The sequence below is a fragment of the Cynocephalus volans genome, chromosome X (genome assembly GCF_027409185.1).
Source record: "Cynocephalus volans isolate mCynVol1 chromosome X, mCynVol1.pri, whole genome shotgun sequence".
Classification (NCBI taxonomy): Eukaryota; Metazoa; Chordata; class Mammalia; order Dermoptera; family Cynocephalidae; genus Cynocephalus; species Cynocephalus volans.
The window spans coordinates 63830016-63890963 of record NC_084478.1 but is presented as its reverse complement, the minus strand read 5'-3'; the positions used below and the strand labels follow the sequence as shown (position 1 = coordinate 63890963).

Below are 60948 nucleotides of genomic sequence, written 5' to 3'. Positions count from 1 at the left end.
ATGTACAAATATTAACGGATGGAGATACATACACTTCTATATATCTCTAGACGTAATAGACACAGTGTTTTAAGGAGTGTGCCTGGAGATGGAGTAAAAGTACAAATGTAAAGGGAAATAAATACACAGAAAAAAGTAAAATTGAAAAAGCAAGAAGAAAAGGTATGTTTATTATCATTACAGTTCTCAAAAGAATGATTTTTTTTTAATGTTTGTATTATAGAAACTCAAACACATGGACAAAAGGTAATAAAAAATATAACAAGCCAGCATATAACCATCACAAATTTCAGCAATTTCCATGAAAACTATTTTAAAATCCTACACACATCACATATATATAATCTTTTCTCTCTCTGTAATCAACTTCCTGTGCTTCTAGGGTTTTAGATCTGCATATTCAACTACGTGAACAGGAAGGAAGAGGTCTCCGCGCACTACACTGTGAGACGCCTTCCCAGCACCCCCACCTCCACGATTCCACTGGCTCCGCCCACCAGGAGGCGGCACCGTGGTCGCTGCTGTGGGCTCCCGACTGCCTCCAGCACTCAAAGGAGCAGAAGCCTGCGGCCACAAACGCCACGTTAGCTGTACACAAACTGAGACTTCACAGCTGCTGTGGAGGATGCGCATGGGTGACAGCTAGGTGAGGAGTGAGAGAAGGGGGCAGATGAAAAGCAGGAGGGATCTTGGTTACAGCAATTCACCTAGACACTGGCTTGTAGCGTGAATGGCGACTTTGGTCAGTGATGCAGGGCAAAGGGGCAGTAAACCAAGTTATGGCCATCGATGGGGTCAGTAATGGTGAACCTGTGGGGTGCGGGATCAGGAGGTCTGTGGGGTCTGTCAGGTCACTCTTTGATATAGTTTTATTATTTTCTGGCTTCTTTTGCCATATTATAATACAAAGTACTCCCTGCTGAGATATCACTGTCTTTTCCTTTATAGAAAATAGTGTGGCCAGGTCCCTGTCCCCAAGTTTATAGAAATATCATTCTGAATTTCTTCTTCTTTCTTTTTTTTTTTTTTTTGGTGGCTGGCCAGTACAAAGATCGAACCCTGGACCTTGGTGTTCTCAACACTATGCTCTAAACCGGCCCACCCATGTCTCTAATTTTTTAACTAGCATTGACTAGTTCCTCTAGGACATGTCAGGTTCTGACAGGGACCAATCTCATCTTTTTCTTCACTTTAGTAGATCAGTCTCTGTGGGCCTGTCACCTCTCCCCCAGGGTGACAGAGATGCAAAAAGGATTACTCAAAGCCCATTTCTTCTGAGCAGTGAGAAGCCCCAAAGGGGTTAATTTCCAGGAACCCTCAAGAGAGAGGCTTTCCTCCTCAGAAAATTAACACTGAACTGGGGTCTTCTCTCAGTATTTATTCTCCAGGCCAGAAAGTTACAGAAAAGGAACATAGGTGGTTACAAAAAGAACAGTAAGATAATCGTCATGGCAGCAGTCATTAGGTTTAGTTGCACCAAGGACATCTGTCCTTGAGCCAGCAATTTTGCTGTGGTACAATTCTTTATCTACAACAGAGACTTTTTAGCCTGGGGAAAGTTTCCTGTCTTTTGCAAGCTTAACATTTCTATGTGTAATTTTTAAAAGTTAGGCTATACCTGAAACTACAGGGTTTTGGAAGCTAGGCCCTGTGAAATACATTTGCTTTATTAATGTTAGTACACTCCACATGGGCCCACCATTAATATGATGCTGGCAATTGGTTTGAGATAAACATACTTTATTGCATTAAAAAAATATACAACTATTCCTAGTGGATTAAAAGTTTTTATTCTGAATGATCATTTATTTTTATCACATATGTTTTTGACATCTGGGGAGGTGATCTGATTTTTCTCCTAACATCGATTAATATAATGAATTATAGCAATAGATTTCTTTCCGTCTGACTCTCCTGGCATTCCCAGAAAGAAAAAAAAAAGAAAACCAAAATCTTGTTTATGCTGTATTCTTTTGTTACGTTGTGTGTTTCCTGTATGATTTGTGTATTGATATACATAAATGATATTTGTCTGTAGTTACCCTCCCACTTTTTTTTCCCTACTTGTGATAAATTTGGTATGTGTTATAAATTCAAAAAGAATTGAAAAAATTCCTTATTTCCCCTAAGTTTTGGAATAGTTGAAGGGGCACTGGTAGAATTCCTCTGTGATTCCCTTTGGGCCTGTGGCACTTTTGGAGGGTAATTTTGAATTTTTATTGTATTTATAATAAACGGTGTATTTGATTTTCTCTGTATCCCAGAGTAGATTTTGCTACTTTTTGCTATTTTATCCCAGAGTAGTTGATTGTTTAATATCCTTCGTAATTCTATTTACTTCTCTTATACTTTGTTTTCCCCTGGTGGCTGGCAGGTACGGTAATCTGAACCCGTGACCTCGGTGTTATCGCACCACACTCTAACCAACTGAGCCAACCGGCCAGCCCTCTTGTATTTCTCACTCTGTATTTGATAAAATCAGTTCACTAATGGCTTATCTCTATTATCCACAGAAAATTATTAGGAATTATATATTTGGTCTATAACTTTCATCTCTGCTTTTACCTATTTATTTCTTCTGCTTTCTTTTTTTCTCTTTACCTTCTTGAATTGGATAGTCAATTCGTTTATTGTCATTTTTTTCTTGTTAAGGTGTGTTTTTAAGGCAATGATTTTTTCTCTCCACGTGGATCTGGCTGTTATCTTACAGATTCTGCTAGGTAGCTTATTTTTTTAATTTAAAAAAATGCCTTAAGATAACCTTGCTTGATGTTTTAGAAATATTTTCTTTTGAAACAAACTTACAGAAAAGTTACAAGTACAGTATACAGAACTTTTCTGTCTGAACCATTTAAATTTAAGTTGCTAACCTAATACTTGATCACCCCTTGATGCTTTAATGTGCTTTTCCTGCAAATGAGTACATTCTCCTATATAACCAAAACACAGCCATCATAATCAAGAAATGACTTAAGATGTCGCTGCTTCAGCCCCCATTCAAATTTTACCACTTGAAATAATGTCCTTTCTAGCAAAAGGACCCAGTTCAGAATCACATGTTGCATTTAGTTGTACTGTCTGTTTAGTCTCCTTTAGTCTGAAATAATTTCCACAGCCTTTCCTTGACTTTTATGACCTGATGGTTTAGAAGACTACAGGCCAGTAATTTTGTAGAATGTCCCTCAATTTGGGTTTGTCAGATGTTTCCTCATGGTTAGGTTCAGGTTCTGCATTTGGGGTAGGAAGACCACAGAGACGATGCTGTGTTCTCATTTCAGCCTATCAGATGGCATATGATTTTAATACTGATCGTCTCACTTTGATCCCTTCATTAAGATAGTGTCTGCCAGGTTTCTCTACTTTAAAGTTATTATTTTTCCCTTTGTAACTAATGAGTATATAATGGGGAGGTACTCTGATACTATGTAAATATCACATTCCTCAGCAAACTTTCAGTTTATGTATTCATTCATTCATATCAGTATGGACTCATGGTTTCTTATTTTATTCGATAGGTTATAATCCATTACTTTAATTATTATTTTTAATTTTTTTAACTTTTTGTTTTAAAATAATTAAAGATTCATATGCAGTGGCAGCAAAAATTGTATGGGGAGGTCCTATGTACTCTTCACTAGATTCCCTAATACACTTCACTAGATTTACCTCATTACAGATGTTATTTGTAATATCTGGCATAACTGTAGTAAAATATCAAAACCAGGAAATTGACATTGATGCAATCCACAGTTTATGCAGATTTCACAAGTTTTACATGAACCCATTTGTGTGCATTTAGTTCCATTCAATTATATCACATGGAACTACCATCACATTCAAGATACAGAACAGTTCCATCCTCACAAAGCTCCTTTGTGCTGCCCTTTTATAGTCAGAACAGACACTTACCTTCCTCACCACCCTAAACCCTGGCAACATCTAAACTCTATTTTATTTCAACATTATTGTATAAATGGTAAGATGGGCTTTTTTCTTCCAGAATAATTCCATTGAAATCTATCCAAATTATTGCATGAATCAGTAGTTTGTTCCTTTTTGTTACTAAGCAGTATTCCATAGTACAGATGGACCACCGCTTGTTTAAGCATTCATTCCTAAGGTTGAAAAACATTTGGGTTGTTACCAGTTTGGGGCTGTTACGAATCAAGCTGCTATGAACATTTATGTATACGTTTTTGTGTGAACATAGATTTTCATTTCTCTGGGATAAATATCCAAGAATGCAATTCCTGCATTCTATGTTTAGTTTTATAAGAAACTGCCAAACTCGTTTCCAGAAGGGCTGTACCATTTTACATTCCCCTCAGCAGCATATTCTGTGCAGAATACCAGCATTTGGTGTTATCACTATTTTTTTATTTTAGCTTCCTCATAGATTTGTATTGGTATCTCATTATGATTTCAATTTGCATTTCCCTAATGACTAATGATGTAGAACATCTTTTCATGTGGATGTTTTTCATCTGTATATCCTCTTCAGTGAAATGTCTGTTCATCTCTTGTGCAGATTTTCTAATTGGATTGTTTATATACAGTTGAGTTTTGAGAGTTATTTATATATTCTAAATACAATTCATTTGTTAAATACATAGTTTGCAGATGTTTTTCATCCTCTTAATGGGGTCCTTAGCAGAGCAAAAGTTTTTAATTTTGATGAGGGACAATTAATCATTTTTTTTCTTTTATGTATCATGCTTTTGGTGTCAAGTCTATGAACTCTGCCTAGCCTTTGATCTCAAATGTTTTCTCCTACATTTTTTTCTAAAAGTTTATAGACTGACGTTTTGCCTTTAAGTGTGTGATTCACTTTGAGTGAGTTTTTGTATAAAAGTGTGAGATTTACAGCAAGGGTTTTTTTTGGTTTTTGTTTGGAGATTGATTTCTTCTTTTCCCCATGAATGTATAATTGCTCCACGCCACTTGTCGAATCACGATCTTTCTGCCACTGAATTGCTTTTACACCTTTGTCCAAATCGGTTGGGCATATTTGTGTGAATCTATTCCTGGGTTCTCTACTCTGTTCCGTTGATCTGTATGTTTATCTCTCTACCAATACCACTCCATCCTAATTACTGTAGCTGTATAGTAAGCCTTAAAATCAAGTAGAGCGAGTCATCTCCCTTTATTCTTCTTTTCCAATTATTTTAGTCATTCTAGTTCCTTTGCCTTTTCATATTAATTTTCGAATAAGCTTGCCTGTGCCTACAAAAAACCTTGCTGGGATTTTGATAGGAATTGCATTAAACCTAAAGATCAGTTTGGGAGGATTGACGTCTTTTCTGTATTGAGTCTCCTAAGCCATGGACACGGTATATGTCTCCATTTATTTAGATCTTCTTTTATTTCTTTTATCAGCATTTTGTAATTTTCATCATAAAGATCCTGTACATATTTTGTTAGGTGTATACCTAAATACTTTATTTTCTTTTAAATGATTGAAAATGGCGATGAAGACACATCAACCCTCAGGAATTAGCACATCAGAGAACCCCCCTTGCTGGATTTGACAGGAATTGGTATCAGAAACCAGCAGCATGGAGTGAACCCATGTGGAACAGACCATGGTGCCACAGAAAAGGCACTTTTCTTAAAATGTACTTTAAAGAATATATTTAAATTAGTGTAATTTAATTGATGTTAAATATGGATCTTAATACTCGTTTTTTTTGGTGGCTGGCCAGTACGGGGATATGATAAGGCTGTGGTCTAACCAACTGAGCTAATTAGCCAGCTCCCCTTAATACCTTTTTAAAATGTGCAATTGGAACTGTGCCTTGAAATGTGAAACTAAACATTCTGAAGGCAAGCTTTGCTTTAGCAGAGGCTGGAGGACGGCCCCAGAGTATGGACTCTGGCCCCACACCCAGGGGTGACCTTGGGCGGCAGGCAGCTTTCAAGCCCCAGTTTCCTTGCTTATAAATGATTGCAAATGGTATTATGTTTTAATTTCAGTTTCCACATGCTCATTTTCGGTATCTAGAAATGTAATTCATGTTTGTGTGTTGACATGTATACTGAGAACTCGATGGACTCAGTTATGAGTTTTAGGTTTTTTTGCTTTTTTGTAGATTCCTTGCGATATTCTTTTTTGCTTTTTTTTTTTTTCCTGAAAACAGATGACCTCAGGTTTTCTACATAGACAATTATTTCATCTGCAGATAGGGAGGACAGTTTCATTTTTTCTTTCGAATCTGTATGCCTTGTATTTCTTTTCTTGCATGATTGTGCTGGCTAGAACGTCTAACAATGTGATGGATTAGAATTATGAAAGCAGACATCTTTGCCTTGTTCCCAATTTTAGGAGGAAATCATTCAGTCTTTCGCCAGTAAATATGATGTCAACTGTAGGTTTTTTATCTTTTTCAATATGTGGAAGTTCCCCATTGTTCTTCGTTTGCTGAGAGCTTTTATCATGAATGGTTGCTGGGTTTTGTCAAATGGATTTTCTGCATTAAGTGATATTTTTCTTCTTTAGCCTTTTTATATGGTGGATTATAATGAGAGATATTTGAATATTGAATCACCTTTGTATATTTGGAATAAATCCCACTGAGTCATGGCACATAATTCCTTTTGTACATTGCATGATTCAATTAACTAATATTCTGTTGAGGATTTTTGGTGTCTTAGTTCATGAGAGATACTGATCTTTGGTTTTCTTTTATTATAATGTTTGTCTTGCTTTGCTGTCAAGGTACTACTGGCCTCATAAAATGAGTTGGGAAATGTTCCCTCTTCTATTTTCTGGAAAAGATTGTGCAAAATTGATGTTAATTCTTCTTTAAATGGTTAGTAAAATTCCCCAGTGAAACCATCTGGGCGTAGGTTTTTCTTTTTAAAGTGGCTTTTAAATTATTAAGTCAGTTTAATTTCTTTAACAATTATAGGACTATTCAGGTTATCTATTTCATCTTAGTTGAGTTTTTGTAGTTTGTAATTATTTAGTAATTGGTCAATTTCTTCTAAGTTGTCAAATTTATGAATGTAGGGGCTGGCTGGTTAGCTCAGTTGGTTAGTGCACAGCCTTGTAACACCAAGATCATGGATCCTTGTACCGGCCAGCTGCCAAAAAAAAAAAAACCTAATTTATGAATGTAAGGTTTATAGTATTTTTAGTATAAAGTTCCTATTATTCCCTTATCTTTTTTTTTTTCTTTTTTTTTTTTGTGGCTGGCTGGTTACCTTATCACTTTATAATGGCCATAGGACCTATCTGTTTCATTCCTGACATTGGTGATTTGTGTCTTCCCTCTTTTTATGTTTGTCAGTCTTGCCAGAGGTTTATCATTTTAATTGATTTTTTTGGATGACACAAGCTTTTTGTTTTATTTATTTTCTCTATTGCTTTTTTTTTTTTTTTTTTTTTGTCTTTTTGTGACCGGTAAGGGGATCGCAACCCTTGGCATGGTGTCGCCCGCACCGCGCTCAGCCAGTGGGCACACCGGCCATTCCTATATAGGATCCGAACCTGCGACGGGAACACCGTTGCGCTCCCAAGCGCTGCACTCTCCCGAGTGCACCACGGGGCCGGCCCTATTTTTATGTTTTCAATTTTATTGATTTCTGCTCTTTATTATTTCCTTCCTTCTGCTTGCTTTGGGTTTATTTTGCTCTTTTATTTCTAGTTTCTTTAGCTAGGAATTTAGATTATTGATTTGAGACCCCTCCTGTTTTCTAACATAAGCATGTAGTGCTAAAAATTTCCCCTCAGTTTTGCTTTAGTATCAGCACACACACTTTAATTTTTTTTTTTTTTTTTTCGTTTTTTTTTTTTTTCGTGACCAGCACTCAGCCAGTGAGTGCACTGGTCATCCTTATATAGGATCCGAACCCGCGGCGGGAGCGTCGCCGCGCTCCCAGCGCAGCACCCTACCTAGTGCGCCACGGGCTCGGCCCAGCACACACACTTTAATATGTGGTGTTTTCATTTGTTCAGTTTTGTGTATTTTAAAATTTCCCTTGATATGTGCTCTTTGACCCATGGATTATTTGTTTATTTATTTATTTATTCTTTTTTTTTTTTTTTTTTTCTTTTTTTGTGACCTGTAAGGAGACCACAATGCGCTCAGCCAGTGAGCGCACCGGCCATTCCTATATAGGATCCAAACCCGTGGTGGGAGCGCTACTGCGCTCCCAAGCACCGCACTCTCCCGAGTGCGCCACGGGGCCGGCCCCCATGGATTATTTAAAAGAGTGTTGTTTAATTTCCAAGTGTCTGGTGATTTTCCTGTTGCCATTCTGTTATTGATTTCCAGTTTGATTTCATTATGGTCAGAGAACATACTCTGTATAATTTTAAGTCTTTTCAGTTTGTTGAGATTCGTTTTATGATCCTGAATGTGGTCTGTCTTGGTGAATGTCCCATGGGTGCTTGAATGGAATCTAATTTCTGATGTTATTGGATGGAACGTCTATAAATGTCAATAAAATCTTTGTAGGGCTGGCCGGTTAGCTCAGTTAAAGTGCAGCCTTAGAACACTGAAGTCACAGGTTCCAATCCTGTACTAGCCAGCCAGTCCTTGTCCCCCCCCCCAAAAAGGATCTTTTCATGTAGTGGTATTTTTCACTTGTTCTTGGTGAATCTTTGGTGATCTGTCTTTTTTCTTTGACAGCTGGCTAGCATGGGGATCTGAACCCTGGACCTTGGTGTTATCTGTCCTGCGCTCTAACCAGCTGTGCTAACCGGCCAGCCCTGTGGTGATTTTTCCCTCTAGTAGTTCCATCAATTGCCAAGAGTAAGAGTTGAAGCCCGCAACTAAAGTACGTAGAGATTACATTTAGGATTGCTATGTCTTCTTGGTGGATTGATCCTTTCATCATTAGGTAATCTCCCTAGTCATTTTCTTTGTGCTGAAGTCTATTTTATCTGATATTAATAGATTCACTTTTGCTTTTTTTTTTATTAATGCTTGTATGATATACCAGGAGTCTTCAAAAAGTTCATGGAAAGATCTGTATTATCTTCTAATTCTATTTTTCCATGAACTTTTTGAAGTACCCTCATATATTTTTCCAGACATTTATTTCCAGCCTACCTATGTCATTATATTTGAAGTGATTTTTCTTATAGACAACATAGAGTTGGGTCATGTTTTTATATTCACTCTGTCAAGTTCCATCTTTCATTTGGTTTATTTAGACCATTTACATCTAAATTAATTATTGATATTTTAGAGCTTAAGTCTGCCATTTTAGTATTTGTTTCTGTTTCTCCCGCTTTTTGTTCCTGTTTCCTTTTTCCTGGCTTCCTGTGTGTTACTTGAAAAATTATGACATATACAATGTGACTTATAGTTAATAACAATGTATTGTATACTTGAAAATCACTGAGAGAGTAGATTTTAAGTGTTTTCGACACAAAAAATGTGAGATAATGCATATTTAATTAGCTCAATTTAGCCATTCCACGATGTATACATTTTTCAAAATATCACATTGTACACTGTAAATATATAAGAAATTTTTGTCAATCTAAAAAAACAAAAATTTTTTTTAAAAGAAAAGAAAATTTATTGAATTCCATCTTGATTTATTTATAGTGTTTTTGAATATATCTCTTTTATAGTTTTTAGAGTGGTTCTTCTATATATATGCATGTGTGTATATATAAAACATATCACAGTGTACTGGTATCGAGATTTTATCATTTTGAGTGAGTGTAGAAATCTTACTTCCATTTAGGTCCCTTTACACTCCCCACTTTTTAAATGTAAGTATTTCAAATATTCCTCTACATACATTGAGCAATGTACCAGATGATTTTGTAAATTTGGCTTTACCTGTCAAACACAATTTTAAAATTTATGAGGAGAAGGTCATTCAAAGTGTTGTTCGTCCCTGGGTAATGTGTCATGTCTCTCTAGCCTCTTTCAAGTTGTTTTATTTGTATTTAGTTTATGGAACTTTGATCATGATGTATCTTGGTATGGATTTCTTTGGGTTTATCCTTTTTGGGGTTCACTCTGCTTCTTGAATCTGTACATTTATACTTTTTGCTGAATTTGTTAAATTTTCAGCCATTATTTCTTCTAATATTTTTTCAGCCCCATACTCCTTTCTTCCTCCTTCCAGGACTCCAATGATGTGAATGTTAGATCTTTTGTTATCATCCCCCAGGTCCCTGAGGTCCTATTCATTTTATTTTTTCAGTCTTTGCTCTTTCTTTTTGTTCAGATTGGGTAATTTATATTGATCTGTCTTCAAGTTCACTAATTCTTTCCTCTTTCATCTCTAATCTACTGTTGAATCTTTCGTTTTTGGCAGCTGGCCAGTACAGGGATCGAACCCTTGACCTTGGTGTTGAGCTAACCAGCCAGCTCTGAACCTTTTTATTTATTTTTCATACTTTTCATCTTTATTTGTTTTTTTTTTTTTTTTTTTGGTAGCTGGCTGGTACAGGGATTGAACACTGGACCTTGGTGATATCACCACCATGCTGTAACTAACTGAGCTCACCGGCCAGCCCCTATTTTAAAAAAAATATTTGCTGGGCTGGCTGGTGAGCTCAGTTGGTTAGAGCACTGCCTTGTAACACCAAGATCAAGGATTTGGATCCCCATACTGGCCAGCAGCCAAAAAAAAAAAAAAAAAATAGATAGATAGATAAATAAATGTTAGTTAAAGCTTTTATTTGTTTTATTGCATTCTTCAATTCTATAATCTCCCTTTATTTCTTCTTATATGTTCTATCTCTGTGCTGAGATTTTCTATTTTTACATTTGTTTTGAGAGTGTAATTGCTCATGGAAGCATTTTTATGATGGCTACTTTAAAATCCTTGTCAGTTATTTCCAGCATCTGAGTCAACAGTGTTGGCATCTGTTGGTTGTCTTTTCTCATTCAAGTTGCAACTATCCTGATTCTTGGTATTAAGGGTGATTTTTTACTGTATCATAGACAATTTGTATCTACGTGTGATACACTGAATCCTATGTACTGTTTTCTCCAGCAGCCATGCCCTCTATTTGTGTTTATTGCTCAAATATGGTGAGGGAGGATGTCCAGCTCCCCACTGGCCCTGCCGACACCACTCAGCCGAAAGTGGAAGACAGACTCACACAGCCTCCTCGCAGGCGAGGGAGGAAGAGCTTCAGCTTTGCCCTGGATCCCACCGACACATTCCCCGTGAAGACAGAACACCAACGTGGACCGCCTCGCTGGCTGATTTGCCTCGCTGGCCCCAGGGATGGGGAAAGCAGAGGACCCGCACGCACCGCCCATGCCCCACTTCCTCACTGGAGGGGGTGAGGAGTCTCAGCTTCCCCCCTGGACTCCACCAACCCCAGGGGCTGGGAGAGCAGATGATCTACTAGATCTGCCTTGCCCTGTCTTGTTCTGCCTCATTGATATTGGGTAGGGCTAGAGGTCCAGCTCCCCCTGAGCCCACTGATGCTAGCGGGTGGAAAAGCCGAGTTCCGTGTAGCCCCACCTTGGACTGCCTCGTTCATTCTCATTACTTGCAGTTGTGCCTGGACAGGGTTCAGCTCCCTGTTTGGTCCAGGGAGACCTGTGGCCCACTGACACTAGCCCCACCTCACCCCTCCTCATGCTGCCTCATTGAGGCTCAGTGCGGGTGGAGAGCTTGCTCCCTACTGCACCCCACTGACTTGGGGTGCAAGCCAGGTAAGTGGGGTGTAGATGAGGCTGACCTCACACTGCCTCATTCAGTCTCACTGCTGTTCAGTCCCACGGTTGAACAGGTGAACAGTACCCCAGAAGTGGAGTCAGAGTACCTTCTGCTTTCTTCGAGCAGGGGGTGGACATCCGCTCCCCACCCAGCCCTGCCAACACCACCCCAGGGAAATCAAAACTCTGCTGCTTATTTCCACCCAGCGGGAGATGAAAAACCTGCTCCCCAGTGGTGTGGCCCACACAGCTGCAAGGGAGTGAGAGCACCACTGCCTGCTGCTGCCTGGTGGAGGCGCTGTGGGACTAGTTCCCTGCTCAGCCCTGCTGAAACACCAGGGGTGGGGGGCAGGTTTTACTTTTTGAAGATTTAAAATGATTCTAAAATAACTCTGATGCTTATATACCTGTATACTGGAATTGAACAATTCTGTAAATGGATGGCAGATGGTGGGAGTAAGGTTTCTCACTGTTGGAGTGAAAGTCTACAGATAAGCAAGGGGAGGCAGCTAGAATAATCCATGTGCTAATGGATTGCAGTTGGAGACATCAGTATGAACTCATGTTTAGCTTAATATCAATACATAAGCTTACATACAGAAATATTTATAGATATGAGTATAAACAAGGGTTAGTATACACACATATATCTCCTTGCTCTGTCAGCTGAGGGGTCCTCAGAGTACCAAGACCCCAGTAACAATGAGCACACATAGCACCCAGATCTTGGTTTCCTTTACCAAGATCTCCAATAAAAGGGACCAGAGCTCCTCGGAGAAAATAGCTGATTCTAGGACTGGGGTAGCAATTTTTTTCCTTTTTTTGATGGCTGGCCTGTATGGAGAGCCAAACCCTTGACCTCGGTGTTACAACACCATGCTCTAACCAGCTGAACTAACCGGCCAGCCCAGGAACTTTAGAACAGTTTTAAGTTTATGGAAAAGTTGCTAAGACAGTACGGAGAGTTCCCATATACCTCCCACCCAGTTCTCCCTATTGTTAACATCTTGCATTACTGTGACACATTTGTCACAGGTAATTAACCAATATTGATACATTGTTATTAACTAAAGTCCATGCTTTATTCAGATTTTTAGCTTTTAGCCTAGTGTCCTTTTTGTGTTCTAGGTTACCACATTACATTTAATCATCATATCTCCTAAGCCCCCTCTAGACTGTGTCAGTTCCCTCGTTGTTGTTGTTTCTGTAGTTGGCAGTAAGAGGATCCAAACCTTGGTGGTCCAACACCGCACTCTGACCAACCGAGCTGATCAGCCAGCCTCTCATCATTTTTCTTAGCACTTCCTTACTTTCTGTCATAACAAGATGCTTCAGGCTCATACTGCATTTTCCCTGTCCCAGCCCTGCAATCAGCCATTTTTCCAAGGAGTCCTGGTTAATGGAAAATGTTACTGGGAAGCCAAGATCTGGGCACAAGGTGCATTCATTGCGATAGGAAGTGACTGTTCCCAGGCCCTCTCAGTGGACTGGAGAATATACACTGTGGTGTGCTGCAGCTGCCTTGTACTGGTTTGCCAGAGCTGGTTGTTAAATTTTCAGGAATTTTGTGAGCCGGTAGTTAAACATAGCCATTATTAAACATTAAATTATATAAACTAACAGTTAAATTATATTAAAAACAAAAGTAGTAAATACTCATAACTCATCATTTCCTAATTATTTTTGTACGGTTTACATTTTTTTGTCTCCTGGCCAATATGGGGATTCAAACCCTTGACTTTGGTGTTATGACACTGCGCTCTAACCAACTGAGCTAACCGGCCAGCCCCATTTTACTATTATTTATGGTCTTGAGATGATATACATGTATCTGTACAGTGGAAATACGTTTTTTTGTTTTTTTTTTTTTTGGCAGCTGGACGGTAAGGGGATCCAAACCCTTGAACATAGTGTTGTCAGCACCATGCCCTGCCGTTTGAGCTAACCGGTCGGTCAGCCCAGTATAATGGAAGCATATGTTATGTAGTAACATAACAAAGTACCACTGCACATCCCTCCCCAACTCTGTGTTCAATGATGTCATGCTGGTAGCTTGAAATCAGCCATGGAAGGAGTATTTACACCATGGAAATCAGCAAATGCTACAAATCAGGGCTAATTTAGTCTTGTGTTGATTGTCTAGACCAAAGGTCTAGGCTCAGGAACTATCTGCCCCACCACCTGTTTTGTAAATAAAGTCTTATTGAAACACAGATGTGCCCATTTCTTACAAATTGTCTATGACTCTTATCCCACTCATCAAAGCAATCCCTCATATCATTGACCAATGAGTAAAGTTCCAACTTACACAGTGCTGAAGCTGAGAGACAGTTCAGCTTAATGAAAATAATGGGTGTAAGGGTGAGAAACAGCTTAACAGTAGATCACACATCAGATTTAATGACAATAAATTTGGAAGAGTTAGCAGGTTGGGATGCATTGCCATTTGTTAAATCATGGTTGAGTTGCAGCCATAGATTGGCTACAGTTACAAGAATTTGGCAAAAATCAGTGAAAGAACTCTGTGATAACTTATTGGCTATACGAAATTCACAATACAGAGTATTGTTTATTATTCATTGTCAAATGAGTATTTTGCATTTTCATATCAGTAAAATTTATAATAAACGTAGATATCTAATACATTTTTCCTGGAGAGCTGGTTGTTATATATTTCCAGCACACTGCTGGAACAGCACGTGCACATACACACACATATTTCTATATCTACCTGTACATTGAAATCCCTGAGTTTGCAGTAATACCTCCGATTGCATGCCAGCACCACAGGGCTCATTTTAGCTTCCTTCCTATAATTCCCTTCTCTGACCGTCAGGAACCTGGCTCCCATTATCCTTCATATATTTACTATGGACAGTGACCAATCTCCTGGTACACTGCTCCCACCCACCCCCACCTTGCTCCAGCTCAGCATTCTGCGCTGGGCTGCCCCTCGCTGTTCCAATCTATTCAGAAGACTGGTGACCCCCACTCCCTGAGGTGGGCTCTCTTGTCACCTCCTCAGCCCTTACATTCCATGCCTCCATGCCTCTCCCCACCCCTTGCACAGACGTCTGCCTTGCTAGGCCCCACCTGATGGCCCTTGGACTGAATCACTCAGGAAGGGAAGAGAAAAAGGAACAAGTGGCTGTAGAGTTTTCTTTGTTTTTATTTTCTAGATATTCTGCAGTTTTACTTAGGATTTCCTCTTTGAGCTAAAGACTCGTTAAGAAAGAGCTTTCTCTTGTTTGTTTTTTCCTCGGCAGGCCGGTATGGGGATCCAAACCCTTGACCTTGGCGTTATAACAGCACCCTCTAACCAACTGAGCTCACCAGCCAGCCTGAGAGTTGTTTTACTTCTTGGAGAACAGTTTGTTTTCTACTTTCGTTTTTCGTTTCTTATTTTATTACATTGTAATCAGATAATATTTTCTGTATATCTTCTATATTTAAAACATATTTAGGTTTTCTTTGGCCAATTTTTGTGAAAGCTTTATAGTACTTGATAATAAGATGTATTCTCTGTTTTGAGATTACAGAGTACAATACATATCAATTAGAACCACTTAAAATTTTTGTTAGAAACTTTATGATTTGTGTGTGTGTGTGTGTGTGTGTGTGTGTGCGCGCGCGCGCGCGCATGTGTGCACAGAGGCGACTTATTCATCTTCGAGGGGCTGGCCGGTTGCTCACTTGGTTAGAGCGCAGCGTTATAACTCCAAGTCAAGGGTTCAGATCCCCTTACTGGCCAGCTGCCAAAAAAACCAAAAACATAGTCTTCTAGCAAAAATATGATTCTCTTAGTTTTGTTGAATTTTTCCTAGCTTTTCTTTCATGAATGTTGATCTTATTTATTTGGTATAAAGATATTTGTAATTCTTAGATACTGGTTTGGATTTTACCCTTTATCATTCATTAGTGCCCTTCTTCATCTCTCTTAACGAATTTTTCATTCCCTTCAACCTCATCTGGTTTTTTAAGCAGACCTCACGCTTCCTTTGTGGCAGTGTTTGCCTGGTGTGACTTGAATGTCTAACTGGTCATTCATTGTCCCTCACACTGGCTTTCCCCTCATCACCCATTTCATTTGATGGTCAAGTTGCTCACCTAGAATCCAGCCACTTCTCAGCACTTCTGCTGGCACGGCCTTGGTTATCACCCTCCATCCACCATATCTCACCTGGTCTATTGCAGTAGCGTCCTCACTGCTCCCTCTGCCCACCCTTGTCCCCTACTACCCATCTTCCCTACAGCAGCCAGAGTGAGCCTTTTAACTTCCAAATCAAACTGCCTCTGTCTTCCACTCAAAGCCCTTCCTCGGTGCCACACCTCACCCAGAATACAACTCAGATTTCTCACTGTGGCCCACAAAACACCGCATGATGTGGCCCCCTTCATCTCTCGGGCCTTATCTCCTACCCGCTTCCCCTCGCTCACTGCAGTCCAGCCGCACCGATATTGTTGCTGTTGCTCGGGAACTTTGCACTGGCTGTTCGTTGTGGCCGGCACCCTGCTCCCCATCTCTCTATATGGCACAGTCCCTCACCTCCTGCAAGCCTGCGCTGCAACGACACCTTCTCCATGAGGCCTTCCTCATCCCCCCTAGCCGAACATTCAATTCCCACCTTGGGAGCAGAGGAAGTAATATAAATATTGGGAGAAGTGAATTGTCAGTCTAGATGAGAGAGATGCCATGTTGTAATGGTGGAGCTGAAAGCTGAGCAGTAGGGGAGAATCTACCTAATGGAGAGGCGACAGAAGGGTGGCCCTGCCAGAGGGGACAGTAGAGGCAGAATTGCTGAATCATAAGGTGTGTGGGCCTACACTTGGGTAAATCATTCATTGAAAGGAAAGCTTTAAGTGCACAAGTCATTAGCGTTTCCACAAAGTGAGCACATTGTGAATTGTCATCAGCACCGGGTGAAGAAACAGAGCATGCTTAGCCCCTCAGAAATCCCCCTCCTACCCCCCAGGGATTAGTCCCCCGGAGATAACCACTGATGTGACTTGGTCAGGACAGATTGGTTTTGCTTGTTTATTTGCTTTATGTGAATAGAATCATACCGTGTATCGGGCTTCTTTTGGTCAACAGTATGTGTGTGATAGTCATGCGTGTTGGTGCATGGAACGGTAATTCATTCTTAGTCACTGCACTTGTATAGCCGTGGTTCTCAAACTCGACAGTGCATCGAGTCTCTCTGCATCCACCGTCTCTCTCTGCCTCTGTCTTTCTTGCTCTTTGTCTTTCTTTGTCTCTCTTGGCCTCTCCACTGTGTCTCTATCTTTCTGTCACTCTGTCATTCTCTTCCTTTATCTATTACTCTCTCTGTCCATCTCTCTCCCACTCTATCTTTCTGTTTCTTCTCATCTGTCTCCCCTCGATCTATCTGTATCCTTCTCCCATCTCTCTCCCCAATCTCTCTCTCCCCCCCATCTCTGTCCACACACACACACACACACACACACACACACACTCTCTCTCTCTCATCCTCATTCTCCCTACAGAGCTATCTGTAGCCCCTGAGCCCAGTTGAGCCTTTCCGAGCCTCAGGACCCAACCTCTCCCTCTGTGACATCCCTCTCTTGTCTTGTGTCCTCTTACTGTGCCCCATTCCGCATGGCCCATGCCTGTCCTTGGCACTATATCTTGACTTTTCCAAGAAGGAGTGCTGTCTGCCTCCCATACACTGTGCCCTCCAGTCCCTAGGCTAATTCCTGCTTTATGGGCCTATTTCTCCAAGTCCTCAAACTGCCCAGGGTAAGAGATTTCTCTTATCTCCCCCTAATCAACTCACTCTGATAATGTGGGGTGGGGTCCCTGAGAGCGGTCCCCCCAGGCCTCACTTTTTCCTTAAATTATGAATAAAAGATGTACAGCAAGTGGCAGGACATAGGTAAATGACATTTTCAAAGTAAACTTTACATTAATAAAATATACAGTAAAGTGCACAAATCCTAATCCCAATGAGATTTGACTTCATTGTATTCACCTATATAATCAGCACCCACAACAAAGTACAGGACATTTTTAGCCACCCCAGAAAGCTCTCTCATGCCCCCTTGCAGTCAATACCTATGCTCCCCAAAGTTAACCACTGTCTGATTTTGAACCTCACAGAGTGGAATCATAATGGTACTGGACCATGTTCTTGGATCTCAGTGTCATAGAAATGAACAAAGCACTGAGCAGGGTGACAAGCAAGCAATGCTTCATTAAAAGAAGATAGACTTATGCATAAGGAAGGCAGCAATAGAGAAGCTGTCTCCCTGAGGCAAGTTGGGGAAGAGTTTTTAAACGCAAGCAGCTCCTCAATTGATGTCAGCATCTTGCTTTGGTGATTTCTGGTAATTTTACAATGGTCACAAGGGAGGTCAGTTCCACGAGCATCTTGCACGTAACTCCTAAAGGGGTCTTAAAATTAATCTGTAACTTAATCTGTACAGTTAAGGGAAAAGAAAGAGTAGGCACATAATGATACAGTTTAAATGAAAGTAGCAGATACACTTTAACAAGCCTTGGGACTGGGGTTTTGTAGCTCAGCAAATACCATTTCCCTCTTATTAGTTTCTGCAAGAACAACTGGTTTTTCCTTAGTTATTTTTACCAGGGCCAATGGGCAATCATGAGTTCTGCAGACCTCATGACTAAGGACTGGAAAAGCACAGTTACCTTGTAAGACAATATTTCCTGCAGGGAAAACAGAGTAGGTGCAGTTCATAGGCCTGCTCCTGTCCTATCCTGTCTCAATAACAGTGTGTGTCTTGTGTATCCAGTTTCCTTCAGCATTACATCTGTGAGATTTATTCACATTGTTGCATTTATCACTAGCTTACTCTTTTTAATTGTGGAGTATTTTGTTGATTCATATGATACATGTCATGATCATATATTATGTTCCAATATATCAGAATTTGCTTATCCGTTCTCCTAATGATGGGCATCAGGGTTGTTTCCAGTTTGGGACTATTAGGAATAAAGCTGCTATGAACATTCACATACAAGTCTTTTGGAGTTTGTGCATGCGTGCGTGCGTGCGTGCGTGCGTGCGTGCGTGCGTGTGTGTGTGTGTGTGTGTGATTTGGCAGTTGGCCAGTATGGGGATCCAAGCCCTTGACCTTGGTGTTGTAACACTGTGCTCTAGCCAACTAACCAACTGAGCTAACCGGCCAGCCCTCATACACGTCTTTTGGAGAACATATTACTGCATTTCTGTTGAGTGTAGGGGAGTGGAATTGCTGAGTCAGCTTTATTAGATACTCCCAAACTATTTTCCAAAGTGGTTGTGTCATTTTACATTCACACGAGCTGTGTATGAGAGTGCTAGTTCTGCCACATCCTCACCTGCTGTTTTAGTCCATTTTGTGTTGCTATAACAGAAATACCTGAGACTGGGTCATTTATAAAGGAAAGAGGTTTATTTGGCTTACGATTCTGGGACAGCTGCATCTGGCTTGGGCCTCAGGCTGCTTCTACTCATGGTGGAAAGTGGCAGGCAGCCGGCGGGTACAAGCAGATCACATGGTGAGAGGAGTCAAGAGAGGAAGCAAGAGAGAGAGAGAAGGTGCCAGGGTCTTTTTAAGCAACGAGCTCTCGCGGGAACTAATAGAGCGAGAACTCACTCATTAATCCCCCCTCCCCCAGGGAGAGTATTAATCCATTCATGAGGGATCCGCCCCCATGACTCAATCAGTTTCCAACACTGCCACATTGGAGATCAAATTTCCACATGAGTTTTGGGGCAACAACACATCCAAACTCCATCACCTGCATTTGATATGGTCAGTTATTTTAAATTTTAGCCATCTGGTAGGTGTGAAGTGATATCTCATTGTGGTTTGTTTCTGCATTTCCTTGGTGACTAATGAAGTTGTATTAGTCTGTTTCTGTTGCTTGTAACAAAAATACTTGGAACTGGGTAATGCTTGTAACAAAAATACTTGGAACTGGGTAATTTATGAAGAAAATGAAATTTATTGCTTACAGTTTCAGAGGCTGGGAAGTCCACAGTGCAGGGAACACATCTGTTGAGGGTCTTGGTGTTGGCAACAGTGACCCAGGGATCTCACATGGCAGAAGTGATGGAACAGAGAGAGAAGATCTCAAGTGCTCTCCTTTTAAAGCCCCAAAACACGCCCCTGACCACCATTATTAATCCGTTCACTGTGGCACTGTCCTACAATCTAATCACCTCCTCAAGGCCCCACCTTTCAATTACCGTAATAGGATTTCCCACCCTCTTAACAGCTACAGTGGGGGCTAAGCTCCAGTGACTTAGGGGGGCCATTCAATCCACTGCAGAACCCAAGCACCTTTCCATGGGCGTAATGACAACTTAAATAGCCTCTTTTTGGAAGTGTTTGTTTGTGTCTTTTGCCCACTTTTCTATTGAGCAGTCTATTTTTTCTTATTGATTGGCATTTTAAAAAGATTTTTGCTTCTCCCACAAAAATTAACAAAACCTCTGTAGTCTTGAGGCACCCTGTATAACATCCCAGGGATGACCTGTGGGATAAGTTTTCTCCATGTCTTTGCACATTGCAAATGGGGGCTCATAGCAGAATAAGAGGGCAGTGTTACAGGGATTAGTGTCACTCACGGATGTGACTGTGGACTTTTCCTGGGAAGAGTGGCAGCACCTATACCCTGCTAAGAAGACCCTGTACAGAGATGCAACCTTAGAGACCTATAGCCACCTCGTCTTCATAGGTGAGCACAGCCTTCCTGTGTCACTCCGGAGCAGTCCACATGGGCCTTGTTCTTTTGCAACGGTTGTAAATTATGGGGCTTTTGAACTTCATCATGATTTTCCATCCCTGACTTGTCAAATAGTCTTAACGCCTTAGGAACATGATTTGTATTCCTCCGCCCTCAGTAAATGAACTTGACTTTGCTGATGAGTAAAGGCACTTTTCATTCTGTAGCACCTGAAATACTGAGACCTGGGTCTTAATAGATGTTATATGCGCAGGGTATCAAGTCCCCAAACCGGACATCATCTCCAAGCTGGAACAAGGAGCAGAGCTGTGCATTTTGGAGGGTGAAAGCCCATATCAGAGTTGTCCAGGTGAGCGAGTGTGAGTCAACCACAGAAGAGATGGCTGAGGCGCAGTCCCCATAGGACAATGATGGGTTGATACCTAGGAGTATTAATTACGTGAATCTAAACTCTTAGATGTCACTGAGGTCAATTGACAAAAGTACACAGATACATTTGAAATGATCTGCCTGATGTTCCTGTTTCACTCTTTCTTTTCTTTTCCTCTCCTTTTTATCTGATGTCTAAAACTTGCTCTATTCCTTTTGCTGTTTTTCATAATGTTCTCCAGACAAGGCTTATTCGCCTCCACATCAGGACTTTGTATTATGTTCTGCCTCTTCATACATATTTGCAATTTGTGGTTAAATGCCATCTGCACGAAATGCTCCTTTAACTACTCCAACCTCCTTCTCCCTCTAGTGAAAATCTGAGCATGCTTTCTTATTGTTATTTTTGTTTTCGAAAGTTTTGTTGTCTCAGTTTTTGATGCCTAACTTAGATTGTGTAACAGGATGATTTTGGGAATATGGTCTAATTTCCAGGCAAAACAGTCTGATCAAAAGTATCACATCCACATACCAAAGGCCACCAACTGCCTAGGCTATATCTACCTTTTAGCAAATTCCTTATTTTATTATCTTATTTGTAAATCTTTCTGGTTCCAAATATCAATAGAGAGTTTTCAACTTCAAGTGATAAAACAAAACAAAAACACATCTTTTTGGCCAAAAATTGAATCACTAGCCCTTGCCTAAAACAATTACTGGCAAAGGAAACATCTTTACCATAAAAGATTTAGTCTTTCAGGATTTATCCCCTGGACTGGCCGATTAGCTCAGTCAGTTAGAGCACAGCCTTATAACACCAAGGTCACGGGTTCAGATCCCTGTATCAGCCAGCCGCAGAAAAAAAAGAAGAAAAATTTATCCCTTAGGTGGGATTTATCTCCCTGAGAAGAGAGACCAGCCCCCTCTTGGAAGAGGATGAAAAGGGAGATAAATTGTAGGTGAATAGAGAGTTTGGAAAATGGTCCAGAGTCATGTCCTCTCTGAGTTTTAGATAAAGTCTAGACAACTGAGGTTATCATAGGGTTCATAAAAACATAAGAAAATGGTGCTTGGATCACAAATTGTGTGATAGAAAGATAAGATGGGAAAATGAGTGTATTTCGGAAGGTTAATGACGTTCTAGAAGTGAAATAATAAGGATCTAGACCAAGGGCCAGCAAACTTTTTCTGTGAAGGGCTAAATAGTAAAGATTTTAGATTTTGCAGGCCATGGAGACTGTCACAACTACTCAATTCCACCATTGTAGCGTGAAAGCAACCATATTCATTTTCTATTGCTGCATAACAAATTTCCACAGACTTAGTGGCTAAAACAACAAATATTAACTATCTCACAGTTTCCCCAGATCTTGAGTCCAGGCATGGCATGGTTTAGCGGGGTCCTCTGATCAGATCTCACAAGGCTGCATTCAAGGCATCAGCCAGGTTTTGTTCTCCTCTGAGGCTCAGGGTCCCCTTCCAAGGTCACATGGTATTGGCAGAATTTGGTTTCTTGTGGTTGTAGGACTGAGGCCCTCAGATATTAGAGGCCACCCATAGTTTCCTGCCACGTGACCCTCTCCCTAGGCAGTTCACATCATGGCAGTTTGCTTCTTCAAGGCCAGCAGGAGAATCTTGTTCCAGATTGCTAAGACAGAGCCTTATCTAAAGTAACCTAATCTAGAGAGTGACGTTTCATCACCTTTGCCATATTCGATTGGTTAGAAGCAAGTCACAGGTTCTGCATGCACACAAGGGGAGTGGATTTTACAAGGGATCACCTTAGGTTGTGTTCACCACAGAGACCGCAGGCAATATGTAAATGAATGGACATGGCCATGCTCTGGTAAAACTTTATTTAATAAAACAGGCAGGAGGAATTGGCCTGAAGGCCTAGTTTGCTGACCCCGGATCTACACTAATCTACCTGTCTCAGCCTTGTCTCTCCAGTAAATACATTTAACATCCTTGTTAGAGTATAACTGTGTATTCAGTGCACAATCCTTTTACGTGATCTGCCACTATACTCTCTGCCAACCATAGATCATCTACTTAGCCCTATCAGCCCCACCTCCTCTATTCCATCTTACCTGCTCTTTGAGTCAATTTTACCCCTTTTTTTCTTCTTTCGGGTGGGGAGATTGAGCTTGAAGTTCCCCATCAAAAAATTTCAGAAGATACTCCATTCCAACATGAAGTTGTTATAGAAAGACTCACAATGCATGGCTCCGATTTGGAAGATTGCAGACAAAGTTACAACCACAGAGAGAGCTGTCTGGATGACCAAGATTATTTCTTAGTCCAGTTGCACTCATCAACTCTAAGACATTGAATAAAGAGAGACATCATAGACATAAGACATTCGGAAAAATATTTCATGTGAGTGCAAACCATGTTCCTTCCAGACAAAGACTCCATGGAAATAATTCAAAGAGAATGAGTTTGAAATGTAACTTAGACTTATTCAGTCATAGTAGAAGTCATGCAAGAAACGTTGATAATAGCAATGGATATGGTAAGTCATCTAGCCATTACTCTTCCTATGTAAAGCATGATGAAACTCATACTGATATGAAATCCTGTGCATATAATCAATGTGGAGAAGTCCCCAGCCATAAACAAACCCATTTTCAACAACAGATCACTCCAAATATGACAATAAACTGTATAATACTGAATGTGGGAAGGCTTTCTCTCAGAAGTCACAATTCATTAAACATCAAAGACATCATACTAGGGAAAAACCCTATGAATGTAATGAATGTGGGAAAGACTTCAGCCGAAAATCAGAACTCATCGTTCATCAGAGGGTTCATATGAGGGAAAAACCCTTTGAATGCAATGAATGTGGAAAAACCTTCTCCTGAAAGTCATATCTCAACAAGCATCAGAGAGTTCACACTAGAGCCAAACCTTATGCTTGTCGTGAATGTGGTAAAGCTTTTTCCTGGAAATCAGACCTCATTAAGCATAAGATAACTCATACTGGGGAGAAATGCTATAAGTGTAGTAAATGCTGGAAAGCCTTATTTAGCACATCACAACTCATTAGACATTAGAAAATCCACACTGAGGACAAGCCCTATAAACGTTCTGAATGTTGGAAAATCTTCTCCCAGGAAGCATACTTCATTAGGAGAGAAACCCTATATCGTGCCAAGTGTGGAAAAGCCTTTTCCCTGAAGTCAGGCCTCATTAGTCATCAAAGAGCCCATACAGGACAGAAGCCCTACAAATGCAGTGAATGTGGGAAAGACTTCAGCAGAAAATCACACCTTACTGGACATTAGATAATACACACTGGAGAGAAGCCCTATGTATGCACAAAATGTGGAAAGGCCTTCAACCGGAAATCACACCTTATTTTACATCAGCGATCTTATACTGGAGAGAAGCTAGATGAGCACAGTGAATGTGAGAAACCCTTCAGCTAGCAGTCACAACTCATTAACCATCAGAGGTCTCATACTGGGGAAAAGCCCTATGAATGCACTAAATGGTGGCAAGCCTTCTCCAGAAATCATACCTCATCAGGCATTACCTAAGCCATGCTGGGGAAAAGCCTTACACACGTTATGAATGTGGAAAAGCATTCAGTAGGAAATCAGAACTCACCATTCATCAGAGGATTCATATGGGTGAGAAGCTCTATGAATGTAATGAATGCAAGGAAGCCTTCTTCCACAAAGCATCCTTTATTAACCATCAAAGAATCCATACTGGGGAGAAACACTATGAGTGTACAGAATGCGGTAAAGCCTTCTTCTGGAAGTCAGAGCCAATTGTACACTCCAGAATTCATGTACAGAAGAAACCTTATGAATGTGCTGAATATGGGAATTTTTAGCACAAAGCATATCTCGTTCTATACCATAGAACTCATACTGGGGAGAAGCCCTATATATGTTCTGAATGCAGGAATGCCTGCAATTGTAGCTCCAGACTTATTAAGCATCGGAGAATTCACTCTCAGGAGAAATCATCAATTTAAGGAATTTAGAAAAGCATTTGCATTTAAAAACATAATTTAAGGGAAGTTATGTTTCAGATGTGAAGTCAAACATTTCTATACATATTTTTTAAATAAGGACTTCAAAACAAAATATAATAACACACCTGAAAAATTAGCATAATTTTTAATGACATAATTACTTAACATCACCAAATATCCATTCAGTGTTGAGGTTTCCTCCAATGTCTCATAGTTTTATTTTTACATTTGGTTTGTCCAAATTGAGATCCAAACAAGATTTGCAGGTTGCAATCAGTTTATGTGCCTCTTATGACTCTTAATCTCTAGGTTCTCTTTCCTCTTTTCTCCCCCTTGCAATTTATTAAAGAATCAATAAATGTATTTGTTGAAGAATCCAGATTATTTTGCCCTAGAATTCTTCATCTTCTGGGTTTTCTGATAGCATCACCATGGTGTTATTGAACATTTCTCTGATGCCTATATTTCCTTTAAACTAGTAGCTAGACTAGTAGTTAGATCTAAAGGCTTGAGAGGATTCAGGTTGATTTTTTGCCAGGGGAACTTAACAGGTGGTGCTCTGCACTTCCTATCATATCGCGCTGGGAGGCACATGATGTCTGATTGTCTTGCTTTTTACGTTAAGATTCATTGATGAGTTTAGGTGGCGGCAGCATGATCCATCCATTAAAACTGCCCATCAGCCTTTCACTATGGTTTTTTTTTTTTTTTATCATGTGATTTAATCTGCAATCTCCTGAGAAAGTACTGTCTTGTTACAACTAAGATACCTAAGACACAAGTTACTTTGATGTCAATCATGTTTTTTTTGTTGTTTTTTTTTTTTTAATTTTCTTTTGTCGATATACATTGTGGCTGATTATTGCTCCCCATCACCAAAACCTCCCTCCCTCCTCCCTCCCCCCCTCCTCCCCAACAATGTCCTTTCTGTTTGCTTGTCGTATCAACTTCAAATAATTGTGGTTGTTATATCTTCTCTCCCCCCCCCCCCGGTTTTGTTTTGTGTGTGTGTGTGTGTGTGTGTGTGTGTGAATTTATATATTAATTTTTAGCTCCCACCAATAAGTGAGAACATGTGGTATTTCTCTTTTTGTGCCTGACTTGTTTCACTTAATATAATTCTCTCAAGGTCCATCCATGTTGTTGCAAATGGCAGTATTTCATTCGTTTTTATAGCTGAGTAGTATTCCATTGTGTAGATGTACCACATTTTCCGTATCCACTCATCTGATGATGGACATTTGGGCTGGTTCCAACTCTTGGCTATTGTAAAGAGTGCTGCGATGAACATTGGGGAACAGGTATACCTTCGACTTGATGATTTCCATTCCTCTGGGTATATTCCCAACAGTGGGATAGCTGGGTCGTATGGTAGATCTATCTGCAATTGTTTGAGGAACCTCCATACCATTTTCCATAGAGGCTGCCCCATTTTGCAGTCCCACCAACAATGTATGAGAGTTCCTTTTTCTCCGCAACCTCGCCAGCATTTATTGTTCAGGGTCTTTTGGATTTTACTCATCCTAACTGGGGTTAGATGGTATCTCAGTGTGGTTTTGATTTGCATTTCCCGGATGCTGAGTGATGTTGAGCATTTTTTCATGTCTGTTGGCCATTTGTATATCTTCCTTAGAGAAATGCCTACTTAGCTCTTTTGCCCATTTTTTAATTGGGTTGCTTGTTTTCTTCTTGTAAAGTTGTTTGAGTTCCTTGTATATTCTGGATATTAATCCTTTGTCAGATGTATATTTTGCAAATATTTTCTCCCACTCTGTTGGTTGTCTTTTAACTCTGTTAATTGTTTCTTTTGCTGTGCAGAAGCTTTTTAGTTTGATATAATCCCATTTGTTTATTTTTCCTTTGGTTGCCCGTGCTTTTGGGGTCGTATTCATGAAGTCTGTGCCCAGGCCTATTTCCTGAAGTGTTTCTCCTATGTTTCTTTAAGAAGTTTTATTGTTTCAGGGTGTATATTTAAATCCTTAATCCATTTTGAGTTGATTTTAGTATACGGTGAGAGGTATGGATCTAGTTTCATTCTCCTGCATATGGATATCCAGTTATCCCAGCACCATTTGCTGAAGAGGCAGTCCCTTCCCCAGTGAATAGGCTTGGTGCCTTTGTCAGAGATCAGATGGCAGTAAATGTGTGGGATGATTTCTGGATTCTCTATTCTATTCCATTGGTCAGTGTGTCTGTTTTTATGCCAGTACCATACTGCTTTCACTATGGTTTGAACACCACCAATGATCATTATCTAGATCTTTTATTTCATTAAGAGTTGTGCAAGAGTAATATTCTAATTTTGTTTTCTTCCTACATTTATTAATTTCATTTTTCTACCAAGAAGAATCTCTCCTAATCAACTATATGTTCATCCTAAGATACAGTTCACATGGGAAAGGCAGGATATAAATGCATTATTCTTTCCTTTTATTGGTCCAAATGTGACCAATGAGGTATTTTTGTTTTGTATGATTATTATGAACTCACAGGCTTTAATATTTTGGATGTGTTTCAGTTTACTAGAGTGAATATGTGAGTATTCTGGGTGTCTTAGTCCGTTTTGTGTTGCTATAACAGAATTACTCGAGACTGGGTAATTTATTTGGAAAAGAGGTTTATTTGGCTTATGATTCTGGGACAGCTGCATCTGGCATGGGCCTCAGGCTGCTCCTACTCATGGCAGAAAAGTGGCAGGCAGCCTGTGGGTACAAGCAGATCACATGGCGAGAGGAAGCAAGAGAGAGAGGAGGTGCCAGGATCTTTTAAACAATTAGCTCTTGCAGGAACTAAGAGAGAGAGAACTCACTCATTACTCTCCCCACCTAGGCAGATCACTAATCCATTCATGAGGGATCCACCCCGATGACTCAAACAGCTTCCAGCACTGCCACATTGGGGATCAAATTTCCACATGAGTTTTGGAGGGGACAGCACATCCAAACTCCACTGGGTTTTGTTTTGTTTTTTTGGTCTGGCCTGAATATTCTTATTGATGCTAAAATTGCCCTATCTTTGGCCAGTGGGAGCCACTTAAACTGGCTCCTGTGTCCTATTTACATGTCCCCAGTCGTCTTTGACACCTTCCTTGCTTTCTGGGATGATAAAAATGTTCCAGGCTCATTTAAATCTTTCCTTGATGAAGACTTACAATATGCCCTTTCTCCAAGGAGATCTGATTCTTTTTAGTGAGAAATTATATTTACAGACCATAATCTGGGTGCTAGGGCTACTCATTGCTACCAGGTTGTTCATTGTTTCTAGGAATTTGCAGTGGACAAAACAAGGAAATATATGTGTATTGGAGGAGAAAAATATATCATAAATTTATATGGTTATTTTCCATTCAAATATAAGATTACAAGGCTTTTACTTAGCTTCTTTTGTTTTGTATTTCTATATCTTTTTTTCTTAGTCTGAAAATCTTGGTTCCTAACAACATTGACATAATTACTCACTTGCTTTAACTATCTATATGTGTTTATCTATGTTTATCTATAAAATGGTTGGCAAATAGCAATCTGTGTTCAACTTTTAATAGAAAAGATTACGCAAAACATTTATATTAATAATTATATTTCTCATTCTGGGTATTGAGGATTTTTTAATGTCAGAAAATTGATTGACCATATCAGCAAAATAATGAAGCTCATGCATGGACTATTATTATTAATGTTATGGAATATAAAACACAATAGAAATCATTGTGTCCTGGATCTGAAAATCTAAAAAAATTGTAAGATGCACCATTATTTTATGTACCATTAAGAAAGAAAAAAGCACTGCCAATTAAACAATGACATAATGCTTTCTCATCACATTTTTATTTATTTATTTTTTTGGTGGTGGCTGGTCAGTACAGGGATCGAAACCTGGACCCTGGTGTTATCAGCACCACACTCTAACCAACTGAGCTCACTGGCCAGCCCTCACGTGCATTTTTAATTCTATACTTACTGAAACAGTTGGTTTAGACTTAGTCACAGATTTTTATCACATATCACTCTTGCGTAAGACTTGGACCTGCAATGACTTTTTTCATTTTTTCCTTTTTCTTTTGAATAGATAATACGTGCACATGGTTCAAAAATTAAAATATTATAAAAAGTAAACATTGGCAAATCTTTCTACTCCTGTTCCCATCCACCCCTGTCCCTGTAAATAATCATATTTGTTATTTTTTTTAATCTATCTTTCCAGGGTTTTTCTCTATGCAAAAATAAATAACTTCAAATCTACAGAATAATATTGCATAGGCATGGTTATGTGATGAAAGGAAGTTAATGGATAATATATAAAAATAGATAATAGATACAGATATAACACAGATAACATATAAAGAATGATAGGTCAAGAACTGCACACTAACCAGAACGGTTAAAATTAAAACAAGTATTGGCAAGAACGTGGAACAACTGGGACTCATACACTGCCTGTGAGATTTTAAATTAGTACAAGTTTGGAAAGCTTAATATGTGTCTACCCTTTGACCCAGCAATTCCACTGCTAGTCATACACCCTACCAAGATCCATAAATATTCAGAGATGGGTATGTAAGCAAAAGACCTGTACTAGATTGTTTATAGCAATACTATTTGTAATAGGCAAAAACTGGAAGCAACCCAAATGCCCAACAGGATGATGGATAAATAAATCACAGTATATTAACCCAAAGGAATACTATGCAGTGACAAAAAGAATTAACTACTGCTACACACAACATTAGTGAATCTCACTGACATTATGTTGAACCAGGTAATAATAGATCTGCATCATAACCAGCACCATCTTAGACAAGCCCAAGTACAAAATGGCGCCATCCACCTTCTCCTCTCTCCTCCCCCATTCTCTTTTACAAGAAGTCTCATGGTTTCAGAGAAAATGAAACTTTCGGCATTTCCACATGCACAGAACTCTCCATTCCCATTACCTAACTCAATCCCCACCCTGGAATTACATCACCCAGCTCTTGGTGCCAACATACCTATATAAGCTCTACCACCCCCACACCTGGTGCTGTCCACCATTTTCAGGGCAGCCCTGAGCTGTCAGCCACTCTGAGCACAGCCCGGCAGATTTTCTTTCTTTAATAAAGCTTGAACTGTACCGGGCATCTTGGCTCACTTTCTTTCAGGTAAGAGACTACGTACTATATGACTCAATATATATATATATTTTTTTTTTTTTTTTAAGATGACCAGTAAGGAGATCTTTGTGGAATATACTAAAAAGCATATGTACTTCACAGGGCCTGGTTTTCCAAAGCCTTGAAGTTTCAAATATTAACCTTGCAAGGACAGAAAATTTTCCTCAGGCTATAAGTCTCTGTTGCAAAACAAAAATTGTGGCACAGCAGGTTGCTGGCTCAAAAACAAACTAGTTACTGATTGTTATGTAAAGATACTAAGAAATTGCTATAAGAAGGAATGTTTGCTAAAATCAAGCTTGTGTTGATAAAACCACTTAATTACCTTACTGGAATATCATCTGGCTTATTTCACTGAAAGTTACCAGCCTATATTGTTAAACTATAACCCCACCTTTGTTCTCTTCCTGTAACTTCCTGGTCTGGAAAATAAATGCAGGAGGAAAACCCCAATTCAGCGTTAATTTCCCAAATGGAAGGGTTGGCTCTCGCTTGAGTGTTCCCAGGGAAGTTAACCACTTCAGGGCTTCTCACTGCTCAAAAAAGATGGGCTTTGAGTAATCCTTTACATCTCCGTCACCCAGGGGAAGTGGGGTAACAAATCCGTGGGGGGCAAAGCAACACAAAGCAACAGATCTTAACCCTTGGCTTGGTGTTGTCAGCATCACACTCTCCCAAGTGAGCGAACCGGCCATCCCTATATGGGATCCAAACCCATGGCCCTGGTGGTATCAGCACCACACTCTCCCAAGTGAGCCACAGGCTGGCCCAACTCAATATATTTGAAGTGCCAAGACAGGCAAAACTAATCTGTGGTACTAGAGGTTGGAATCGTGGTTATGATTGGGGTATGGGTATTGATGGGGAAGGATATGAAGGAGGCTTCTGAGGTTCTGGAAATGTTTTAATATCTTGATGTGGGTGGTAGCTACATGGGGTTATAGGTATGAAAAAATAATTGAGCTGTATACTAAGATTTGTAAACTTTATGGATGTTATACATCAATTAAAGAAGTAAAGGAAGAAGGAGGAGGAGCAGTATAAACATTAATTAGTAATATAGGCTAACTACTTATAGACTAACTATAGAGTTTAGTCTAAAAGTGGGAACCATTTAATTTTTAACTCTGTTCATGTTTTACTTTGATAAACATTAAAAATCACATCATCCTTACCTTAACCTGCCATTGGCTAACATATGAAAATGGTATGGAAATTGATAAGGAGGCCTTGGTTCAATAATAGGGCCCAACACTCTTCTGTGGTCTCCTACCACCTTTGTGCCAGAGGCAGATTTTAAAGAGGTGTTGTTTACCTAAAATCTGCAAAAGTAAGAACCTGCTATTAACAAGGTAGGAATGAGCAAAAGATTGAAAATATGGGTTATTTTTCTACAGACATTAACCAGGAGGCAACAATTTTTAAAAAGTTGTCCTGGATAAGATCACAGCTTCATAAATGAAATATTCTGAGTTCATGTTTTGTAATTTGATACATAAATGAAGATAGAAGCTCTATTAATGCAAAAAAATCTGAATTTAAATTTGAAGAGATGGGATATTGGGAAATGATGATTGCTATCATTTGGGTATTCCCCGCATTGCCTATGATATATAACAATAAATTAGTAACAGGAGTACATTTATAATGATCTCAAAAGTCAAAGTTGCAATGTAGAGAATTGGGGCAAAAGCATTCTTTCTTTCTTTTTCTTTTAAAAAATTATTCATGCTGGGCTGGCAAGTTAGCTCAGTTGGTTAGAGGGTGGTGCCAATAACACCAAGGTCTGGGGTTAAATCCCTGTAACAGCCAGCCACCAAAAAAAAAAAAAAAAAAAGATTCGAATGTGTTTTTTTTCATAGTTCCCTGTAAATGAGTTTATGACCAGCAAAGGTATTAGAAATCAAATTGTCCATCCCTCTTTCAGTTGAAATATATGTAAGTCATTTTAATTCAGCACAAACAAGTTTCCTGGGGAATCTGACAAGGTGTCATCTCATAAGAAAAAAATCTATGTATTTTGTCATAGTCATGTCAATATATTTTGTTATATTAAGCTAAGATACTGTTAAAAAAAAAAAAGACCCCAAAACACAGTATCCTTGTTGTGCTTTTAATCCTGTTCCTGATGCCAATTGTAAAGCTACTCAACCACGCCAGTTGCAGTGCTCCAGCTAGGCAACCATGCTAGTTGTCAGGCTCTTTTACGTGCTGGTAATCCTGCACCAACTGGGCCAATTGCTGAGCTACGGCTGGGTCTGGAGCTCCCAGACTCCTCAAGCCCATTCACAGACTGGGTCACAAACCCTTCATGCCAGGCTGGGTCACTAGACCCTTTCACGCAGGTCGATGAGCTAGGTAACCAGCCAAAAGGTCCTTGGAAGCCATAGGTTGGAAAGCAGGGCTGCACCAGGAGGACGACCAAGGCAGACACCTGCTCGCCTGCTTCACTAAAACTCTCTCTCTGTCTCTTTCTCTCTCTCTCTCTCTCTCACACACACACACACACAAAGAAGAGCAACAAAACTAAAAAGATACATTGGTGCACATGCGCACTAACTCCACACACACACACACACACACACACACACACACACACACACACAGGCACGCACACACAATTTGCTTACAAAGAATGCTGAACCACACCCACCCAACTGGACCCGAGGCAAGGGCCCTGACCAAACTATTCTATTTTCCCAATAATCCTAAACAAAAACAGTTTGTTTCTCTCCTACGTGACAGTTCAGAAGTGAGGGGTCCAGTTCATGGGACAAGAGCAAGAGGTAGAGGGGTCAGTTTTTCTGAGATGAACACACTGTGTTTAAGAGAAACTAAAGAGATATAACCAAATGGAATAAATGAAACTGGACTGAATCCTGTTTTTAAAAATAGTTATAAAAGTGTATGAGACAATTGGAGAAAATTAAGTATGGACCGAATATTAAATGATATTAGGGAATTATTGCTAATTCTCTAGGTGTGTAAAGTTATCATGGTGATGATGTAAGAGAATGCACTTACTTTTAGGAGATGCTTGTTGAAGGATTTAGAATTGAAGGGGTTTGGCATCTACAACATACTTTCAAATGGTTTGGAGAAAAAAGAAACCTCTAGTAGTTGAAAATGATATGAATGTGAATTCTGTTTACAGCCCTACCCTACACATTGTTTTGTCCAAACGTTCAAAATGTTCATGTTCTTTGAACTCTTAAATAATACAACCTTGCAGAGAAAAGTACAGAGAATAACGTAAGTCATATAATCACCCACGGCTGAAATTTAAATCATGTAAACATTTCCCTGTGTCGTTTCGTGTAGTTATTAAGATTCTGAAGCCAGACTGCCAGGTTCAAGGTGAAGCTCTGCCACTACTGGCCGACTGTCTGGCCTCAGCAGGATACTTTTCTGCTCTGGGCCTCACATGACCCTGATTCTCAGCCTGGAAAACTTTGCCAGATGACACTTTAATAACTGTTCAATCTAGACAATGGAAATATGAGGGTTTATTTTACTATTCTCTGTAAAAAACCTTAAGTAAAATATTGGTACCAGAATGCAACAGTGCATTTAAAAAAACACTGTGTGTGTTTATATACACATACCAAAGTTTCTTCCAGAAATGCAAGTTTTTTTAATTAGTAAGTTTAATAAAATAATAATTTTATAGATCTGAGGAGAAAAAATTATTTGATTATCCACATAGATGCATTTAGTAAAATAAAATAATTTAATAAAGTAAGAATTGGTAGGTTCTTCCTCAACATTACAATATATGTCTGTGTATGTGTGTATGTGTATTTGTGTGCATATACATGTGTATATCCAGTCCAAAGGCTAGCAGGTCAGGACCACTATCTCCTCTAACATTTTTGTTAAGAGAATTAGCCAATACAAGTAGACAAGAAAAAGCAATCAGAAGCATAAGAATTGGAAGGGAAGGGATAAAACTAAATTTATGGGTGGATGATATGATTATACATAATATCTGGGGGAAAAGAAGAATCTTTTGTTTTTCTTTTTCGTTTCTTTTTTTTTTTTTTTTTTTTTGGTGGCTGGCCAGTATGGGAAACCAAACCCTTGACCTTGGTGTTACAACACAGTGCTCTAACCAACTGAAAAAACAAAGAATCTATGGGAAAATATTACTACTATAAAAAGGGAACTTCGAAACACAGCAGAATAAAAAATTAACATACAAAAACCAATAACCTTTGTATATAGAGACAGAACAGTTAGAAGATATAATGGAAGAAAAACCATATACAACAGCAATAAGACAAAGCAAAATAAAATCCTAAACATAGGTTAAATAGGAAAATTACAAAACTCTCCTAAAAACACACAACTAGACTTGAACAAATGGAAAGAATGACTAATATAAAGATTTCATTGTCCTTAGTCTCATTGTAAATTTAAGATGATCCCAATAAAAATACTATCATATGTTTTTCTGGAGCTAGACGAGTTGATTACAAAGTTAATATGAAAGAATATACAAGTAAGAGTATTGAAGAAAACACTGAAAAAGCGGAACCATGAGGAAGGACTAGTCCTCTGGATAGTAAAGCATACTGTAAATCCTCTGTAATTTAAACTTGTGGAACTGGCACACAGACTAGTGAAACTGAGTGGAAAATCCAGAAATAGACCCAAGTGCTGAGGGAAATTTAGTATGGTAGAGCTGTCATCTCAAATCAGTGGTGAAAAAGATGAACATAGTTGATAAATGGTGTTAAGACAATGAGATAGAAAAATGGAAAAGAAAATTAAACTAGACCCATTCCTCATACTGTTTATTAGGATAAATCCCGTATGGATCAGAGATCTAAATGTATAAAATAAAACTACACACACACTGATATGATTTGCATATGTTTGTCCCCTCCAAAACTCATGTTGAAATCTGATCCCCAATGTGGCAGTGTTGGGAGCAGTTTAGATGATGGGTGAGGTGGATCTCTCATATACAGATTAATGCACTCCTGGGGGGGAAGGGTAATGAGTGACTTCTCCCTCTATTAGTTACCCCTGAGAGCTGGTTGTTTAAAGGACCCTGGCACCTCCCCCCCTCTTTTGCTTCCTCTGGCCACATGATCTCTTTGTATCCACCGTCTGCCTGCAGCTTTCTACCATGAGTAGAAGCAGCCTGAGGCACACACCAGATGCAACTGTCCCAGAATCATGAGTCAAATGAACCTCTTTTCATTATAAATTACCCAGTTTCAGGTATTCTGTTATGGCAACATAAAAACAGACTAATTCTCTTGATGAGAAAATTCAAAAATTAAATTTTTAACTGACTTGTAAAATGCCTCTGTAACTAAATGTGCTTATCTCCTAGGACCCCCAGAACTCTGCCTAGTTAATAATCAACTGCTTGCAGGCATTTCTGCCTTTGTAATCTTGCAAGCTTGCCCCACTTGCATTTCTAATTTTGCTTGTTCGACTAAGTCACATGAGTAAGGAAAAACTAAAACCAACAGCTGTTTGTCTAAAAGATATAAGTTAAACCTAAGTTTATGGCCTATAAAGACCCTCTTAAACTCCTGTTCACAGTCCCAGGATTTCAGAACAAGAGTTCACCTGGGTCCTGCACGTAATAAACCTTCTGACTCTCCTACCTTCTGAGCATCTGGAGGCTTTCTTGCTGAGTTCGTTCCACAACACTCTCTCTCACACACACACAGGGAAGACAGTGAATTCCTTTATAACCTGGGAGTGAGGAAAACTTACCTAATAGTGACCCAAAATCTAGAAACAATAAAGAGAAAGACATATATTCAACTAGATAAAAAATTTTAATTGCATATGGTAAAAACACCATAGCAAAGCGTCATTTTTCTCTCTAATTTCGTATTGAGGTCTCACTCCTGAGAGTAGCTATATACCCTAGCCCTGCCCTGATGCATCTAGCAGGGATTTGCCTTTTACAGGATACTTCTTTATCCTGGCAGACAGCCTAATGCTTAAGTGTCTGACCCGTGAGCAGGGCTCCCTCCCTCGGGAAACCTGTTTATACTGGCAGACACCCTGTGGCTCTTGTCTGACCTGTGTCCACTTTGTTCCTACAAGATAGCCACTCTCTAGAAGAGCCCTGACCAGGAAAGAAGTTAGGTTCAGGTGTGTCAGTCAGCTGAAACAGAGAAGGCAACTTGACACAACACATGAAATAACAGAAGCAGTGTATTGCTCACAGGTCCATGAGAAAAGAGGTACCAGCAAGGGCCGACAGGAAGGTTACAGAGGCAATGCACTTAACCAGCAGGTGGGGAGCCAGAGAGGGACAGGCCTGTGGGCTGAAGCCTTTACTGGGATCCAGGGCGTCACCGAAGCAGGTTTCACATAGGGGGTTCTAACTGTGGGTGTAGAGCAAGTGGGCACGAGTACCAGGAGGCCACACTGTGCCTCAGAGGTGGTCACTGTGATACATCTGCACAGTCCACGTAGGTGTGGGGTCAGCAGAGCCAGTCAAATAGGCTGTATCTAGCTGTCCCATAGGGAGGTGGTCACCAGGAGGAAGTTATATAAGGCAGGTATGTGGATCAACCACACTGAGGAACTGGGAGGAGGCAGAGAACTGGAAACTGTGTCTAAGGAGACTGAGCTCTGCTTCTGGTATGAGAAAGACCAGCTTGTATTCAAAATGGGAGCCCAGGCAGTGCAGCCGCGGCCAGGGCGGTGATAGTGCAGCCGACTCTGCGCTCCAGCCCCTTCTCCGTCCGTGGTTTCTCCTGGCTCCGTGAGTAACCGGGCTCTGCCGCGCTGCCTCTCTCTCCTCTGCCCCCGCCATGGAAAGTTCAATTTGAAGAGCAGAAGGTGCACGTGAAGAGGAGGAGCCACCTGGAGCTGAGGAACCAGACTCCGACAGCTGTTTGAGAACTCATCTTGGACAACTGCAAATCAAGTGATGGAAAGAGTGAAGGCTTAGCTGAATTTGTGAACTTGGAGTTCCTCAGTTCAATCAATGTAGGCTTGATTTCAGTTTCAAGTCTCTCCAAGCTGCCTAAACTGAATATGCTTGAGCTCAGTGACAATAGAATCCTTGGAGGTCTTGGCTGGTCGGTTAGCTCGGTTGGTTAGAGCACAGCCTGACAGCACCAAGCTCATGGGTTTGGATCCTCTTACCAACTAGCCACCAAAAACAAACTAAAAAGAATGCTTGGAGGTCTGGACATGTTAGCAGAAAAACTTGCAAATGTCACACATCTGAACTTAAGTGGAAATAATAAACTAAAAGATTCAGCACCTTGGAACCTTTGAAAAAGTTGGACTGTCTGAAAAGCCTGGATCTATTTGACTGTGAGGTTACTCACCTGCATGGCCACCCAGAGAGTGTCTTCAGGCTCCTGCCCCGGCTGACCTACCTGCATGGCTGTGACCGACAGGACCAGGAAGCCCCGACTCAGACGCTAAGGAGGACGGTGTGGATGAAGAGGAGGAGGATGGTGTAGGAGTTTGATGAAGAAGAGGATGAAAATGAAGACGAGGATGTAGAAGGAGAAGAAGATGAAGATGAAGTCAGTGGGGAGGAAGAATTTGGACAGGATGGAGAAGTTGATGAAGATGAGGACCAGCATGAAGAGGAAGAAGAAAGCAGGAAAGGTGAGAAGAGGAACAGAGAAACAGGTGACGAAGGAGATGATTAAGACCCCAAATGACCTGCAGGAACAGAACTATTCAGCATCGGTTGGACTCTCACGGATTTGGTAGCTGTTTAAAAAAAGGAAAAAAAAAAAGGTAGCTGGATACAAACCCTAGGACACCCACCCACCCAGAGAGACAAAGAATAGTTCCCGTGACATTCCGCCTTCCTCAGTTTAGTCTCTTTTGATCATCCACCACCAGCCTGGGGACTTCACCCCAACAAAATTGTAAGCGTTGGTGGGTTTTCGGTAAGACTTGCCGAAGCGTGGGTAGCCGGGACTGGTGGGCAACTGTCTGCGGCTTCCAGTTACGCCGAGAATGTAACAGTATTTTTACTTTCTGAACAACAAAAAAAGCCTTGTAAATAAAATCTTGACATCCAACATGAAAAAGGATACCCAGGTGCTTTAGTCCGTTTTGTGTTACTATAACAGAATACCTGAAACTGGGTAATTTATAAGGAAAAAAGGTTTATTTGGCTTACATTCTGGGACAGCTGCATCTGGCACGGGCCTCAGGCTGCTTCTACTCATGGCCGAAAGTGGCAGCAGCCAGCAGGTACAAGCAGATCACATGGCGAGAGGAAGCAAGAGAGAGAGAGAGAAGGTGCCAGGGCGTTTTTAAACAATGAGCTCTCGCAGGAACTAATAGAGTGAGAACTCACTCACTACCCCTCCTCCCCAGGGAGAGCATTAATCCATTCATGAGGGATCCGCCCCCATGACTCGATCAGTTTCTAACACTACCACATTGGGGATCAGATTTCCACATTAGTTTTGGAGGGGACAACACATCCAAACTCCATCACCAAGCAACATATAGAAATTCGCTACACAAAGTCATAGTCTTGAAGAACAAGGAGACAAGAAGAGGAAAAAGAAGAAAAACAAAGCTGGAGGACGACTTACACTTCCTGATTTCAAGACTCATTATAAAGCCACAGTATCTAAGACAATGTGGTCTAAGTGCAAGGATAAACAGGTAGACCAATAGAACAAAATGAAAGGTCCAGAAACACACACACACACACACACAGCCACCTGACTTCTGACAAAGGTCTCGGTACAGTACAGTGAGAAAAGGATGATTTTTCAATTAGTGGAGCTGAGTCAATTAAAAACCTATATGGGAAGTTCCACTTCTGGGATAGTAGGGTGATATGCTCCACTGATCCACTGCCCAACAAAACTAACAAAGCTAGTAAAAATAATTTTTTAAAGAAAGAAACCAGTTAAAGTCTGTGGATATTATCCTAAGGGCATACAGCAAATGAAGAAATATTTATGCAAGAAAATGTACTAAAACTCGGTAAGAATTGTGAGTTTCTGGCATTTGAGCCAAGATCTGTCCCTTGCCACCACCACCACCACCACCCCATCCCCCAGCTCAGCTAGAGAGAAGCTCCACTCTGGACAGGTGTGGCCAAGAAGATGGGATCCCTCTCCCCTCACCAGGAATGGCAGGTCTCCGGTCAGCTTTTCTCATCTCCCCCAACTCCAAGTTGAAGAGGCTAAATTTCTGGTGAGTGCAGCTAAGATGTCAGGGGTTCCCTTCCCCTGCCCACCCCCATCTGTAGGAAAAAAGCTCCACCCAGGTACAGCAAGCTTAGAATAGTGAGGCCACCAACTGCCCTTCTCCCTGCTCCTAGGGCAGATGTTCCAAGCCAGGAAAGGCAAACCAAGAAGACCAGGGACTACTACTCCACCCAACACCCAGGCTAGTGGCTTAGAGACTGCCCAGGAGGAGAGAGAGTCCATAAGAAAAGAGAGCTCCAAAGCTCTCCCCAAAGAAACTGACTTTATTTGAAGTAAAGTGTAGGGAAGTTGAGGCCTGAGGATGCTTTTGAAAGCAATAGTTCCTGTGAAGTTAGGGAACAGTACACAAGATTGCCTTCACTCTGATACCAACTGCAGACTTCACAGGACCCCAAGACCTCCCTCAGGCTTGATAATTTACTAGAGGGAGTCACAGAAGTCACTGAAGGCTGTTATACTCAGAGTTATGGTTTATTACAGTGAAAGGATACAAATTAAAATCTGTATCTTTTATATGAAAAGACACATGGGTAGAATCCAGAAAAGATCCAGTGCAGAGTTTCCAGTTGTCCTCTCCCAGGAGAGTCATGGACAGCGCTACTTTTCCCAGCAATGATGTGTGACAACACCCACAAAGAGTCCCACCCAAAGATGCTCCCCTGAGCCTTGATGTCCAGAGTTTTTAACGGGGCTAGCCTCTTAGCATTTGAGCTTGAAAGGGACCTTAGCCAGAGAATGGCCAAGAAAGAAAATGTCAGAGACCAAGCAGAAAACTTCAGTTAGCCCTTAACTTAGGAACTGATAATTATCAATTCCTTGAAGTTAGCAGAGGAAATGAGAAACTGACCGTATGGCTGAAACCGCCTGGGATGAAATCATGCCCCAAAAGGATCCTTCTCAAAAGTTTATTTCTATTTATCTCCCATTACACCCTCTTATGTTGATTTATTTTAGATGTTGCGCACCTACAATTAAGAATTGAAACTAAGTTTCCTTGTTTTTCTTACCCTCCCTAATCAACTGCAGAGGAAATCCAAGAGAAAGGCAAAGCACCCTAGGTGATCATTAACTCACCTTCTTGCTTAAAGGAAACTTACATCCACATTAATTAGAGATGTGACTCATGTATTTTTATATTCCAGTGATGCTTGACTGAGGTAATTGTCTTTGAATTCTCCCTAGGAGATAAGGACTCCAACTCCGAGATAATATAAAAGATTTGAAGCTGACAGGTCCACAAATGGCAGACTCCGTGATCCAAAGCACCCAGTCCATCATGGAACCCTGACACCTGACTCAGACCCTCTGCTGATCCCATGACCAGCCTCCCCCTTTGCCTGCAGGACAAAACCCTCACCTCGCCTTCTCGCCTCTTCCCCCTGTCTTTGGAGGCCCCTTCTTTAACTTGCTCATAAATGTCATAAATGGTCTTCTGTATGTACATTTTATGATAAAACAAATTAAGTGGTTGATACTCAGGTTTTAAAAAGTGAATCACATAGGGAAAAATTATTAATTACCTGAAATCTCACCACTCTATAATGAACACACACACACACACTCATAATTCTACAAATTGGATAGCAATATTAATGCTATTATGCTGATTTTTCATGCCTATCTATCTTAATGCTCCTTTTTTTCTTTCTCCCTCCCCTTGGTAACCAGTTTCTGCATCCTGGTGTCTGTCCTTCTATCTCTTTCTTTTTCTTTTTTTTTCAAAATGTTCATTTATTCTCCACATTTATTATACCACATCTGTCTGGCATTTGATAACCAAATCAAAAGTCTCCCTTGCTGTGCTCTGCCTTGGTCTGGATCTCACTCAATCCCCTCCAAGATCATGACCTCATTACCCCATCCAGGGCCTTCTCGTTTTGACTCCTCATTTGAATAAGTCCCACATTTTATAAACTGCCAAATATTCAATATTCTATAAACAACAGTATTGTCTATATTTTGCTAACATATGTGTGTGTGTGTGTGTGTTATATTACAGCAAAGAAGTTTATAAATTCAGAACCTATTAATCTAGAATAAAGACATTTAGCATGCATCTAACAAAATATACTTTTCTGGTAGATGGAGCAGTCTTTCAGTGCCAACAGAATAGTAAACAACTATCTTATAATTAATAAAACATAAACTCAATAGTCATGTTTTAACGTGGCCATTTTCTACTCAAAATGTTTCTAACAGATAAATTCTGTCATAGTGAAGGTAATTTTACATACCAAAGTCTTCTATTTTATTTTTTTAATTTAATTTAATTTAATTTTTTTATTATTATTTTTTTATTTTATTTTGTCGATATACAATGTGGTTGATTATTGTGGCCCTTTACTGAAACCCCCCTCCCTCCTCCCTCTCCCCCCTCCCACCCAACAATGTCCTTTCTGTTTGCTTGTCGTATCAACTTCAAGGAATTGTAGTTGTTATGTCTTCTCCCCCCCCCCCGGTTTGTGTGTGTGTGTGTGTGTGTGTGTGTGTGTGTGTGTGTGTGTGTGTGTGAATTTATATATTAATTTTGAGCTCCTACCAATAAGTGAGAACATGTGGTATTTCTCTTTCTGTGCCTGACTTGTTTCACTTAATATAATTCTCTCAAGGTCCATCCATGTTGTTGCAAATGGCAGTATTTCATTCGTTTTTATAGCTGAGTAGTATTCCATTGTGTAGATGTACCACATTTTCCATATCCACTCATCTGATGATGGACATTTGGGCTGGTTCCAACTCTTGGCTATTGCAAAGAGTGCTGCGATGAACATTGGGGAACAGGTATACCTTCGACTTGATGATTTCCATTCCTTTGGGTATATTCCCAGCAGTGGGATAGCTGGGTCATATGGCAGATCTATCTGCAATTGTTTGAGGAACCTCCATACCATTTTCCATAGAGGCTGCACCATTTTGCAGTCCCACCAACAGTGTATGAGAGTTCCTTTTTCTCCACAACCTCGCCAGCATTTATTGTTCAGAGTCTTTTGGATTTTAGCCATCCTAACTGGGGTGAGATGGTATCTCAGTGTGGTTTTGATTTGCATTTCCCAGATGCTAAGTGATGTTGAGCATTTTTTCATATGTCTGTTGGCCATTTGTATATCTTCCTTAGAGAAATGCCTACTTAGCTCTTTTGCCCATTTTTTAATTGGGTTGCTTGTTTTTTTCTTGTAAAGTTGTTTGAGTTCCTTGTATATTCTAGATATTAATCCTTTGTCAGATGTACATTTTGCAAATATTTTCTCCCACTCTGTTGGTTGTCTTTTAACTCTGTTAATTGTTTCTTTTGCTGTGCAGAAGCACTTTAGTTTGATATAATCCCATTTGTTTATTTTTCCTTTGGTTACCCGTGCTTTTGGGGTCGTATTCATGAAGTCTGTGTCCAGTCCTATTTCCTGAAGTGTCTCTCCTATGTTTTCTTTAAGAAGTTTTATTGTTTCAGGGTGTATATTTAATTCTTTAATCCATTTTGACTTGACTTTAGTGTATGGTGAAAGGTATGGGTCTAGTTTTATTCTCCTGCATTTGGATATCCAGTTTTCCCAGCACCATTTGATGAAGAGGCAGTCTCTTTCCCAGTGTGTAGACTTAGTGCCTTTGTCAAAGATCAGATGGCTGTAGGTGTATGGGTTGATTTCTGGATTCTCTATTCTATTCCATTGATCAGTGTGTCTGTTTTTATGCCAGTACCATATTGTTTTGGTTATTATAGCTTTGTAGTATAGTTTAAAGTCAGGTAGTGTTATGCCTCCAGCTTAATTTTTTTTGCTCAGTGTTGCTTTGCCTATGCGTGGTCTTTTGTTATTCCATATAAATGTCTGGATAGTTCTTTCCATTTCTGAGAAAAATGTCTTTGGAATTTTGATGGGGATTGCATTGAATTTGTATATCACTTTGGGTAGTATGGACATTTTCACTATGTTGATTCTTCCAATCCAAGAGCATGGGATATCTTTCCATCTTCTTGTATCCTCTCTAATTTCTCTCAGCAGTGGTTTGTAGTTCTCATTATAGAGATTTTTCACCTCCTTGGTTAACTCAATTCCTAAGTATTTTATTTTTTGGTGGCTATTGTAAATGGGCAGGCTTTCTTAATTTCTCTTTCTGTATGTTCACTATTGGAGAATAGAAATGCTACTGATTTTTGTGTGTTGATTTTGTATCCTGCTACTGTGCTGAAATCATTTATCACCTCCAAGAGTTTTTTTGTAGAGGCTTTAGGCTGTTCGATATATAGGATCATGTCATCTGCAAACAGGGACAGTTTGACTTCATCTTTTCCAATCTGGATGCCCTTTATTTCCTTCTCTTCTCTGATTGCTCTGGCTAGTACTTCCAACACTATGTTGAATAGGAGTGGTGAGAGTGGGCTTCCTTGTCTAGTTCCTGTTCTTAAAGGAAAAGCTTTCAGCTTTTCCCCATTCAGGATGATATTGGCAGTGGGTTTATCATATATGACTTTGATTATGTTGATATACTTTCTGTCTATACCTAACTTATAGAGGGTCTTTGTCATGAATGAGTGTTGAATTTTATCAAATGCTTTTTCAGCATCTATAGAGATGATCATATGGTCCTTGTGTTTGATTTTATTAATATGGTGTATCACATTTATTGATTTGCATATGTTGAACCAACCTTGCATCCCTGGGATGAATCCCACTTGATCGTGGCTTCTATCTTTTTTTCTAACACAGTGCTGGCATTTATTGAACTTGTACTACAAAGCAAGCACCAGTGAAAGGAAAAAACTGGCTGAGCACAGAATAAAACACACCAGGAGACAAAGGCTCAAGCACAGTGTACTAGGCAGGCAAAATGAGCAGGTGGGCTGCCCTCTCAGAAGTGGGAGCAGCCCCAGGGACAGTCAGGCTGGGCCTTTTGTATCCCATTAGGCTGAGCTGGACTGTTCCTATTGGCTAGGAAGGAAGGGGAGGGAAGCGAGCGGGGTTTAGGCTGAGTTGGGACTTTCCTATAGGTGGAGAAATTCACGCATGCGGGAAAGGGATGTGGTGGTGAGGAAGAAGGGGGATGAGGGGTCTTTGTGGTTCTCAGAAAATGTGTTGTTCTAGGGACCTGAAACTTTCCGCAGCCATTTTGGGTGTTCTTCCTGTCCACCTGCCGCCATCTTAGACTGATATCGGTTAAAACATAATTGTCTAACAACCAGGACTTTATATATATACTATATCTCACAAAACCTCCATACTGTTATCATCTCCATGGTGCTGATAAACAGCGAAGCTAAATTTCTCAAGGGCACACAGCCAGTAAATATTACAACTAGTTTTGGTTGTGTTTGGTTTAGTTTTTTGCTTGTTTTCTACAGATAAAAATCACATGGTATACCCTGGTTGGTTTTCTCACTCACATCTTGAAATTTTTTTCAAGTCATTCAGTATACCTCTAACTCATTCCTTTTAAAGGTTTCATGGCATTCCATGGTGTGTATCTTCCAAAATTTATTCATCCTGCACCAAACATCCTTGTATATATTCCAGGGATTGTTAGATTGAAAGATGTGTGTCTTTTGAAATTTTGGTAATTTTTGCCCTTGCAAACTAGGGTTAAAATTCCTGTTTCTGTTCAGATTCTTGTACTGGCCAGCCGCAAAAAAAAAAAAAAAAAAAAAAAAAAAATTCTATCTCTGCCAGCAAAGGTCATATCCCCCCAACCCCAACCCATTCATCCACCAGAGGACGTTGTCATTCTTCCCAATTTTTGCTGAGGTACTAGGTTAATGTTTGCCCTCCTTTTCACAGAGAAAGTGTGTGGCACAAAAGTGGGCGTCAGTTTCCTCTCCTGTAAAGTGGGGATAATAATAGCAACTTTCTAATAGTGTTCTTGTGAGGACTAAATAAATTGACACATATCAAGTGCTGAGAAGGGACTGTATTATTATTTAAATATACTCTGGTATGAACTGACTATCCATGTTTTTCACATTTTCCTAAAGAGTTCTGTGTCTTTCTGCACCTCATTTGTAGGTTTATTATAGGCATTAACCGTTTATCTGGCATCTGTGTTTAAGACACTTTACTTGCAATGTAGCTTTTCCTTGTTGACTTTTTTTTTTTTTTTTTTTTTGCTTTATCAAGTGCTGACATTTTTGTATGGTCAAATACGTATATCTATAAATGTACACCTTCTCGGTTTCCCATACCGATATACGGTATACGAGGAACTAAAGCTCTTCCCTCTAAAAGTAAGGTGTGACATTGAGATTGTATTAAGTTAACCATGTTCTTAAACCTGGCGCAGCAAATTCAATACTTGTAGACTCCATCCAGGAAGCTGACCATCTCCTTCGGGCATGCTCACTAGGGATTCATGATTGTAGACGGTGCCTTCAAGCAACGCAGCCTTCCCGGAAGCTCTGCTATTCACCGTTCTTCATACTTCATCACCAAACCTCAAACAAGATGGCAGCGCCCACACTGGAGCCTCTCCTTGGGCGCAGCCATCTTTGATGACGTACAGCTCCCCCAAGAGACTCCTCGCTAGCCACGCCCAACCCGAGCGTGCGTGAACTTCCCCTCCCCCAAATGCGTTGTGCCTGAATCCCAGCCTCATCAGTCTAGCTGGCCGGGCCTGGCTGCGATCCCGTCTCCCTGACGTCCGTACTCCGCCGAGCGTTCGGTCTCTGAACGTTAACTCCAGGCCCCAGCATGACCTGCCGAACACTCCCAGGGAGGTCCCAGGCCTGCTTTGCTAGTGCCCTCGCTGTAACTAAGGGACTGGCTTGTTGCTAGGAGTTCGCTGTAGCTCAATTCCAGCCTGGGGACTTAAGCTGCTTGATTGCAGAAAAGACCCTAAATCCCGAGCCTAAGTGGAATGTCAGTCCCCAAACCGATCACCAAGCCTAAGCTTGCGCCCCTCAACCGACAAGGCGCCCACACACCTAGGGGAATCCCCCACCTGACTCCACTCTCAGACCCACCCTTGCCATAAGAGCCCGAATGGTCAAAATTAGTCTCAGTGTGGCGCTCTCGACCGTGTCGGAGCCTCCATGTGGCCACTTGGCGCCATTCTGAAGTGAAGAGCAGATGGCGAGAGTCAGGAGAGTTTTATTCCGACCTTCTCCCGCTGGGCCCTCGTCCACTCAAGCCGGCGTCCCCTGTCCTAGCACGGCGGCTCGTGGTGTTGGTGTATGGGACGTGAGCAGTGGTCTTCTCCAGCCTGCCCAGACGGTTGTGCACACTGAGGGGAGAGACATGGTCCCTGCTGGAAAGGCAACTGGGGGCCTGCTGTGGGGGAAAGGAAAACAATACAAAGGACTATAAGGGTCAGGACACAAATATCCTTAGACCCTCTCCCTCAGGCTGTCCCATTTGTCTTAGGACCCTGTCCTTCCCTCCTTCTCCCTCCCACAGGCCCCCGCAGGCATCCCTCCCTGCTCCACCACTTGCCTGGCAGGCCCAAGGGAAAGCCCAACCTTCTCTGGCTGTGGTTGGAATGGCGGAGAACGCCAGTTTTAGCTCTTATACGTGAACACAGGCCTCTCATGGCCCATCAAGAAAAGAATGGGTGGGCTTCTGCCTGACTGGCCAACATTCATCATGGCCACCTATGACCTTCATAAACATCTCGAGGCAGGAATTGGAGTCTTGGGAGGTAGTGATCATGATCTTGGAATCCTTGACACCTGCTGTTTTAGTCCGTTTTGTGTTGCTATGACAGAAACACCTGAAACTGGGTAATTTAAAAGGAAAGAGGTTTATTTGGCTTACGATTCTGGGACAGCTGCATCTGGCACGGGACTCAGGCCGCTTCTACTCATGGCAGAAAAACAGCAGGCAGCCGTTGGGTACAAGCAGATCACATGGCGAGAGGAAGCAAGAGAGAGGAAGCAAGAAAGTGAGAGAGAAGGTGCCAGAGTCTTTTTAAGCAACCGAGCTCTCCTCTCGCGGGAACTAATAGAGCGAGAACTCACTCATTACTCCCCCCTCCCCCAGGGAGAGCATTAATCCATTCATGAGGGATCCGCCCCCATGACTCAATCAGTTTCCAACACTGCCACGTTGGAGATCAAATTTCCACATGAGTTTTGGAGGGGACAACACATCCAAACCCCATCACCTGCCCACTGATATTTGTCATCCATGAGACTGTTGCCACCCACAGAAGACACGGGGAGGACTTGGACTTGGGATTGTCTCCACCAGCAAGAAGTTAACTCTGGGCTAAGTGACCCATCCCAAACCCCTTGAGATTCGGCTAATGCCCGAAGTAGACAAACTCCATTCCCTCCACAAATACTTCTAGTATTTGTAATATTGGTTTTCATATTTGTTGGATGTATAAATGAATTAATGAATATAATATTTTGGTATCAATTGTGTGCTAGGCACTGGCGATACAGTAGTGAAAAAGGACAGACAAAAATCACTGCCCACAAAAAGCTTATGTTTTAGTGGGGGAGACAAACAATAAACAGATTAGCAAGTAGGTGGACAGAAAATAATCAAGAGCACTATATCTATAAATCAATAGATCATTCGATCAATTGATAGAGCTGTAATAGTAAGAAGATGTTATTTTAAAATTCAGGATGAGGGCCAGCCCATGGCTCACTTGGGAGAGTGTGGTGCTGATAAAACTAAGGCCACGGGTTCAGATCCCTATATAGGGATGGCCGGTTAGCTCACTTGGGAGAGCGTGGTGCTGACAACACCAAGTCAAGGTTAAGTTCCCCTTACTGGTCATCTTTTAAAAACATAAAATAAAATTCAGGATGATAGTTTTTTGACTTGGAGAAAGAAGGTCAAGGAAGACCTCTCTGCAAGGATGATTTTCAGCAGTGACGTGAGAAGCAAACCCCATAGGCAACTGGGGGAAGAGCAGAGAGAAGAGCAAACACCAAGGCTTGAAGTGGAAAGTTACTGGGTGTAGCTGGGGCACGTGGCTGGATGGAAGTGCGGGGGGCGGGGGGGGGGGGTGGGGGGGGTGGGGGGGGGGTGGGACTAGAAAGGGAGGATGTCAGAGAGGTGACAGGGACATGCACACACACACAATACACCCTCTCTGCAGGCATCATCACACTCAGAGGCCTCTGTGAAGCCTGGGCCTCCTTGCAAAGCTTGGAGCTCGGCGGGGTTGGGGCTGTTGATGATCTCTAGCAGTGCTCTGGTGAGCCCAGCTTGAGATGTGTGACTTCTGGCTGAACGCTAGATTCAGAGGTAGAATAAGTGCTGTATACAAAACATGGGGTCTTAAAATATAAAGTTGTCACAGCTTTATTTTTTTTAAATGTATGAATTATAGTTTTTTTGGTTTGTTTTTTGGTGGCTGGCCAGTACAGGGATCTGAACTCTTGACCTTGGTGTTACCAGCACGACACTCTCGCAAGTGAGCTAACTAGCCAACCCTGGTTTTGGTTTTTTGTTTGTTTTTGCTAAGCACCGAACCTATAATGATCTCCAATTTGGAAATGAGGCAAATTAGGCCCATAGTGCTGAAGTACCTTGTGCAAGGTCACATAGCTAAAAGAGGTAAAACAGGAATTTGAACCCAGGTCTGACTCTACTAATCTAGAATGATAAGGAAATTCTAGACAGAGGGAGTAGAGAGTGGGAAGTGATCTGCTGCCTTCATCTATCTGTTTAGGGGGCGGGGGAAGAGGTCTGCATGAGAGGCTGCAGAGCCGGGCAAGGGCCAGCCACAGAGCACCCTGTAGGCCCTCCTAAGGAATTCAGGCTTTCATTGAAGCAAATAGAGAAATAAACCTTAGTTTTTACTAGTGGGAATAACATAATCACTGTGTATTTTTAGAAAGTCAGTCTGGTGGCAGTGTGAAGTGTGAATTTGCGGAAGAGGAGAGAGGGTGGGATCAGAGAGACATTTAGGATACTACTGCAATGTCCAGGTGAAAACAGTAATAATGGACTGAAGTAAAAACAGTGAGGATGGGGTGGGGATGGGGGTGAGAGATTTGAAGGATATAATCCCTAGGGTTTGATGACTGCTTAGCTGTAGGAACTAAAGGTTACAGGGCTAGTGTGCGATCTGCTTTGAGCAAGATGAGCTTGGTACATCTACATGACATCCAGGTAGAGACATCAATCGGACAGTTGGATAGTGGTGCTAAGGGCAGAACTTCCCAAAGAAGTTGCCAAAGAAAAAGATAGTCCTCTGGGGCATTAGCAAATGTTAAAGGGAAAGCTGGGGAGGACCCTCCATGGTAAAAGAAGTAGGGAAAATGTTGGTTAAACAGGTGCAGAGCCTTTATATGGTAATCTCCATCACGAATTTCCAAGAGTAAGGGTGTTTCCCAAAATTATTTCACCATGGATCTGTTTCTCTTCCTGTAGGGTATCTTGGGGGACTCATGTTCTAAAGAACCCTTTCTGAAATGCTCGTTTTGAGCTTAGGAGAGAAAAGTATGCAATAACAGCGTGGGGAGCACCCTACGTTAACATGGCAACGGAAGGCACCAGGATGATGAGATCAATAAAGAGTGTGTGGAGTGAGAAGAAACGACGCCTCCGGGCAAAGCCTGCAGGCGAAAAAGAGAGCATTAGAGAGGACGCCTAGAAAGCTGTCACAGTGCTATGAGTAGAGCCAAGCAACCAGGAGTATCTGGGTAGGTTCTCTGGAATAAATCATATTTTCCCATGCCATTTTCCTCTTAATATTTTATTCTTTAAATTGATTTTTTAAATCTTTTATCGAAGCTTTCATCAGAAAAATGTGCAAATCATGAGTATTCAGCTGACTGAATTATTCCAAAGTGAACGCCCCCTCCCCATGTAAGAAAGCCCAGGCCAAGAAATAGAACATCGCCAGCACCCCCAGAAACTCCTTCTGTGCCCTTTCCAAGCATTTGCCTCCCGCCTCCTCTAAATAACCACTCTCCTGACTCGTTACACCATAGATTCATTTATGTCTGTTCTTGAACTTGAATGATCGGAATCACACGGTATGTACTGTTTGGTGTCTAGCTTCTTTCACTCAGCATCGTGTGATGAAAACAAACCTGTAGTTCTCTTCGTTACTGTACATACAATATTTCATTGTGTAAACATACCACAACTTATCCACTCTATTGTTATAATTTTGAGTTGTTTCCAGGTTTTTACTTTTACAAAGAACAAATAGATGTGAACTTTCATCTCTGTGTCTTTTGGAGCATAAATGAATAAATTTCTATTGGTTATATGTCTAGGAGCGGAATAGCTGGGTCAGAGGGTATGCATATGTTAAAATTTAGTAGATAATGCCAAATAGTTTTCCAAAATCGCTGTACCAGTTTGTACCCTCACCAGCAATGTACGAAAGTTCTCATCGCTCCATATTCAAACCAATACCTGGCATTGTTAAATGTATTTGTAAAGGCATTCATTACATTTCTCTAATTATTGGCAATAAGCAGCCCTTTCTGAAACATCGGGGGAAGTCATGGCTAGAGATGATGTTTGAACGACATTGTGTGATTATAAAAGGTCAAGTTAACATTAAAGCTGGAGGTAAAAAAGTGGCCCTACCCAAATCACTCTCATTCTGCAGGTTTAGATGTGCTCAGTTTTTCGCTACAGGCTTTTCTTAGTAATAGCGTCCATTGGCCTTATAACGTAGACTCCTGCACCTAAGGCAGGTCTCGGGAGTGGGCACCTCTTTCCATTTGGGCTTCATATCACAGTATGAGAGACTTGCATGCATTAACCTGGATATAAAGGTTATTATTTCCTCCCCCCCCCCATTAACTGAAACTTTTGTATATAGTTGTCCCTCGGTATCCACGGGGAATGGATTCCAGGACTCCCCCTTAGATACCAAAATCTGAGGATGCTGATAGTTCCTGATATAAAATGGCTTAATATTTGCATATAACCTACGCACACCCTCTTGTATACTTTACATCATCTCTAGATTACTTATAATACCTAATACAGTGTAATGCTATGGAGTTGTTACACTGTATTATTTTTATTTGTATTGTTTTTATTGTTGTATTGTTATTTTTTATTGTTTTTTCTATTTTCCGAATAATTTCAATCTGCATTTGGTTAAATCCACAAATGTGGATCCTGCGGATATGGAGGGCCGACTGTACATGGTTCTCTGAAACACAGTTTAGCTGAAATCATATCTTAGTTTTAAATATTTGGCCACTTTGATCCCAAGCATGATAGTCCTCCACACACAAATAGTATTCTGGCTGACACCAACGTGAAGAACTTTCAACAACCATCTTCTTCATCTTTTTTTTTTTTTTTGGCAGCTGGCTGGTACAGGGATCTGAACCCTTCACCTTGGTGTTATAACACATCTCTCTAACCAACTCAGCTAACCAGCCAGCCCCAAAATTTGTTTGTTTGGTTTTTTTGGGGGGAAGTCAACCATCTTCTTGGGGTAGCAAGAGGAAGAGCTAATGTGCTCGTGACTAAGAAGGAGATCCCAGCTTCTCCAGGAGCACCCGAGAGAGCTGAGGCTCTGAGGTGCATGGGCCTGCAGCCCACCCCCACCCATTGCCCTGGCTTGGGGTAGACCCTAAACATCAAGTTTAAACCTATTAAGTTAAACAAGGTATTCATACTGTTTCTTTATACGATTTTCTTAACTGCATTTCATGTGCAAGGTGCTACTTTAAAAATTTATTTTGGAAGCCCTCAAAAGTAAAATGTTTATAATGAATGCACAGCAAGCATGATATTATCTCTAGAAAGTTCTCCAGCATTTGACAAAGATTTTTACAGGAAACAGCCAGGAATAAAAATGTCAATAAAGAAGTATGATTTTCCTTCCCAACTCTTGTCATTTTTTCAATGATGATTTTGACTATTAAAAATTAAACATGGTGCTGTTAGCACCAAGTTCCAGGGTTCGATCCCTGTACTGACCAGCTGCAAAAAAAAAAAAAAAAAAAAAAATTATAAAATTTAAAATTCTTAGAGATTAGTTATTCTAATATTTTTCAGAAATAGTAAAGTCTAAAAAGTTGGCATATTCCTCTTCAAAATATAAACAAATTAAACATCTTTCTTCTTCCTTTCTTTTTCTTACCTGTCTTTTCTTCCCTCATTCTTCCCATTTACTCTCATGTCTCTTCTCTTTCCTGTGCTTTCTAAGGTATTCTTATAAGAAAATTTCACTTCGTGAAAATAGTATCAGTAATACGAAGTATATTTTCATCCAGTTTAATTTAAAACCTGAGGACAAGATTCTGAATTTACCCTGCATAGAATAAATAGAAGAAATAAACAGGTAATGACGGAGTTTGGATGTGTTGTCCCCTCCAAAACTCATGTGGAAATTTGATCTCCAATGTGGCAGTGCTGGAAACTGATTGATTCATGGGGGCGGATCCCTCATGAATGGATTAATGCTCTCCCTGGGGGAGGGGGGAGTAATGAGTGAGTTCTCGCTCTATTAGTTCCCGCGAGAGGAGAGCTCGGTTGCTTAAAAAGACTCTGGCACCTTCTCTCTCTCTCTCTTGCTTCCTCTCACCATGTGATCTGCTTGTACCCTCCAGCTGCCTGCCACTTTCCACCATAAGTAGAAGCAGCCTGAGTCCCGTGCCAGATGCAGCTGTCCCAGAATCGTAAGCCAAATAAACCTCTCTTCTTTATAAATTACCCAGTCTCAGGTATTTCTGTTATAGCAACACAAAATAGACTAATACAGGTAACCACCTGTTAAAAGAAATTTAGATGTTTCGATAGTAACGTGGATTTGAATATGTCCCTAGCAACAGAAAGCTGTTTTGTTTACAGCCCTTGAGGGTTTACAAAAATTGACTATGAATACACAGCAACTGTACAAAGGATAAATGTCAGAATGCAAAGGACCATTAACTTTAAATGTGTAAGATTATTCTATCCAAAGGCACGAAGACTTTGCTTTATAACCTTAGCCTCTGGGCCGATCCCGTGGCGCACTTGGTAGAGTGCTGCGCTGGGAGCGTGGCAACGCTCCCGCCGAGGGTTCGGATCCTATATAAGAATGACTGGTGCACTCACTGGCTGAGTGCCGGTCACGAAAAAACGACAAAAAAAAAGAAAAAAATATATATATATAACCTTAGCCTCTTACCATATTACTGGAGCTAAACGTGAAGCCCTAATTTAGTTTTTAATTCCGATTTTACCTGTGTGCTTCTACATTTTTATTAGGGTAATTCCTAAGTTGTAATAATGGCATGTGAATAATAAGAAAACATTTATTTTCCTGTTTTAGTATTTTTAACAAAATATTTTCTATTTGAACCACATCAACCAAGATTCAGTAAGAGAAATCTTACAGCTAACGGTACCACTTAAAACTCTTTATTCACTAGTCATTCATCCCTAGGCTGTCACTTCTTTTAATCTGCTGATCAGATCCTAAGCTACAAGGCCTGTGCCTTCATGCACAAGCAGCAGGTGAAGGGCTCTGGCATGGCTCCTTGGCAACCTTGCATTTCTCCCCATAGGCCACGTGGTCAAAGCTCGACCATAGTCAGCCGAGTGCTGCAGAACACCATGTCGTCCTCCCCTGGAATGTGGCCGTCTTGTGAGGAGCTGTCACAAGGCCATTTCTCATCTGCCTCCCTATCTCCCAGAAGCCTCTCTATCTTGCTGGAGGCTCCCATGAAGTAGTTTCTCATCTGCCTCCCTGGTTCTGGTGATGCAGGAGACTTTTTGCCTCAACCCCCCTTCCCCTTAGGGTACAGCTGAAGACGTCTGTGTAAGTCTGTAAGACAGCTCAGCTGTCATTTAAAGAAGGGTCCTTCAGGGCCAGCCCGTGGCTCACTTGGGAGAGTGTGGTGCTGATAACACCAAGGCCGCGGGTTCGGATCCTATATAGGGATGGCCGGTTAGCTCACTGGCTGAGCGTGGTGCTGACAACACCAAGTCAAGGGTTAAGATCCCCTTACCGGTCATCTTTAAAAAAAAAAAAAAAAAAAAAGTAGGGTCCTTCATGACAGAGTGAGGCACCACGCATGTTTTCTGTCATCTGGCCCCTCTGGTTCAGTGTCATCCTCTGGGACAAAGCATGTGAGGAGTGACACAATACTGACCTTACTTTTACTGTTTCTGTTCATAATAAATCTTTATGGGTTTGTTGTCTCCTTGCAAGCTGAATCTATGGAAATGTGACAAGCCAACTTAACTGTGCTGCTGCTTAGGGACTGCTTGACAGTTTGACAAATTGGCACCCAACATGGGTCCAGTAAAGTCACAATGTATTTTTGGAGAGAAGACACAGGGGCTGTGCAGGCCAAGTTAGGGGATATGGGGAGACCCCCCCCCCCCAGGATCTGGTAGGGCATGCTCTTACTCTTTCCAGGGCACTGCCATATGTAAAAAGCACTCGAGGGGAAAAGCCCCCTACCATTGGTCACCAGTGGGTGAGTCAAGATTCAATGCAAGTGCCTCTACTGATGATGTCCAAAGTTTTCACTGTATAGATGGTGTCCTGTTGGTTGGCAAGTCAAAAGCCTGAGTCTCAACAGCCCTGACTATGGTGTTATCTCACCTGCACCAGCAGGGGTAGCTGGTCAACCCCAACAAAAATCCAGAGTTCTGCTTGCCAAGTAAAGGTTCTTATATCTGTGTGGGTGGATTCACAACACTCAGTCCCTCAGGAAGCTGAGAAAAAAAAACACTGCTGTCTCTTACAAAGTAGAGGACTCTGTGTTTCTGATTCAGAAACCACCACTGCATGCCAGACCTGTAACTCCTGCCAAAAGTTGGCCTGTGAGTCTTGTGTGGTTAGAGTCCCCGTTACACTGGGCATTTGCCCTGTCTTCTCCTAATAGATTGACCACATCAGACCTGTGACACCCTTTCAGGTTATCAGTGGTGCCTCACTACAGTTGATACTTGTTCAAACTCATGTTTTACTTGATGGGAACACACCAAAGTGATTTGAACTGATGCTGCCAAATGTACTGTAATAATAGATGTTTTAGGTATGTGTAATACTTCTGATTATATGGGATGTTTCCAATGGAGAAATGCCACAATTAAAACAGTAACAGTAGGATAATACACAACCAGGAGCCTGCCTGGCTTCCTCAGCCCAGCCATGTGGTATCAGTAAAATAACACAAGATGGGGTTTGGAAGGTGGAAGTTAAGATCATTGTATTAAACAAAAACCTAATAGAGATGGAAATGCTTTTTTAAAATAAATCCAATGGGCTGTACAGATTGCCATCCCACTTAGGCCTGTCAGGCCTAATGGGCCTTTTGAACGAGAAATGTCAGTGAGTGACAATCATGCAGACCGGAGCCCATGGCAAAAATAAATTGCCACACTGCCCTCTGGGGTTTTGCACATGACAATTGCCTTGGTACACAGAGATTCCTGAGGATAACTGGATCTGATTCACGGATAGATCAATTAAGTCAAAGTCTGATGGAGAGCCCTGGGGCATATGTAGCAGTGGTTACACACACACACACACACACACACTCCCTGTTTAAAACTTTGTGTGGAGCATGCAGCCCCAGGGTAGGGCCTTGCACCCCTGAGGGTGGCACCAGTGCAGATGGAGTAAGAGGCCTGCCAGCACCCGGAAGCTAAAAAAAGCACTCCCACCTCCCAATCTCACATCTTCCACCCCTCACCCAGCTGCACCAGATGGGACCAAGGAAGAAACATCCACTGTCAGCACCAACAGAAACTGAGATGGTACCCCAGTGGCACCAGGCAAATGAAGCAGGCCAGAAGAACATTGCAAAGTATCTGAAAACTAAATTGCCATAGGAACCACAGCCCTAAAAGGTCAGGACCTGCATGCTAAACCTAAACAGTATGACTGCCTGTTAAAATAGAAGATTTAAACAGGATTCTGAGGATCCTAACATAATAGACAAAATATCCAGGATACAATAAAAAATCAGGTGTCGTACCAAAAACCAGAGAAATCACAATATGAATGAAAAAAGACAATTGACAGAAGACAACATCAAGATGAATCAGATGTTGGAATTGTCTTAAAAGGATTTTAAAGTAGTCATAATGGGGACTGGCTGGTTAGCTCAGTTGGTTTGGGTGCTGTGTTGTAACACCAAGGTCAAGGGTTTGGATCCCCTTACCAGACAGCTGCCAAAAAGATAAAAAATAAAGTAGTCATCATAAAAATGATTCAATAAGGAATTACAAATAAACTTGAAACAGATGAAGAAATAGAAATTCTCATCATATAGAACATATTAAAAAAGAACCCAATGGAAATGACAGAACTGGAAAATATAAATGAAATTTAAAACTCATGCATAAGGCTCAATGACAGAATGAATATAACAGAGAAGAGATTTTGAAGATAGAACAATTAAGCTTCAATCCCTGTACTGGCCAGCTGACCAAAAAAAAAAACCAAAAAACCAAATATAGTTGTTTTTGTTTTTTTAGCAGCTGGCCAGTATGGAGATCAGAACCAGTGACCTTGGTGTTATAAGGCTGTGTTCTAACCAATTGAGCTAACTAGCCAGTCCAAAAAAACACTATAAAGGAGATAGAACAGTAGGAATTACCCAATCTGAAGGACAGAGAGAAAATACACTGAAAAAAAGATGAACCAAGACTCAGGAACCTATAGGGCAATAATAAAGATCTAAGGTCTCTGCTCTACCATTTCTGCCATGTGAGACCCCTGGGTCACTGTTGCCACCACCAAGGCCTTCACCTGATATGTTCCCTGGACTTTGGACTTCCCAGCCTCTGAAACTGTAAGCAACAAATTTCATTTTCTTACAAAGTACCCAGTTACAAGTATTTTTGTTATAAGCAACGGAAATGGACTAATACAGAAAATTGGTACCAGAGAAGTGGGGTCTTGCTTCAAATACTTGAAAATGTGGAAGTGGCTTTGGAACTGGGTGTTGAGGAGAGGCTGGAAGAATTTGTAAGAGCAGGCTAGAAAAATCCTAACTGCTAGTGGGAGTTTAGAAGACAAGAAAACCAGGGAAAGTTTGAAACTTCTTAGAGACTGGTTAAATGGTGGTGAGCAGAATGCTGATAGAAATATGGACAATAAAGGCCATTCTGAGACCTCAGCTGTAAATGAGAAGGAACTTATTGAAAATCAGGGCAAAGATCACCCTTGCTATAAACTTGCAAGGAATTTGACTGCATTCTGTTCATGCCCAAAAGTATTACGGAATGTGGAAGATAAAGGTGCTGACCCAGAGTATTTGGTGGAAGAAATTTCTAAGCAGCAAAACATTCAGGAAGCTGCATGGCTACTTGTAACAGCCTATGCTGAATTATGGCAGAAAAGGCATGAGATAAAGCCAGACTTTATAATTCAGAAGAAAGCAGAGGACAAAAAACTGGAAATGAAAACCTGGCCATGAAAGCAACCATTTGCTAAGGACATTAGTACAGAAGAAAGGGATTATTAAGAGAAGGGGAAAAAAACCTTGAAGGTATTTCAGAGATCTTCAAGGCTGTCCCTTCTATCACAGGCCCAAGGGCCTAGGGAGACAGAATGTTCTTGGGGAACAGGCCCGAGGCACCCTCCATGGGCTTGCTGCCCAGGGTCACCTTGGTAAGCTGCTTCCTGCATGAGCACCTGGGTTGCTTTGGCTATTCCAGCTGTGGCTAAATTGGCCCCAGGTGTGGCTGGACCTGCAGCTTTGGAAAATACATGCTGGAAGCCTTGGCAGTGCCCACATGGTATTAGGTCTGCAGGCTCACAGAATAGTAGAGTTGTGGAGGCTTGGGAGCCTCCACCCCAATTTAAAAGGATGTATGGAAAAGCCTCGGGGCCCAGGAAAAGATCTCTCACAGGGGCAGATTCACCACATAGAGTCTTCAGTAGAGTGATGCCAAGAGGAAATGTGGGGTCAGAGATGCAGCAGAAAAAACTCACCAAGGCCATGCCTAGTAGAGTCATGAAAGCAGACCACCATGGAGATCCCAAACTTGTAGAGCTACCAGCATGCGACAACAGACTGTGGGAGCTAAAGCATCACCTGAGACCAGGAAACCCAGAAGAGTGGGGCTGCCCTAGGACTTGAGGACCCAACCCCTGCACCAGTGTGCAAAGGATGTCAAACATAGAGTCAAGGTACACAATTCACCAGCTTTAAGATTTAATGCCTGTCCTGCTGAGTTTCAGACTTGTTTGGGGCCTGTTACCCCTTTCTTTTGGCCTATTTCTCCCTTTTTGAATGGGCGTATGTACCCTATGTTTGTCCCACCACTGTATCTTGGAAGTAGATAACTTGTTTTGATTTCACAGATGGGACTTTGGACTTTTTGAGTTGAAACAAGTCTTTGGGGATGAAATGAGTGTGTTTGTATGTGAAAAGGACAAGAGTTTTGGAGGGCCAGGGGCAGAATACAGTGGATTGAATTGTGTTCCCCCAAAATTTAATGTGTGGGAGGCTTGGTCCCCACTGTAACAGTGTTAAGAGGGTGGGAAATCCATTTACAGTAATTGAAAGTTGGGTCCTTAGGGCCAGCCCATGGCTCACTTGGAAGAGTGCAGTGCTGATAACACCAAGGCCGCAGGTTCGGATCCTATATAGGGATGGCCAGTTAGCTCACTGGCTGAGCGTGGTGCTGACAACACCAAACCAAGGGTTAAGATCCCCTTACCAGCCATCTTTAAAAAGAAAAAAAAGAAAGAAAGAAAAGTGGGTCCTTGAAGAGGTGATTAGATTAGGTCCTGAGGACCATGGCCTAATAATGAATGGATTAATAATGGTAGTCATAGGCTTGGTTCTGAGGGCTTTAAAAGGAGAGCATGTGAGAGTTTCTCTCTCTCATTTTGCCATTTCTGCCATGTGAGACCCCTGCATTGCTGTAAAACCACCACCAATGACCCTCTCCAGATGTGTTCCCTGGACTTTGGACTTCCCAGCCTCTGAAACTGTAAGCAATTAAAAAAAAAAAAAAAAAAAATCTAAGATTCATATCACTGGACTTCCAGAAATACAAGAGAAAGAGAGTAATGATGAAAAAGTATTTGAAGAACTAATGGCTGAGAGCTTCCCAAATCTGACAAGACATAAATCTACAGATTCCAGAAGCTGAGAAAATCCCGATAGAATGAACCAAAGGAAATCCATGCCAATACATCATAATTAAATCTGTGAAAATAAAAAACAAAGAAAAACCCTTGAAAGAAGCTAGAGAGAAATGACACATTATGCATAGGGGACACTGATTAGAATGACAGTGGAGTTCTTATCTGATTCCATGGAGACTAAAAGGAAGTGGCATATTTTTCAAGTGCTGAAAGAAAAGAACTGTCAACTGAGAATTCTATAGTAGGAAAAACTATCCATATCCTTCAGGAATGAAAGGGAAATAAAGACATTCTCAAGTGAAGGAAAACTAAAACAATTTTGTATTAGTCAGCTCAGGTTGTCATAACAAAATACCATAGACTGGATGGCTTAAACAGCAGGAATATGTTTCACAGTTCTAGAGTGTGGGAAGTCCATGATCGGTGCCATCCAATTTGATTCCCTGGTGAGGGCTCTCTTCCTAGTTTCCTTCTCTCTGTGTCCTCACATGGTAGGGAGAGAGTGAAGGGTGGGGGAAGCAAGCTCTCTAGTATCTCTTCATGTAAGGGCACTGCTATGGTTTGAATATGTCACCCAAATTTCATGTGTTGGAAACCTAATCCTCAAATTCATATGTTGATTAGAGGTGGGGCTTTTGGGAGGTAACTAGGATTAGATAAGTTCATCAGAGTGGGACCCCCATTATGAGACTGGTGGCTTTATAAGAAGAAGAGAGACAACAGCTGTCACACCCTTGCTCTCTCACCATGCAATGCCTTCCACTCTGTTATGACACAACAAGAAGGCCCTCACCTGATGAAGAGCAGATGCTGGTGCCATGCCCTTGGATTTCCCAGTTTCCAGAACTACAAGAAATAATTTTTTTGTAGAAATTACCCAGTTTATGGTATTCAGTTATAGCAACAGAAAATGGACTAAGATAGGCACTAATTCCATCATGAGGGCCCATGATAATCTCATCTAAACCTAATTATCTCCAAAAGGCACCACTTCCAAATACCATCACATTGTGGGTTAGGGCTTCAACATATGAATTTTAGGGGGGACACAATTCAGTCCATAGCAATTTTGTTTCTAGGAGCTCTACCCTTAAAGAATGGCTAAAGGAAGTTCTCCAAACAGAAATAAAATAACAGACAAAGGCTTAGGACTTAAGAAAGGAAAAAAGACCAACAGAGTGGGTTAAAATAGGAGTAAATACCCTTCTCATGAGCTTTTAAAACCATATTTGTAGGTTGAAGCAGCAGTTGTAACACCATCTGATATGGTTCTCAATGTATGTAGGAAAAATACTTAGGACAATTATATTTTAAAAGTAGGGAAGGTAAAGGGATCTAAAGGGAAGTAAAGTTTCTCCACTTCAGTCAAAGTGGTAAAACATTGATATCAGTATACTGTGTAAGTTACACATGCTCATTGTAATACCTAGAGCATCCACTAGGAAGACTACACAAAGTGATTGTCTAAAAGTTCGTTTTGTGCTGATATAACAGAATACCTGAGATTGGGTAATTTATAAAAATCAAAAAAGTATTTTTCTCACTGTTCTGGATGCTAAGAAGTACAAGAGCATGGTGCCAGCAAGTTTGATGTCTGGTGAGGTTCCAGTCTCTGCTTACAAGATGGTTCCTTGAAGACTTTGTCCTCCAGAGGGGAGAAACCCTGAATCCTCATGCGGCAGAAGGCAGAATGAATTTCCTCTGTCAAGCTCTTTTATAAACCATTCATGAGGGCAGGGCCTTTATGGCCTAACCACCTCCCAAAAGGCCCCACCTCCCAACACTCTTGCATTGGGGATTAAGTTTCTTTCTTTTCCTTTTTTTCTTTTTCTTTCTTTCTTTCTTTTTTTTTTTTTTTTTTGATGGCTGGCCAGTATGCAAATCCAAACCTGTCACTTTGGTGTTATAAGGCCACTCTTTAACCAACTGAG

General features: G+C 41.0%; 1 pseudogene; it reads left to right on the top strand.

Moving 5' to 3' along the window:
* Nucleotides 1–730: 730 nt before the first annotated feature.
* LOC134368013 (acidic leucine-rich nuclear phosphoprotein 32 family member B-like) lies at nt 731–37516 on the top strand (annotated as a pseudogene).
* The last annotated feature ends 23432 nt before the right edge of the window (nt 37517–60948 follow it).